Raw genomic sequence first — 70110 nt, forward strand, 5'->3', positions numbered from 1 at the left:
ATCTTGGCTGAATAACTCCTGAGGAATTGTGACTGGTTTTGTGGTCTTTAAGTTTTCTCCATTTTAACCCATTTCTCCCATGTATTTTTGGCTTTCCTACTGGAAGTTCTCTGCAGTTCTCACTCTATTCCTTCTTCTGAGTTATCTGATGGTTTACTCTAACTTTCAAATTTTGATGACTTCAGTTTATAGCCCTAGTCCCAATAATTACATGGATAGAGTGGAGACACCTCAAAAGAAGTAACTCAGCATTTCTCCCCACCTGCTTGCTGCATTCTCTGTTATTATCCAAACCAGGAACATGGAACCACCCTCTACTCCTCCCTTTGCCTCACCCACCTCCCCAACCCATATCCAATCCATCACCAAGCCCTGATGATTCAATTCCTGATTACCTCTGGAATGCAGCTCCTCATCCTCCTTTCTGGCCACTCTGCCACCTCTAAGGACTTGAGCTGAGATGCAAGCCTTGATTGTCTTTTGCCTGCACCTTTGGAATAATCCTCTAACAAGTCTTCCTACCTTCAATATGGGCCCCTGCAATTGGGTCTGTGGAGAAGGAAATGGCAACCCACTCCAGTATTCTTGCCTGGAGAATTCCATGGATAGAGGAGTCTGAAGGCTATAATCGATGGGTTTGCAAAGAATTGGGCACAACTGAGCAACTATCACTCACACTCATTCAATCTGGTCTGAGTGATCCCTCTAAAACACCAATCTAACCATGTCACTCAATCATTAAATCCCTTTATTGTCTCTTCCTTATTTGTCACAGCTTCTCCCCCAAAAAATATGTTTAAAAAATGACACTTCCACAAGTAGATCATCCATTGGCAGATCAAATTTCTTAGGGTAAACTCATGAAATCCACCCTGAATATTCATTGGAAGGACTGATGCTGAACCTGAAGCTCCAATACTTTGGCCACCTGATGTGAAGAGACCAATTAGAAAAGACCCTGATGCTCAGAAAGATTGAGGACAGAAGGAGAAGGGGACGACAGAGGATGAGTCGGGTGGCTGGCATCACTGACTCAATGGACGTGTTTGAGCAAACTCCAGGAGATAGTGACGGTCTCAGGAAGCCTGGCGTGCTGCAGCTCATGGGGTCACAAAGAGTCTGAAACAATTTAGCAACTGAACAACAAAAATACTCAAGTACATGATAAACTGTGGTTCATGCTCAATTCTTACAAGTAGCATAATGTAACCCCTTTTCTTCCCTTAGTAGGTTGTAATAAGCCAGTAGATCCCAAAACCCCATCTGGGAACTTCTGACCCCACCATCTAGATCCTAGACTCTATTGAATGAGTACAAGGCCTTTCTTGATTAAATCTAACTCTTCACCTTCCTTTATTGTCAGTAATCTTATGATCCTTCAGATGTTCAATTATTTCATGCAATTTCACTCTTTCTTGTCTTTGTCTTTGCTTGTACTCCTTCTACCCGGAGTGTCCTCTACCTTAAATGTCATTGTCTTGACCTTCCTTGTCTGCCTGAAAAATTCCTATTTATCCTCTAAAACCCTGCCAGGCATCACTTGTTATCACTCTCACTTCTGTACGTACCATTTCCATACCTTGTGTGTGTTTCCATCATTGCGTGGGTTGTATGCATCATAATGACACGTTGGCATACTTCTTGTCACCCAAGCCTTTGAGGGCAAGAACCACATCTCACTCATCAGAGTATTTCCAATGTTTGACTTGTCCCTGACATACAGTATGTGTGCAGGAACTATTTGTTGAACTGATCAGAATCTAGATTTTTTCCTTTGCTGTCCTTCTAGTATTAATGCATTTGAGTGTTTGATCATACTCATTTTAGTTCTTTCAGTTCAGTTCAGTTCAGTTCATTTGTTCAGTCATGTTCAACTCTTTGCAATCCCATGGACTGCAGCATGCCTTTCTTCCCTGTCCGTCACCAACTCCTGGAGCTTGCTCAAACTCAGGTCCATCAAGTCGGTGATGCCATCAAACCATCTCATCTAGTTCTTTATTATATACTAACAGAGAGATTTCATATAGTCCTGTGACCTTACAAGTTTTGATAAGTTTCACTATAAATTGTAGTGGTTTCTGTTTCATGTCTGACCTTACCAAGAAAACCTAGGTACAAAAGAAACAAACAAGGGTATTTCCAATATTGACATATGACTAAAGAAACTTGTAACTTAGAAAGAGATTAGGCAGTGTGTGCCAGAGTGCCAGAATACATCACTATTCATTCAACAGTGTTCCCAGAACTGTATCTGGTAATTTCAGAGGTCTGTTCTCCCATGGAGGAGAGGAAGCCAGCTCCCTCAAGGCCTTCCAACTCCCATTGTTCTAAATCCACAAGTACCAAGCCACCCCTTGTGATTAATTTAGTTTCCCAGGCATCTTGATAACAGGGTGGGGTGGCTCTGGTATTTCAGCCACTGAAAATACAGGTTTCCCACAAGCTAATACACAGATATCCTGGTTCATGTTTTCCATCTCTTATATGTTTGGCCTATAAATACTAGGCCTCAGAACTAGATTCAACTTGGGTTCACTAACAAAACCAATGTTTTGTCCCTACAAGCTATCACTGTGTCACAGTGACCTTGTCAAGATACTTCTCCCCTTGGTGGCCCTGACAACCAACCATGTTCTTCTACTCATTCGTCACTCCCTTTTAATTTCATTTAAATACTGTTTGACAAGCTCACAGTTCACAAAGCATTTCTACATTGTATATCTTATCCTCTTGATGTCTAGAGGCAAATGTTCTCACCCCCACTTCATCTACAAGACTCCTGAGGCTTGTAGAATGATCAAGTGACTTGTCCAAGGATCCACCTGTCCAGTAAGCTGTGGATTATCTTCCTTTGTCTGCCCCATAAATACCACAGTGGATTAAACCCAGGTTCTCTGAATCAAAGTTCTTTGTTCTTTCTATCCATCATAAAGCCTTCCTGACTCTCACATCAGTCAGACAGGAAGCAGCTCTGATGGAGAGGTGACCAGGAAGAAGGGATAGAGTTCACTGATAGACACTTAAATGATACTCATGTTGATCTATGCCCTCTTTATTCCCTTCAGCCCTCGCTAACACTGGAGCCAGAAACATTTTTCCTAATAGGAACCTAAGAAAGTTGATCCTCAGAAAACTGACAGACTTTTTCATGGTTTCTTTTTTTTTCAGCTTTTGCTAGGAAGCTGATATTCCTTAGAACAAACATCTACTGAGTTATGTGGAGGCCAATAAGCAAGGTTACAACAACCAGATAATCACCATCATCACCATCACCACCATTATCGTTAAAACTCACTGAGGGCTTATTATATGCTAAGCCACGTTCATTCATCATCTCATTCGGTTCTCACAGTAATTTTCATGAGGAAGGCATTATTATCTCCATTTTAGAGATAATAAAACTGAGGTGTAGCGAGGTCTATAAGTTACACATTATCACAGATTTCATTAATGGTGGTGGTTCAAACCCAAGAATATCTGATTCCAAACATTCATGCTTCTGGCCACTATGCTATCCCATTGTATTACTTTATAGCAGTGTGGGCTATATATCCACAAATGAACTTCTTACATTAAGCAGAACTTTGAATGGTGGCCTGAAAGAGAGGTGAAATGAATGTCTAGTTCTCCATTACCACTCTTGGTTCTTGAACTCCCTATACCTAAGCCTGTATTCTGACTATAGTGGCTGTGGACCCCATGTTACTCACACTTCTCTCATTGTAGCCAAGTGGGACCCTAGCGGGGGGGCCTTCCCATGACAGAACCCTCCCTTAGGTCCTCAGCCTGCCTCTTGTTTGCAGAAAAACTTTAGCCTCCTCCTAGGCTAGCCTCGTAGCCCTTCCCCAGGTTCTAAAGATCAGTTTAGTTAGAGAAGTGAGAAAATGCAGAAACAAAGAAAACAGTCCAGCAAGAGAAAATAAGGCTAGCTCTTGTTTGCAGAAAAACTTTAGCCTCCTCCTAGGCTAGCCTCATAGCCCTTCCCCAGGTTCTAAAGATCAGTTTAGTTAGAGACGTGAGAAAATGCAGAAACAAAGAAAACAGTCCAGCAAGAGAAAATAAGGCTAGTTCATCCATTAAACAAAGTCAAGGACCTTTAGTTCCTCCTCAAGGATTGTAGATAATACTCTCTGAGTCATATGCTTTGAACTGTTCTACAAATACTGAAATCCCCAAGTGGAAGTTTGACTGTGTGCTGACCACAAGCATGGAGATCACACATCAGTTGGAACCAAAAGGTTAATGATGTTGTCTCCCAATTACGTCACCACCAACCAATCAGAAGAATGTCCACAAGCTGATCACATGCCCTGCAACCCTCTCCCTCAACCTGTCTTTAAGAACCTTTCCCTGAGAACTCAAACCAGGGCTCTGTGACAACCTAGAGGGGTGGGAAAAGGTAGGAGGGAGGTTTAAGAGGGAGGGGACATATGTATACCTATGGTTGATACATGTTGATGTATGGCAGAAACCAAAACAACATTGTAAAGCAATTATCCTTCAATTAAAAATAAATTAATTTAAGAAACTCCAAAACATTCCCAATTTTGCTGTTGGGGGAGATACTGCTTTGGGAAAGATCTCTGATATTCTCCTTACTTGCTGCAAGTAATAAATCCTTCCTTTTCCTGAAAAAAAAAAAAAAAAAAAAAAAAAGACCTTTCCCAGAAAGCCATCAGAGAGTCTGGACCTTTTGAGCATTAGTTCCCCAGACTCCTTGTTTGGTACCTTCCATAAACACGGTACTTTCCTTCATCATAACCTGGTGTCAGTACATGGGCTTTACTGCACAAGGGCAAGTGGACCCAAGTTTTCTTTGATAACATCATCACTGGCTATTCCACATAAACAATTGCTTTTCCAATAATACTTTCCCCCCTTTCCAATGCCAGACTTCTCTTTCCCAACCTTCTTGGTTCACTGCCCTTTTCAAAAAAGCCCTCTCAGATGAATAAAATCTGCTACCCTAGTCTCTCTATTTCTCATGACACCTTCACCCTCTGGGCAAGAATTTATTCTAGTTAAATGTTGAATGTTTAAAGTTCAATGTTGTCTGACCAGCGTCCCCACCTTGCTCATGCTCATGTGCCCCAAGCCCCTGACACACACAGGCCATAGGGCTCCAGGGTCTTCTTCTCCCCACAGAACACCCATCCAGGATGGACAGTGCTGTGAACAAAGGAGATGGAGACACAGAGAGAATTTCAAATGCAGTTTATTGCAGCAACACAGGAAACAGGGAGTTTAAGACCTCTCCACAAAAGACAACTGGCTTACACCTTATGTACAAAACCAAAGCAGCACAGAGCTTGCTGTGCGAGTTAGGATACTAAAGCTGTCCCAAGCTTGTGCTCTGTCCATGGCAAAGAAGCCGTGGGTCTGACCAGCTCTCCTCTGGCTGACTTAAGGAGGTGCTTGAAATGTAATGTGTGTAGCAGTGATTGTTGAAGTGTTTCTTGGGCAGAGTACAGAGCAGGGTCCTAGCTGAGGGACTGAGATTGCCACTGATTTTAAAATTTTCTCTGGAAATCAGAGCAGAAAGGACAGAGCTAGGGAAAAGGACGAGCCAGTGTAACAATAGCTTTTTTTCCTCCAGTAAGGCACTCGGAAGCATATTTGGTAGTGATGGAGAGAGAAAGCTAATGGAGGAGAGAGGACCTCTTTATCTGGACCCTCTGGAATAGCTGGTGGAAACAAACTTCACACTGGAACTGCCACTGGAGGTCTTGGTGCTGGATGCCCGACCTCCAGAGGAGACGAAGCTGCCTCCAGAGCTGCCACCGCCTCCTCCAGAGCCACCTCTACGGCTCCCACTGCTGCCTCCTCCAGAACCGTAGCCGCCGCCTCCTCCGGAGCCGTAGCCGCCGCCTCCTCCAGAGCCGTAGCCGCCGCCACCTCCGGAACCGTAGCCGCCGCCACCGGAGCTAAAACCAACGCCTCCTCGGCCACCGCCGCCGCTGATGCTGGTGTGACTGGTGCTCACAGCTGCAAGAGAACACTTCGTTATCATCAACCCCAACTCCCTTTCCAACCCAGCGAGACCAGCAAGCCCTGCACCCGAGAAGAAGCCCTGAGAAATCAGCTTGTACTTACACACACTCACGTTCGGGACACACTCTCCAGACATCCTGAAGGAGAAAGAAAAGCACAATACTCATGATGCCAGCTTCACAGACTGCCTCCCCAGGCCCTCTCAGCCATCTTTAAAGAGCCTTCCTACCTGGGAGTCCCCCAGTCTGCTTCATCTGAAACCTAATCCCGTTCCCTCTGGCCTCCCGAACTCAGTCATTTTTCTCAGCATCAGTACTAACAGGGCAAAACCTCCATGTAAATTAGACAAGGTAAATATGCCCACCACATCCAAAGACATTGGCTTTAGGTCAGATGACATTTGAGCCAGCCCAGGTATGGCTCAGACAGTAAAGAGTCTGCCTGAAAAGTGGGAGATGCAGGTTCGATACCTGGGTCAGGAATATCCCCTGGAGAAGGAAATGGCAACCCACTTCAATACTCTTGCCTAGAAAATCCCATGGACCAAGGAGCCTGGTGGGCCCCAATCCATGGGGTTGCAAAGAGTTGGACATGACTGAGTGACCAACACAAACACACTCAGGTGAAGAGTAAATTGCTCTCTCTCAAAGAGTTCAGAGAGATGCAACAGCCTTCAAAAAAAAGAGCTTGGGACTCTGGCTCCCAAAGTGAAACCAAGCTCTTCCTCCTGTGCTGTCTGCTTTTCCTTTCCCCATACCCAGGACAAGTTGCAGTCACATGATTGCATCTTCAACAGCAACCAGTGTCCAAGGGAGGAAGCATATAGGAAGTGGCCAACTGCCCAGGGTCCCTTCCTCACCTGCTTTCCTCTCCTTCCAGGAGGGTCCTATAGGTGGCAATCTCCACATCCAGGGCCAGCTTGGTGTTCATCAGTTCCTGGTAGTCGCGCAGCAGGCGGGCCATGTCCTCCTTGGCCTTCTGCAGGGCATCCTCCAGCTCATTCAGCTTGTTCTGGGCATCCTTAATAGCGTTCTCACCACGTTGCTCAGCATCACTAATGGCCTGTTGCAGTGAAGAGATCTGGAAAAGGAGAATCCAGCATATTATACACTCTCTGAATACCTAATTCCATCCTGGCCTTTCTGTCTCAGATTGATCTCTCCACCCTTATAAGGCCAGTACTCTGGCTCCCAGAGAGTTACAGGACCTGCATTCACCTGTCTTGAGATAATACATCACTGTGTCAACTTCCTTAAATAAAGGTGATACAGCAGCCTCTCTGGGCCCTAAGTTGAGACTCTTTCACTGCTACAGACCTGATGTTCTTCCAGATGCCTACTCTCCTGGTTGCCTTTCCTCTCAGTCACCATTGTTTAAGTCTCACTTTGGGCCATTGGCTAGACCTCTCATGACCACTATATCTATTTCTTTACTAGGTCATTTTCATCAATTACCCCAAGGAGAACCTAGCATCATGGCCAAATTCTATAAACCATAGTCACCAAAGAACTAGGGATAACAATACAACCTTCATATGAATTGTAAGCCTCAAAATTAGGAACACATCCTCCAATAACCTGGACACCCCAACCCTTTCCATATAACTGAGTAGTTTAAGGAGGAAGAAAAGTACCTGCTTCTTGACACTGTCGATCTCAGATCTAAGTCTTTGGATAACCCGATTCAACTCAGAAATCTCCATCTTTGTATTTCTCAAGCTGTCTCCATGTTGCCCAGCAGTGATCTGGAGCTCTTCATACTAAATGTGATAGATCAAGTCATTCAGAGGTGGCAGAATGCACCACGACTCATGCACACAAATGTAAGAGAAAAATCATGATAGCAAGAAAAGACATTTTAGGAAAACTGGACAGGCATCAGCCCATTCACCTTGGTCTGGTACAGGGCCTCAGCCTCAGCTTTGCTCCTCTGGGCAATCTCTTCATATTGGGCTTTGACTTCATCAATGATGCTGTTCAGGTCCAGATTGCGGTTGTTGTCCATGGAAAGGATAACATTGGTATCGCTGATATGAGTCTGCATCTGAGAGAGCTCCTGCGAGGTATAACAGTTCAGTGACTTACCATGTTAAAACTAAAGGACAACTTGGGACAGGGAGAGGGTTTCAGGAGAAGAAAGCTATCTCTCTGTTCTTCTGAATAGAAGTGGGTTTAGGCTTAAAGGCTCTCCATTTCGGTAAACCTGGTTGAAACTAGAGAACTTACTGCTTGGTAGAGTGTTTTGTAGAAATCAATTTCCTGAAGCAAGCTGTCAAATTTGGCTTGAAGGTCCACCTTGGTGATGTAAGCAGCGTCCACATCCTGGAAGAACCACGAACATCATGAAGTCAGAGTCTTTTCAGGGTGAGTCCCTCTCACCTGCTAGGAGGGGATTTTCCAAGAGGTCTTCTTCACTTCTTTATCCCTAGACTGTCCCACCCCTTGGTATCACAAGTGATCTTGTCTGAGAACTGCCTCCTCACTCCAGGAAGTCCTGAGGGATCTGGAGAAGCAGAGTGTCTGGACAAGTCCAGATCTGTGATAATTTCAGGCAGGGGGAATCTCTACCTCGGCTGTTCCTCAGGCCCACTAACTGATTCTCCACATTATGACCTCTTTCTGCTTAGGTATTGGACATCCTCCACTCTTACTTATTTCAAATGTGATAGGCATCCTACAGAATTGTCTCACCTTCTTGATGCCCACAAACTCATTCTCTGCACTTGTCCGCTTGTTGATCTCATCCTCGTACCTGCAAGGAAATCAGAAGTGAGGAGGAGATTTGGGGAGGTGAGGCCCAACATTTAGCTTTCTAGACTAAAAATGGCATTGCCTGTCATTGTCCTTGCCTGTCATAACCAGCCTAAGACATCTTATCTTCTAAGCAATAAAACCACTGAACTATTACCAGCATCTGAGAAAACTAAGATTTCTGAAAATGCCAAATTGACTTCCCTCTAACCTATGAAAAAGTATTGTTACATGCTGTGCGTAGTCTTAGCTTGCTACCTTTTAGAAATATTTTAGAACAAAAGCCAAGAGTAGCCCAGCCAGTAATCCTTACTTTCTCCTATAATCTTCCACCAGATCTTGCATGCTCTTCAATTCTGAATCCAGCCGAGACTGGTCGCTCTTCAGTTGGTCCACAGTCCTTCTAAGACGGCCGATGTATGCCTCAAAGAGGGGCTCTAAGCTGTAGGTCCTGGTGGAGGTGTTTATCTGCTGCAGCAGTTCCCATTTTGTTTGAAGCACCTGGTTCTGCTGCTCCAGGAATCTCACCTAAGAACACAGGACCCCATTACCCACTGGTACAGAAATAAGTCCTATGGCCACTGAGTACCAAGGCCTACCACAGAGCCAGACCCAGCCACTTGGGAAAGAACTTCAATGCCTATTTTCCTGGCCATGGAAGAGGAAAAAAGTAGGAAGAAGATGATCAAGTTAGCATCATCTTCATAACAAAACCCAACTCACTGTGAACTCAGTTTCTATGAGATTGAAAATGGCAATTAAAAGTTTCCATTGGAACTTTGGAAGGGAGTAGTTATCCAAATAGCAAAGCACATATAAAATTACTGCAATTATATTTTGAAACAGATACTTGATACTTAAGAGATTTACCTTCCTTTTTTCTTTTTTTTTTTTTAGGTAGAGTACCATAAAAATTGTTTTGCTTTCCTTGAGCAAACATAGTTCAAAAGTATGTTGGGAAAATCCAAAAAGTGAATTCCAAATCTATTGTGTTGACATTATTGATGATCAAGTAAAAAATAATTTACATTCTTTTCTAGAGCAGATACTTGGAAATACAAGCACAAAAAGTTCTCCACCCTGGTCCAGTATCAATGGAAAATCCTCAGGGTGCAGTTCTCCTCTTCTGACAGCAAGAGATGCTTGACCTTGACTTACTGTACACTTTTGGCTACAATATCACCATGTGCTCTGTTTATACTCAAGTAAGTTCCTTTTTATGGTTAGGAAGGCCTTTCCAGAGTTCTGTTTGCATCCTAGAAGGTTGAATTAACCTCATTTCTATTATCTTTATTAAACATCTATGAGGCCAAATTCAGCTCAGGAGTTGAATTTTAAAAGAAAAAAAAAAAAAAGCACTTCATGGTGAGGTCAAATTGACCTTCCTTTATGTGGACCACAGACCTTTTTGCCCAGGAGAGAAGTTAGTCACCAGAATCATTGCAAACATACTTCTAATGTATCTCCTGAAGACAACTCCACAAACTATCCTTTTAACCATCCAACCACAGAAACCTGAGGCTCAAACTCAAACACGCCTGGGCAGGGCCAATCCCACATGGAACAGGAGCAGCTCTCCCGGTGGACTGAGTGGATAGACTCACCTTGTCGATGAAGGAGGCAAACTGGTTGTTGAGGGACTTGATCTGCTCCCTTTCTCGACTCTTTATTTTTTGGATCTCAGGATCAATTTCCACATTGAGGGGTTGCAGAAGGCTCTGGTTGATGGTGACTTCCTGTATGCCACCAGGGCAGACAGGAAAACCGCCCCCACCAAAACCACCTCCGCCAAAACCACCACCCCCAAAGCCACCCCCAATGCCACCAACTCCAAAACCGCCGCCCCCAAAGCCACCACCACCGAAACCGCCACCCCCAAAGCCACCACCGCCATAACCGCCACCATAACCACCACCGAAACTGCCACGTCCACCTCCTCTGGCCACACTAATGGAGATGCTTTTGCTGCCACCAAGGTTAACGAGACTCCGACTTCCAAAACCACCACCAGCACCACCGCCACACACTCCACCAGAAAATCTCCCACCACCTCCCCCACTGCGGCGCACAGAGCTGCTGGTGGACCTGCGCTGGTAGCTGACCACCCCTGCAGAGCCAGAGCTAAAGCCCCCTCCTCCACCGCCACAACGGTACCCGGACCTGGAGCTAAAGTGTCGACTCATGTTGACGTGGAGAGAGAAGGAGCCACGTCGAGAGAAAGGAAAGAAGCTAACACTCCTCTACCTGGAGCACAGAGACTTCCCCTTATATACAGGCAGCCAGCTGGGCTTGGCCCTAGAGTCAGCGAGATGCAGCGCCTTTCCAAGGTTTGGCTCGCCTGCAGCCATACAAGATATTTACGAGCCTCAACAGTATGATAAACGCTACACACCTAGCTCTCAGGATGGCTCTCAAAGTTGCTGCACATGCAAGATCACTCGTGTGGTAATCTTGTTATCAGGCAGAATCTCTCTTTTGAGAGTTTGCGACTTAGGAAAATGGGACCCCACGTCTGCCACCTGCTGCTTCCTGGTAGGATTTCATCACCTCCTGTCACAGAGATAGGGAAGTTCCTATTGCTGCCTTGCCCGTGGAAGCTGCTCAGCCCATTCTCCTGGAGCCTGGCAGGTGCAGCTCCCCACACTTGAGTCTCAGAAGGAGCTCTTCAGCCCATTTCTGAGATCTCCCCTCCAAACCTCAGAGCTCAGCAAGTGCTGTCTTTAATAAGTGAGAAATTAAAAGAAGCTCTTTTATTAAATGTAAACTTTATATGTGGGCTGCATTAATGTCAGAGAAGTAGGAACTATCGTGGAACAGAATGGGCGGGTGGGTTTGTGCTCTGAAAGGACCAGAAAGGAGATGCTTGTTCTTTTCTAGCTTTCTGGCTTTTCCTTCTCCTCAGAGGTTGACCAGAGCAGGAACAGATCAAGGGCAGAATCAGCAAGAGAAAACAGGTGCAAATGGATGGCATGCAAAGACCAGTCAAAAAACTATATGGCGGGAATTCCCTGGTGGTCCAGTGCTGAAAGCGCAGTTTTAATCCCTGATTGGAAACTAATATCCTACAAGCCACAAGGTATGGCCAAACACACACACACACACACACACAAAAGCATATGGAGAATGAGATAAACACACAGATGCTATTTCATACATTCTGTAAAACAAAGGAGTGGCAGTGAGACTTGACGAGTGGTTCAGGACTCACACTAGACTGTAAGAAAAGATGGATGTAGATTTGGAAGAGAGAACAATGATGGAAGTCAGGAAAGCTGGCCTGAGAGGATTAAATTGCTTCTGGACAACAGTAATGTCAATAGTAATAACATCAATAATAATAATGAGAGTAATTATAATGGCAAGCTAGAGTAAGAATAGCTAATTAATAATAATGTATCAATAACTGACCATGTACCAGGACTGGTCTACATGTTGTTGTTGTTTAGTTACGAAGTTGTGTCCAACTCTTTTGCACCCCCCGTGTAACCCACCAGGCTCCTCTGTCCATGAGATTTCCCAGGCAAGAAGACTAGAGTAGGTTGCCATTTCCTCTCCAGGGGCTTTTCCCGACCCAGGGATCAAACCCACATCTCCTGCATTGGCAGGTGGATTCTTTACCACTGAGTCACTAGGGAAGAGCTTTATATATATCAACTTTCAAGAAATGCTTTGAGATAGATGCTACTATGCTACTCATTTTTAAAATGAGTAAACTGAGACACAGAGGTTGGACAGCCTTCCAGGTTTACATAGATGGCAGACAGCATGGCTGGGATTGAACAGGGGATGCCAAGCTGCAGTGCACAAGATCCTAACCCACATGTTATATGACAGCACAGAAGCTGAATTCGGGGTGTGCTGCCCACTGTGTGTAAAATCAGATAGTCTGGGAAGCCATTCCCTTGCAGAGAGCTCCAAGGGCAGAAGGCCTATTTTAACCCTTTGAGTCCATGGCTCCGGACACGTGCACGTGCTTAGAAAATGTTTCTCCAGTTTACTCTGAAAAGGGGAGACTCAGAATTCAGTAGGGATTTTGCTGCCAGTTCACTTCTGTTGCTCAATCGTGTCTGACTCTTTGCGACCCCATGGACTGCAGCATGCCAGACTTCCCTGTCCATCACCAACTCTCGGAGCTTGCTCAAACTCATGTCCATCGAGTCAGTGATCTGGATTTTGCTGCCATTCAGATGCAAAAGGACCCAGCATGCATTGCAGTGGGTCAGGAAACAATCCCCAGGGGCCTTCCTGGAAAGCAGCCCTTGGTTAGTCTTAACGGGCAGTAGTGGCACTGGAATCTGGGAAGACCTGGACCCTACACAGACTTTCATTCTGACACTTCTTAGAAGCCAGGCATGCTGCTCACCCTGGCATGTAAATACAGAATTGAAGACTCTGTGAGCAGTGGATTCTGACTTCAGCTGGCTTTAAGCTACCCTGAGTGGTATTGATCAGTCATAGACTTAAGTGTGAGGGCTCCACTGGGGAATACAAACTATGCAGGAGGGAGGTTCTCAGTGAAGACCATCTGGTCCCATCACCCTATGGTTATGAACCAGGACTCCCTCTCCAGCCTGCTCCTCACCACTGTGCCTTTTCCATCCTCTTTTTCCACAGTTTCTGCCCTACACTCTCCTCCAGAAAGTGCCCCTCACCTCCCCAGTGCTCCCCTTCCCCTAATCTCCATGGCACTGTTGTCTCAGACTCTGTCCCTAAGCTACCATTCTTGAGCTGCTACACCAACCATCTCTTAAGGGAATGAGTTATCCAGATCTTGTCCCTCACTGGGAACGATGGGACTTGGGATGGTCTTGGCAGGGTGATACCTGTTGCCTAATCATCTTTTAACAGGCAATCAAAATCCTTTTAGTTCAGCACACTCCCTCATGAGACATATCACTGCATAATTGGTTCCTTCTAGCAGTTTGGAGGGGTGTGCATATGTGTATGTGTGTGTGAGTGTGTGTGTGTTCATTCTTACCTCTGCCAGCCCACAGCTGATGTTTGCAGTGATCCATGCTTCCAACCTCAAACTAAGAAACTGACATAGAGAAGAATCAAAGAGGTGGATAGGCAAAGAGTCCATAGACAATTCACAGAAGCGCAAAACTTACACTAGCTGCTGCTAGAAGCAACAAGAAGGCATAAAACAACCATCAGCTTATATCTGCACCCTACACCTCACCAAGAACAGACTCAGAAGACACGATTCCCACAAGAGTCCTGAGAACTAGGCAGTCATGCTGTGTTCAAGCCATTTTATGAAACACAAAACTGAGACTCAAGAGAGATTCAGCACCTTAAATACTCCAGCTCGGAAAAGACACATCTGGGACTAGAAGCTGAGTTTTCTGGTTCTGATTCAAGTGTTCTTCCTCTGAAACTGGAGAAGAGCTCAAGGATGGGCTGGGGGAATTGGTTCCTGTAAATGAGTGGGAAGAGAATCACTCCAAGATGCCACCATCTAACCTGCCTATCAAAAAAGTGAGAAGGCAGACCCAGAGATGTCAAAACATTTTCCCAAGTCATACAGTCATTCCTGGGAATCCTCCAATTTCTGAATCAAACTTCCATTCTCTTTTCACTGCTTACTTTTGAGGTCTCCTCAAACGACTGGAAACTGAAATGCTGCCTGCTAATCAAGTTCGTGTCCTGCCGAGTCCCCAGGATGGTGATCAGCGTGTGGTGATATTAAAAAGCAAAGATGGGAGAAAGATGATAACCACAAGCGCTTATTTCTGGCTTATTTGCATTCCCTGCATTTATAAAAGTAAAGGAAAGATGCAACCAGAAAGAAACACTAACCCTGACAGGTACCAGTCATGTGGTAGGAGCTACAATTCATTTAAAAATCACAACAAGTCCATGTGGCAGGAGTTATTAGCCCCATTTTAAAGAAGGGAAATTATAGAAATCTGTTGTATAGCACAGGGAGCTCAGCTTGGTGCTCTGTGATGACCTAGACGGGTGGGATCGGGTAGGAAGACAACAGCAGACTCACTTTGCTGTACAATAGAAATTAACATAATGTAAAATTATTATCTTCCAATTTTTAAAAAAAAGACATTTTATGTTCATAAATATGTGCCCAGGTGGTAACTGACAAGGCCAGCTCATTAGACTCAAGTACATGCCTGCCTTCATCCTCCCCATGGGTCTCACCTTGCCATTGGCCTGCCTCCGCCACCTGCATCACTTTCAGCTTTATCACCCTCTTACTAGGGCTCACACGTTGACCTTGCCATTCACTTGTTTTGCCCAGGCCAAATTTTCTTCTTCCCTTTTTCTCTGTAACACTCCATCTTCCAAGCCTACTTCTACTCTTCTCTGAAAGACCTTCAAGTTGCCTTGGCAACTGTCTTCAAACTCCTGCCCATAGTCAAGATCTCAATTCTTCAGCATCTGGGCCTGAATATCTGTTTTTGGCCTAGCAGGCCTTGAAGACAGATGCCTATATTTCATCTGTTCCACTGAGCAGTGGACAGGCCCACTCCTCCAGGGAGTGTTCCTTGATTAACATCACTCAGCTGCTCCACTGGTTTCTTTTCCTAAGCTCAGTTGCTGCCAGATTCAAATGCATATTGATGTATCAGTTGGCTCATTTTCACTTGTGTGCATATGTGTTTGCTGTCTCCCAGTTGCTTTGTAAGCCTTCTGAAAGCAAGACTAAGTCCTCTGTGTCTTTGGGTACCTTCTCAGCCCCATTCTTTCCCCAGCTTCCCGCAGGATTTCCTGTCCCTGAGGGGTACTCCCAACAGTGCCAGACAGAGTGCCAGAGCGCCTCCAATCCCCAGGATCTTCACACACTCCCCAGAACTGATCAACGAGGTGAGGCTGTCACAGGCAGGCTGAGGGGAGAGGGAGGGGCAGTGTGGTGTTATTTTGAGAGCTTTTCGAGGGATGGGACAGAGAAAAGCATCAAAGAGAGACATGTAATGACAAGCCACCCAGCCCTGTGGGACTCCACCAGGGACGTGGGAGAAGAAAATTTCAGGGCAGTGGGGAAAGCTAAAGCCTGGAAGGCCTAAAGGAAAATCACAGACAATGGGGAGGCGGGGTGAGATGTTGAAAGCTGGCAGTCAGCAGAGCAAGGGCCAAGGCTCCTTACAGGCGAGACAGGTGAAGAGCTAGGGGCAGCCTGTTCCAAGACCGACAGCAAAGGAGGCCCCCAGAAGTCACCCACTGGCAATGCTGGAGCAGAGCAGAGGTCAGAAAAGAGGAAGTTCAAGATGAACATATGGAAGAAGAGAGGTAGAGATTGTCTTACTTTGAGGCACAGTCTACCTCCTGACTGCACATTTCTAGCTATGTGACCCTAGGCAGTTCACTTACCCTCTCTGATCTTGCTTTCCTCATCTATAAAATAGAGACTATATCTAACTTACAGGGAAACTGAAGTGTAGTAGATGATAGAGAGAGGGAGCAGGAATTATCTCTCTCGCCTTCGCATTTGGAAGGACCTAGAAGACATAATAATCAGGAAAAGCTTTGGAACAAGCCCCATGTTTCACTGAAAACAGTGAAAAGACCTGGAAAGGAAGTTCAAGTTTTTGAAATGAGGGCATCTTGTGGGAGGAAACCTAAGGGAATTATGGGGTCCATAAATCTGTAATAGGAAGCTAGGGGCCCATCACTACAGAAAGGAACACTGAGCTCACCTGAGCTGAAGGGAGTGAGACCAGGCTGGTAATAACCTTCCCTGTGGGATGCTTGCTTTGTTGGGCAGGAACGATCCCTGGGGCCGGGCACACTGAGACAGGTGTGGAAGCTGGGCCACATCACCAGAACACCCCTAAAAGCCCTTCAGGCATAGCACTGGGATGTTCAGAACAGATCCTCCAAGCTGAAGAAGCTCCCAGCATCCCAAGTTCCCAACTCAGCCTTGCAACGTAGCATTGATCAATCTGAAGACATACAATTTCTAGGACTGATCAGAGAGCAGATAAAAACCAGGGCGGTGGTTCTAACAAAAGAATGGGAGTTACACTGAGCTTGAAGAGGAACCACAGAACCCTTGGCTTATAATTAGAAGACACCTCCTGGGCCAAAGGGCCGGTCACTGAGGATGAGGCGACATTCTTGAGAGACTTCCTTAGACCAAAGACTTTCCCAGCCCAGAAACGTACACCTTGTCAGACGGAGTGAGAATTTTATTGAGCCGTGGTTGCTCCTCCTCTTCACCTTGTCTCAAGATCGAAATCTATGTAGATGAGAAGCTGGTGGAATTACATTTAGATTTCCAGAACTCCCCACCCTGCCCCAGCCTCTCAGAGGGAGGGTCAGCTGGCACACTTTCCCTGGGAGTCTTGCTGCCCTGGGTGCCGTGCTCCCACCTGTCCGCCCCTCTGCTGGTAGATGGATGGGTCTGCTCGGCGCTCCCTAAGAAACTGCCTTGCAGGAATGGCATGGACCAGAAGCAGGGATGGCGCACGTTATGGCCCGTGGAAGGAACCGCATGTGATCTCCACAGCACTTTCCCAATGCCAGTGAGGGTCATCTGAGAGAATGCATGTGAAAGCATTTTGTACATAGTAAAGGGCTGTGGACCCATTCATGTTTTTCACCAGGATGAGCTAAAGATGAGAGGCATTTGCTCCTGATGGGATCTCTCCTTATCTCTAACAGAAATACTGTTTGTACCAGGAAACCTCCTCTGGTCTCTTTTAGTGCCCAGCCCCATTGCCCAGCCCCAGAATATCACGTGAAACTTCTCCTTAGAGTTCAAGATCCTTCCTTCTCCTTGGCCTTCACATCTCACTGCTTTGTGGAATCTCTGTTCCAAGAATACTTGGATTCAAGCACATAGTTCCCTCCATCTGCCCCCCAGTCTTCCATGATGGGGATGGTCAGGGCTTCTGAAAAGAAAAGGCAGGGCCGTGCTTTCTGTGTCAATCCCAACTCCTGCCCAGAAGGAGAAGTATGGGAAAGATGGCCTCTGGTTGGCCTTGCCCTTGTATTTTTTTCAGCCCCAATTTGGATTCCCTAAGAATATCATACACATCCTACACACATGCATGATCCCAGGGATAATCAAATCCACACCCTGAAATAGGTCTGGTGATGCCAGAAAAGAGACCTTGTTAGAGAGCTCTTGGCCTCTCCATGACTTGATCCTTCCTTGGCATCTGACCTCAAGTTTCCCAACTATAAAATAGAGAGTAGAATTCCTTTTTTCTCAGGCTTCATTGCACAAACTCTTAGGGCAACAAAGACATGAAATGCTGCCATGCACACAACCCCACCCATCCTTCACTCCCTCCCTCAACCTCCTGCCAAATGGTTAGCCAACCTCTGCTTACAATGTGCTAAGTCCACGTGGCCTCTCTCACATCAGGATTAATTAAAAGATGCTTCTAATATTGAGCCAAATCGCTGCATTCCCACCTGTCCATCTTGGTCATCTCTTCTAGGCTCTTTCTACAGATGAAAAAGGAGGCTCTACACATCACACTCTTGCTGGTCCCCATGCCTGGCCTCGAAGCCTGTGCACCCTACTCTCTCGTGTGCTGTCTCAGCTGAATACTTTCAATCATGTTTCAACTCACTGCTGTTTGTCCATGTCTTCCCATCCTGGTCTTTGTGCTCTTTTGACTTTTAAGTGTAGAAATTGTATTTGTCTGCTACTCCGTTTATCCCTCCCCTTGGGCAGCCCCTCTGCCCTCATTTCCCTTTCCCAGTTCTTGTCCCACAGGCCTGCTTCCAAGACAGGTGAGATGGGGAGAAACTTCTCCAAGAGAATGTAGGGGTACACATGGGAACACGATGTCTCATCAAAAGGAGTTGCAGTTCTATTTGAATGAATCCCATATCCAAATTCCATCTGTATTCCTTCAGAGAATGAGAAAGCAGGTCACATCTTTTACGTGACTCCTTTACACGGACTCAGAAATATCACAGAGGTTAAGGTGATGGCTTAACCTGCTCCACCCTTGAATTTCTGCATCTCTGCCTCCCTCGGGGACATCAGTTAAAGACACCCCTGACCATAAACTCTGCTGAGCTAATGGCCTCAGCTTCTTCTCTCTCCAGTTCAGTTTCTCCTACCTGGCTGTCCCCTGTCACTCACACACACTTTCACACTTTCTGATCTTCAAGACTCTAAGCAGACCATCCCCCTGTCTGGAAGGCCCCTCCCTGACTCCATGTCCACAGCTGCTCTGACTCTGTTCCCCCATTTGTTCTACTTTCCAGCCCTTCAAGAGCCTGTTGGGACCCAACTTCCCTTCCCCAGCATGTGCACCTCTTGCGGCCCCCACTGCTCCTGCGCAGTGGGTCTGCCTCTGTCCTCAATATGGCCTTGCTTCCACCCTCAAGCCAGGGGTCCGTAGGGGCCTACACTCCGATTTCCTCTCCCACTGTACCCTCCCCGTTTGTGTTGTGAGTGCCTTCAGATTCCGAAATGTGTTCATTCAACATCACATTCCCAGTGCATAGGCCACTGCCTGCCACACAGTGGGAGCAAACAAATTCCTCCTGAACAAACGTATAACTGACTTTTCAAAGATCATCCACTTTAAGGTTTATTTTAGTATGATTATGTGTGCAAGGTTTTTGAGGATCAACTATTACTCATGCAATAAAAAAACTAATAAAAGCTGTAAACTTTACTTTTCAATTATGAATAATTTCAGAAGCCTGCAGAAAGTAAAAAAAGAGTAAACTCGTGTGATCAAACAGCAGTTTGGAGAGCACAGAAAATTTATTATAGAAACACCAGAAATGTCAACCCCTTCAAGGTACAATCTTCAACCAGGAGATGATGAGGTCACAGTACTTCCTAGGGAACCTAAACTGAATCCAGCAGATGCCTCAGGAGTGTCACTGACATGGACATCATATTAGGACTCAGCGAACAAGCAGAGGTAAATCCAGATCTAAGCAGCAAAGCCGGCCCTCTCTCAAGGCCCACAAGGCCCCATTAGTTGGTCATACTTGCCCCATCCTGTCCCCTCCAGCATTTCTCAAGTATCTTATGTGAGACCCAAAATAAACAGTCAGAGTCTCACAAAGAGAGAATCACAGAGAACAAGAGTCAGGAGGGACTTTGCAGTCTGGGAGGAGCATGAAGCTGTACCTTGCAAACAATGGGCAGCTTGCAGACTAGTTCAGGGTTGAACCTTCCCAAGACCCAAGTGTGATTCTCAAACTCCTCAGGGCTTGGGCACCTGGACAGATCAGTGCTGGGCTGCACGTGCCCAGCCTGCTGGGCAATTCTCCAGAGAGTCATTATGAAGCAGAGTTCAGGAAGGGCCACACTTCCAAAGAATGGAGCTTCCAAAGGAAGTCAGGACAGAATAGAACCAGACTGCTGTCCATCGACTCCTTCACTCACTGCTGGTTACAGTCCTCCCTGTGGACAAACATTTCTGCTCTCTGGACACCCCGTCTTGGGCTGTTAACCCAAGGGATAATGTTTCCTGACACAGAGATTCAGAATCAGGACCAGAGAGGACTTACAGGTGTCTGATGTGTAAATCCACACTCTCTAGCAATAGCAATGGATGGGGCTACAGACCAAGAGGCAGGAATCGACCCCTGGCACAGAAGTTCTCCTTACCAAGTTGGCCTGCCTTGTCCTCAGCTACTCACCCAAAGACCTCATTTTCAAGTCCCCTAAGGCAGCGTTCCCCAACCTTTTTGACACCAGGAATTGGTTTTGTGGAAGACAATTTGTCCCTGGACCAGAGGGTGGGGGGAGATGGTTTCTGGATGATTCAATTGCATTACATTTATTGTGTATCTTATTTCTATTATTATATCAGCTCTACTTCAGGTCATCAGGCTAATATTAGATCCTGGAGGTTGGGAACCCCAGCCCTAAGGAATGGATTCTTATTCACAGAGAAGCTCATGTGCAAGAAGGGGAGCCTGGAGTGAGAAACCTGGTATGCTTGACATCAACTCTCCATTATTCACAAGGGTCCCCAAGCTGGGCCAGCTAAGGCATCTCACTTGAGAATGTGCCTGGCTGTGTTTGGACTACAGGTCAATGCCCTCCAAATAGAGATCTGCCGTTTGGGATTATCCACCTGATTCCCTGTCTAGAGTGGAATTTATCGGCAAAACTGCTGAGACCCATCGGGAAAAGGTAAGGGGATGGGGGTTAGGATTGGCGTGGCGGGTGGGGGCAGGAGGTGGTGCTTGTGAGCCGCGAGGCGTTGCAAAAGCCTGACGTCCCAGAAGCCTGGCACTCTACTCCAGGATTAGCCTGTGGGAGGTGCTGGTAGACGTTTGAACTATCTGCATTCGGGAGGCGCCGACGCTTCCGCCCCCGTACTTGCTGCTACTTTTGCTACTCCCTCCGTAGCTCCCACCGCCGCTCCCATAACCGCCTCCACTGGCCCCTCGAGAGCCCCTTGCGTAGCCGCCCGAGCCCACGCGCGAGCCGCCGCCGCCGTAGCCTCCACTGCTGCTGCCGCCTGCGTAACTTCCGCCGCCTCCGTAACCTCCGCCACCGCTGTAACCTCCAGAGCCCCGGGCACCTCCGCCGATGGTCAGCTGGCTGCTCTGCACAGCTGTGGGGGCAAGGACAGCCCACAAGGGGGTCAGAGGACTGGGCAGGGCGGACCCTCCTGCACCTACCCTCGGAGCAGCCCCCTACATCCTTCATCACTGGCCGCATCTGACTTGCCAAAAGCATGGATCAAAGCCTCCCCATTTCAGAAGTATTCTTCCTAATACAAAGGAATGTCAGGGCGCATTTTCATTTTTGCTACACCCGGAAGAATTCTAAGCCACTACTAATTATTAGGCATCATAAAAATCAAAATAAAGGAAAACTAAGGTCGTGTATTATTTCAACCTATTTCTCTGGGCTGTGCAGTTGTCCTTGCTTACTTTGCTTTTCGTTGTGTAGGACTGGACACAAAAATGCCCGCTGCCAGATTTCTGCTGGCCTGTCTTCTCATGGGCCCTCCCTCCCCCAGCCCCAACCAGCCCCACTCCTGGGCTCTGCTACTTACAGATGCTCACTTGGCTCTGCAGCTCCCCTGACATCCTGTAAAAACCAAGGTGCACACAGTCAGCATTACCTGCAAAGCCTGAAGGAAAGCAATCATCAGCCAGGAGACATCAGGAGCAGGGGAGGTGTGTTGGGAGCAGAGAGGTCAGAGAGCCAGTCCAGGCAGAGGGAATTTGAAGCATTTTCATGAAGCCTTTTAGCATTGGGGGTCACCACCTGGCTGCAGTGGCTTAAGCTGTGGTATTAGGGACGTTGCACCGGGGAATAAGACAACGATGACAATGATGCTGCCTGCTCACATGTCCTCTGCTTCTGACTTGAACGTTTCTGCTCACCCTGAGCTACCAGTCTTCCCAGGAAAGCTGGAATTGTATAAATTGGGACTCTCTAAATAATCCCACTGCTCCAGGGCTGCAGCCTGCCTGCGCTCTGGTCCAGAGACACGGCCCACCTGCTCTCCTCGCCCTCCAGCAGCTTGCGGTAGGTGGCAATCTCCACGTCCAGGGACAGCTTAGCTCCCACCAGCGCCTGGTAGTCACGCAGCAGGCGGGCCAGCTCCTCCTTGGACTGCTGCAGGGCGGCCTCCAGGTCCTGCAGCTTCTGCTTTGCATCCTGGAGGGCCTGTTGTCCCCTCTCCTCTGCATCAGAAATGATGGTGTGCATGTGCTCGATCTACTCGGGAGAGTCAAGGAGAAGAACCATGTGGGGCATGAGTTTCCAGAGCTTCATGAGGCAGGGTGTCATAGGAGGTAGAAGCTCTGATCAGCTGCCCTGAGCATATATCTCACCTGCTTCTTTACGTTGCCAATCTCTGCCTGCAGCCTCTGGATGGTGAGGTTGAGTTCGGAGATCTCCATCCTGCTGGTCTTCAGCTCGTCTCCATGTCTTCCCGCTGTGATCTGGAGCTCCTGGTACTGAGGGTCAAGGGCAGCATCATGGTCAGCCTGCTGCTCATCACACACTCCTCCAGGAAGGAGTGAGTCTGCCTTCCCAGACCCAGCCCAAGGCTGCTCTCCCCTAGGGAAGGTCCCAGAGTAAGCCTCCCTAGAGTTGTGATCCCCCATACACACACTCACACTTGTACCAAACCTCCCTCATCTGACACCACATACACAGATATGCACACACACACACACAGACGCCTATATCTCGAGACAGATTCAGAATCAGGACCAAACAAGACAAACCTGCTTCTTGATGCCCCCCTTTACCTCCTTTTCCCCACATCTAAACTTTGCCCATACTGGGCCCCTCTCACTTTTCCCATCCCATCATATTCCTTCCTCCCCTTTTCCAGAATGATTTCTCTAACACTCAGGACCTTACTTCTTCAGAGGCCCTCAGCATTTTCCTCTCTATCTCCATTCCTGTATCTATGGTCCCATCAAGAGGACCTCCACCTGCAGGCCATGACAAAACCAGGCTCTTGATGCCTATTACAGAAGAAGCAGAGAGGGGTGCCTCTGAAGAAAACAAGGGGGAGCATGGGCTCCAGTGCATCTCTGCATTCTGAAGTCTTCACTGTTGACTATCTCCCCAGTCTATTGCCAGACTCCATGACACTCAGAACACCTGCCTGCAGGACAGTGGGATAGAGGCCAGCCACGATTGGAGATGGTCACAGGTAATCCACAAAACAGATCTCAGGCGCCAGGTGTTCAGAACTGAGTGACTGGCCTTTGACTCTTAACTGCTATGTTCACCCTCCAGAAAGTTCTGAGTCCATTTATGTTAAACAAGTCACCAAGGATGTCCCCCAAAACTTAGCTACAAAGATGTTTATCTGAAAACTGGAGACATATTCTTACCATGAAATACCACCCTGCTCTTAAAAATGATGTCAAATATTTAGTATCAGAGAAAGGTGTTCACAAGAAATAAATGAAAGAGAAAAATATAAAAAGATATTTTTAAAGATATCATTATGAAAAAATAAAACATCATGGTGGCTGAGAGCATGGATGTGTAGATGGTGCACCTGAATTTAATTAAATTCTGCCTCTGCTACTTCCCAACCATAAGAGCCAAGGGAAACTGGTAACCTCATACTCTGTTATTGGTAAAACAATAAATGAATCTTTACCTCATAGCATTGTTGTAAGGAGTAAATGAAATTCTATGTATAAAAGCACTTAGTGCAGTGCCTGATATGTGTGAGTTTTCAATAAAGGTTAGCTACAAAGAACAAGCAGAAAATATGCTGACATATTCATAGTGGTAGTGGGATATGAGTAATCTTTAGCTGTAATCTTGGAATTTTCTATAGCAAACATGTTTTACTTTAGAAATAAGAAAAAGACAATACAAGTTCTTGGAGGTATGCTCGGTTCAGGGTACCAGGCCTGGGCTGGGGATGGTGATGCTCACCTTGGTCTGGTACAAGGCCTCAGCCTCGTCCTTGCTCCTTTGTGCAATCTCCTCATACTGAATCCTCATGGCATCGATGATGCTGTCCAGATCCAGGGAGCGGTTATTGTCCATGGACAGGATGACGTTGGTGTCGGTAATGTTGGTCTGCATCTGAGACAGCTCCTGCAAGGCATGGAACACAGGCTGACTTCTTCCACTCCCCTCCCAGGACCTCAGTTTCCCTCTATGCCCCCCAACCAAGGCTCTCTGGGAAAAGCTCTTAGAATCACTGTTGTGTGCCCAGAGGGACCTTCACTAAAGTTACAGGCATCCAGATCTAGGCTCAGAGGAGAAGAAGGGAGCCTGAACTCAGAGCTGCCCATCATGCCTTTCCTGGACCCTCCATCCCTCCTTACTCTGGCTTGGCTGCCATCTTGAGCTGGACCCCCAGCCAGGCAGGCTTGTTCCTTGAGATCACATGAGCTCCCAGAGGCAGCAGAAAGGACTCCATGTGTGTAGACGTTCAGACCAACTTTAGCATCTGGGCTCCACTGTTAACCAGCTGGGTGACTGAGCAAGGAACTCAGTCTCTCAGTGCCCCTGTTCTCTCATCTACAGATTGAAGATACCCAAGCATCCAGTCCAGAGAAGATGCCTCCAAGTTAAACCAGGGTTGGGAGAAGTGTGTTATCCCCACCTCTCCAGTTCATCTGTGTTCCCTTTATGACCCACACTGCCCTCTCCCACAGAGTTCCCTGATGGCCCCATCTACTCCCCAGTGCTGATGAAGCTGTCTGGTTGGTTTTACCCCATATGTCCTGGGCATTAACCTTCCTTTCCAGACAGAAGCAGAGACTGTCTCACTATCTCCCACCTCCCATCTCCAGGGCCCCACCCAGAATCCTGAGCTTTGGGGGTTGAAACGATTCTGACTCCAGGTCCACAGACTTGAGGTGACTGGGGAGAGGCACCCCCGGGGGTAAGGTTGGATGTCAGACCTCCTCCTCTTATATCCCACACCCCCTGACAGATGTAGAAAAGAGAAGGGTTTCTTATGAGGACTGAGCTCATCATCTCATAGAAATATTTGAGATATTCACTCACCGATTGAAATAAATATTTCATGAAATCAACCTCCTCAAGCAAAGTGTCTACCTTGGACTGCAGGTCCGCTTTGCTCAGATAAGCAGAATCCACATCCTGAACAGCAAGCGAAGACAGTCTGACTCAGTTGCCCTGCCAACCAGCTTTCTGGGCAGCCTTGGGCAAATGGCACAGCCTCTCTGGGTTTATTTCCTTGCCTGCAAATTTCCTCTCCTCACTCAAATAAGGAGCCAGCAAACCTGGGTTTTCCAGGCCAGAAGGAAGTGTTCATCAGCTCCTCATCCTGGCCAGTCATGCAAAACACCCCAGGTCCTAAGGCCCCCACACAACACACTCACATGCTGCCCATTAATTTAATTCCACTTTCAGGACTCTGGAGAGATTAAAAACTCAAAAACTTTTCAAGATTCACATTGGCAACACACTTTTCAGACTTACTGTTTCAGGGTCAGGGCCCCAGCATTTGGGAAACACCCTCGACAAGCTGGCCCCAAGCTCACCTGTCCACCCCTCAGTTCTACTGCATCCCAAAGGAGTCCCTGCCTCTTCTCAGCCTCCTGAACCCACAGTCCCCCTCTGGACACCCCCATCCCTCACCTTCTTCAGGACAACAAAGTCATTCTCGCTGCTAGTCCTCCGGTTGATTTCTTCCTCATACCTGTTGAGGGGAGGTCAGAAACACAGACAGGCTCCAAGGGCTGACCTTGGCTCCTTGAGATTTTTCTGTGCAGTGGGAGGCTCGGAATTGCCCAAACTTTTATGGTCCTGGACTCCGGCTGTCCCCTGCCAGGGCCTGCCACTCTTGCTGACAAGCAGCTGGAGCCACCTCCTGGCTCTCCAGGTCAACAGAGGGCACAAACCCACAATGTGGAAAATCCAGAGCCACATAGAACATCCCCAAAATGTCCTTTTTATTTTAATATCTTACCTTTGTACATTTGTCCAGTTCGATCATTTTTTTAAAATGATAACCTAAATAACAACCATTTTTACTAAATGTTTTAAAAGAGAAAAAAAATTCACCTGCTGTTCTGCCCCCGTCACCTTCAGTGTGCATTTCATTTCCCCCTTGTTGAGTCACACACATGTGACTGCTCAACACAGTAAGCACGTCAAGATGATGTTAAGAGAAGCACCCTACACCCCCAGCAAGGGGGCGTGGGACCCGGGGGAGGCTGCTCAGTTGCCTGTATGGGACAGGAGCAGCTGACCTAGAATTAAGTAAGTCATGTCACTCCTACCATTATTACTAATAATAGCTAGTGCTTACTGAGTGTTTCATATGTGCAAAAACAGTCTAAGAACTATTAAGAATATTTTATCTAAACCAGTGATTCCCCATATGTGGCTCCTAGTCCACCAGGATCAGCATCACTTGGAAGCATATTAGAAATAAAAGCCCTCTGGACCCATCCCAGACCAATCTGATTTCAACAAGCTGATGCACACTCAAATTTGAAGGCCACAGATCTCCCCCTCACAACAGTTCAACAAGGAGGGTACTCACTATCCCTACTTTACTCATGTGAAAACCAAAGGCTTAGAAAGCTGACCTTGCAGGCAGTCAGAAAGTGGCTAAGCCCACCCTGGAACCCAGGCTTATGTGACTCCAGCATCCATGCAGATCCTCTGCTTCCCCTTCCCACCCAATACAATTGAGAGCTGACTGGCAATACCATCACTCCTGGGCTACAGTGTACAAAATGGTGCCCATGAAGTTGTGCAGTGGTGCAGAGCCTGCCTGGCTGCGCCTGATGTCCAGGGCCCCACCAGCCCTCACCCATTCACAGTAAGCCTTGCCCCATAAACCAGTCCCCTGCCTTGTTCCTCCCCACCCCTTTGCTGCTCCTGGAGCCTCACTTGTTCTTGTAGTCATCCACAACATCCTGCATGCTCCTGATCTCCGAGCTCTGGTGCATCTGCTCCACTCTGAGACAATCCACCTGCCTCTGCAGCTTGCTGATGTAGCTTTCAAAGATGGGCTCCAAGTTGTTGGTCTGAGTCGACGTGTTTACCTGCTGCAGTAGCTCCCATTTTGTCTGGAGCACCTGATTCTGCTGCTCCAGAAATCGCACCTAAAAACAGAAAACCTCCAAGTTCACCCCCAAGCCGTGGGTCCAAGAAGCACTCCCACGGGTAGAAGCAGGTGCAGCCCCATAGCATATCCAGACCTCAGAGAATCAGGATGCCCCTCCGGGGGTCAGAGGGCTCTCTTTTTCTAGGACCAGGATGCATGAATACAGTATGGTTTCTGATGGTTGACCAATGACTGTAAGGTCAACCTGCCGAAAAATTACACTAATCAAACTCTGCTGTTGAAGGCAAGTCCCCTCCATCCGAGTGGTACCCTGTTTCCTTTGGTTCTATCAGCTCACATGGTAGAGTTGTCCATCCCTGCCCTCAGCTCCCCATGCCAACCTCAAGAAATGGTGACCCAGAGCATCTGAAACACCGGCACACCCACGGCTCGTGTCTCTCTGTGGCTGAAACACTTCATGTGATTGAGAAGAAGAGAAAATAAGAGGAGGGGAGGAATAATTTTGGCTTCGAATATTAAACTGATTCCTGAACACACTAGCCCAGGTGCCCCCATCCTGCGGCCCACCACCTCTATTGCTGCCCAGTGTGTTTTTCAGGAAGGTCACCTCACTTAAATGTTCTCATAACCCAGACAGAATTTTTAAAAGAACATGAAACTTTAGCCATGTTTTTATATTGAAGTGTAGTTGATTGACAATGTTGTGTTAGTTTCAGGCGTGCAGCAAAGTGATTCAGTTACACATATACATGTATCTATTCCTTTTCGAATTCTTGAATTAGGAGTTTGGGATTGACATCTACACACGACTATATTTAAAATAGGTACCAACAAGGACTTACTGTATAGTACAGGGCACTCTGCTCAATACTCTGTAATAACTGAAGAGGGAAAAGAATTTTGGACAGAATTTTTAAAGTAGGTATATTTTTTAAGTTATGTGATTTGTTCTAGTGCCCCAAAGTAAGGACTTTGACGTTGCCTGTGTGCAAGTTGTGTGTGCACACTCAGCTGTGTCCAACTCTTTGTGACCCCATGGACTATAGCTCGCCAGGCTCTTCTGTCATGGAATTTTCCAGGCAAGAATCCTGGAGCAGGTTGCCATTTTCTCCTCCAAGGGATCTTCCCAACCCAGGGATTGAACCCAGGTCTCCTGCATTGCAGGCAGATTCTTTACCATCTGAGCCATAACTAATCTCATTGCTGCTGCTGCTAAGTCGCTTCAGTCGTGTCCGACTGTGTGACCCCATAGACTGCAGCCTACCAGGCTCCCCCGTCCCTGGAATTCTCCAGGCAAGAGTACTGGAGTGGGGTGCCATTGCCTTCTCCAACTAATCTCATTATTGTCCAATAAATGCTTTTATAAGTATTTCCAAACCCAGGGATCGAACTAGCATTTGGGAAATTCCCATGTTGCAGTTTCTTCATGAGCACAGAAGATGGAGAGCAGACCTCACCCTGTGTTCTCACTGCTTCTTCCCCCAAAGCTGCGCACATGAAGGTCAAGTACAGGCTCCAGAAAGCTGGCTGGCTGTGCAGATCCAGTCCTGGACTGTCCTACCTCCACCGGCCGCCTGCAGGGGGAGCCTCCCCTCCCGTGCCTTAAGTGAGGACAGTGGATTTCTCCATGCTTTGCTCAGGTGTGTGTACACACACACACAAACACATACCCACCCACATACACACAAACACACACACACACACACACACACACACACACACATGCCCTCCAGGAGCCGCCCAGGAGATGTGGGGAGTGGTGGGGGAGGAGGCTAACACACTCATTTGTGTTGTCAGAAGAGAACCATGAAGATAGTTCTCCACAATGCTTAAGGAGTTGAGGGCGGACAGAATTCCCAGCCCTGAGACTGTCCATCTGAGCAGCCAGCCCTTGTTAACTTCCTTTGGCTCTGACTCTAGGCTGGAATGTGCCCAGAGAATACTCTCCCATGGCTTGTTTTGTTAGCTTTATCAAAGCAAGAGATAAAGCAGCCGCCCTCACAGCTTGTCCACCCGGTTGGTGACATCCCCATGAGAAATCCCTGCCACCTGCCCGGTCGTCACTCTGGTGGCGATCCCAGGGAGGGGAGAGACTGGGTGCTCGTTCGCAGCCCTGTGCTCTGCGTTGTGGGGACCAGAGGAGAGGATCTTATGGTCCCACAGGGAAGCTCTATGTCAAACAATGAGGGGGCGGTGGGACAATTCTGAGTGCTAAGGGGTTAGCCAAGCCCCCACCCCAGGCGAAGAAACTATGGCTTTCATTGGTCACCCAAACTGCAGAGTCAGAGGCTGATTCAGGGAGTGCCAGGCAATTTTCATGAGGTTTAACCACTATAAAAATCACTGATAGCCACCACGATCTTTCCCCAGGGGCCCCTAAACACTGCTGGGCTGTGTCCCAGCAGCAGGACTCAGGAGAAGCCCAGGTAACCCAGATCAAACTTAGCATCATGCAGAGTTAAGCTTCTTCCTGGATAAAGCACACCCCACTCGACCTCTTGTGGCCCTCTCCCCCTGCAAATGACACTCCAATCACCTCCCAGTGCCTCCAGCAGCCTCGGTCTCCCCAACCCTTTGCCTGGAGAAGTCCTAGTCTCCCTTTAGATCTCAACTAGGGTGGCACCCCCTGGGGTCTCCCCTTCATAACCCCCTGTTCTTTTCCCCTGTGGCATCTATTGTGACTTCAGTCTTTTGTTTTTTAGCACATTCTTCCCCACAATGGGATGTGAGCCCCAAGAAGGCAGTGTTCTCCAGCGGACACCAGGTGCTGAGACCTGGAAATACATAGCATCCAGCACAGAGAAGACTCTTCTTAAACACTGTGGACTAATGAGATGCTAAGACTTCGGCATTGCTGCTAGTGTCGACCGTCCACCCTGCTCATTGCCCTGAACAGAGGATTCAAGCTCAGCTGAACAAAGCCAGGGCACTGTCTCTGTGGGAGGAACTGGGTCCCTCATCCTTTTTTCCTGGGATCCCTTTCCTTTGTCATTGATTCTAAAAAAAAAAAAAATAGCCTTTGTCTCCATTCCCACTCTCTGAGAGCCCAAGTTTGACACCTGAAGGGTTGACTCAATTTTTCATTCAACACATATTTATTGAGCAGCTGTCAGATGCCAGACAGTATTCTGGGTGCTGGAGATACAGCTATAAATAAAACAGAGAAAACCCCTGCATTCCAGGAGTTCATAATCTGTTTGAAGAGATGACTATAGGAAACAAATGTGAACTACACAGTGTTTTGAATGGCTGTAGGGGCCATGGAGAAAAGTGACACACCGATGGGGGTAGGGATACTGATATGAGGTACTCCTTCAAATGGGGAGATCAGGGAGGCCTCACTGAGCAGCGGTGTGTGAGCAAAGACCTGAAGGAGATGAGGGGTTCGGCTTGACCACTCCTTGGAGGGAGGAGTTCCAAGAAGAGGGAATGGCAAGTGCAAAGGCCCTGAGACAGGTCCATGGTGGGGTACAGGAGGATGAGGGATGTAATAGCGTGCCAGTGAGCAAAAGGAAAACAGGAGTAGAGTCAGAGAAGGTGTACAGGGTCACTGTGTTGAGTTGTACCTTGGTGAGCTAAGTTCCTGCCTTCACTCTGCTCACTAAACCTTGCAGCTTGAGAGTGGCTCTACCCAGTAGCAGCAATGTGGCCTCAGTCTCACAAATGCAAGCCAGGAACTAGCAGCAGCTATGGGTTAGAGGGCCAGATCATATAGGGCCTTATAAGATCGTGGCTATTATTTCTGATGAGACAGGAAGCCAACAGAGGGTTCAAATGGAGTGATGTGGTATGTTTTTAAAGGATGGCACTGGTGTGGTGCTGAGAATAGGCTGTACAAGATTAAAGGTAAAAGCAGGAAGATCAGGTCAGAAGGTAGGGTCAGAAGCCACTGTGATAGAAGCCTTCTCTCTTCCAGCCAGGCCAGAGCCCTCCTGGATAAGTACTCTCCTCATGGTCATCACAGTTCAGGCCCTTAGGGAAGGGCAGGAAACCATAGTCACTTGAACTTTGGCCTGTGCCCTCAGCCCCACGCCATAAACCTGAACAGATGTCCTGTTAATGGCAGGAACTACAATCAAATCAGAGTCTCAGGAGATCAGCTGCCCATGGCCATTTCAATAATCCCCAACCCTGTCTTCTTCCTGCCTTTGATATAGCTTGATCTCTCAGTGGTGTCTCCTTCATCTGTCATCTTGTTCCCATCAAGCCCTCTTAGTCCCTGCCTATACCTGAGGTGTGATGATATTCAGCCAAATGTCTCATCCAAGGTGATCAGAAGCAGTCAGAAGCACTTTGCTCTGTTGAATTCCTCTTTGGCTACCTCTGGACCTCAACATTCTTATCCCTCCACCCCCAGCTAAACCACTGTGTCCTGGCCCCAGCTTTCACCCAGATATCAGAGGCCAGGTACACAGACCAGTGGTGGACTTTGGCGATGGCTACCCTGCAGTCAGAGACAGGTCAAGCTTTGGCCTCAACACTGAACTCCTCTGAGGCCTGAGGGAATGTCACTGAGCCTGCAGGGGTCTCTGGATCCCAGGGTGCTTCCCATTACATCCCCAAAGGTAAAGAAATTTCTGGGGAGCCTCCAGTGGCTTCCATGCCTCCACCACCTCTGGACAAAAGGAAATGCTGGTGGAAGGTCTCTTCCATATCTCTTCTACTAGCCCCTGCTTGGTGGTTTGGTCCTGACCCAATCTAGCCTGAGGTTTAAACTAGGGAGAAGGGTTTTTTTGGCTCCATCTGGCCTATTCTTGGCCCTGGATGAGCTAAAATGAGGAACTCAGAGAGAATCCTATATAGCAGGATATTGGCTTTCACCCCCAGCAATCCCCACCAGAGTCATCAGCTTGGTTCTGCTGCAGTGTGCCCACTTTTCTTCTCTCTCCCTGCTCTGTGTCTCCATCTCCACTTTCCTCCTCCTTCCTCTCTTGTGCCATGTTCTCCAGAAATTGTAACCATTTGAAATTTCCTAAAAGCATCAAACTCTCAGGCCTCCTGGTTCTTCTGCCTGGAAACTCCCTCTGCCCTGAGAACCTGCTTGGCTCTTTCTCCACCTTCAAGACCTTTATCAGCCCAGAACTCATCACACCCTCCTTTGTGCTATGGCCCAGAGAGCGATGTCCCTATCAACACACCTCCCACACACTGTAACAATCCTCCTCCCTGTAGATCTGGGGCTCCTTGAGGGCAGGATCTGTGTCCTTATCACCCTGAAACACCTGGAGTGTCTGGCATACAGTAGATGCTTAGTAAATGTTTGTGGGCTGGATGATTATGTAGGTGGGCAGGTGGGTGGATGGATGGATGGATGAATGGGTGGGTGAATGGGTAGATGGGTGAACAGATATATGGATGAATGAGTAAATGGATAGATGGGTGGATGGATGAATGGATGGATGGATGGATGCATGGAAAGTGAAAATGATGAGCGAGATCACATCGTGTATTTTGTCTGATTGTTATTTTCATTCCTTGAATCTGCTTTCCTGCCAAAATAAAAAGATAAAGATGAACCCCTCAAGAAGTCAAATTGAGGCCTAAATGAAGTCAATGCTTTCTTAAGGTCCCAGGACACACACACTGGAAGTGACTGTCACCACCAGAAACAATGTGGTGAGAGGCGGCAGGGTACAAGGTCATTAGGTCAGAGCCCAGAGACTGCCTGCCCCTGGGGCACTCACCTTGTCAATGAAGGAGGCAAACTTGTTGTTCAGAACCATGATCTGCTCCCGCTCCTGCATCTTAACCCTCTGAATTTCAGGGTCCACCTCCAGGTGAAGTGGTTGTAAGAGGCTCTGGTTAATGGTCACTTCTTGGATACCCCCTGGGGGACAAGAAGGACCAAAGCCCCCAAGCCCCAAATTGCCACCCCTAAACCCAGCACCTCCAAGACCACCTCCTCCATAGCCACCGCCTCCAAAGCCATGACCCCCAAAACCACCACCTCCAAAGCTCCTGCCTCCTCCAAACCCCCCTCCTGCTCCCCCACCCTGGCAGAAACCACTGGCACTTCTCCCTACTAGGCTGATGGAGATGCTTTTACTGCCACCCAGATTGTACAGGCTCCTGGAGGTAAACCCCCTTGCATGGCTCCCATACCCACCACCACCACTGCCACACCTCCCTCGGGCCTGACACACGGACCTCACAGCCCAGCTCCCACCACCAAAGCCCGCAGAGGAACCAGCGCTGTAAACCCTCCTGCTCCTGGAGCTGAACGCTGACTGGGAGCTAAACTGGTGGCTCATGGCTCCTGGAGCATCCAGAGACACAGACAAGAGAAAGGGAATAAAAGGAGGCAGAGAACAGGGAGGGAAGGAGCTATGACTCCTTTGGCGGGAGATCTGGCTCAGTCCCTATATATACATGCATTTGCTGGGCTGGGCACCTTCTGAAGCCTGGGAAGGGAGTATTTATGTTTAGTTTGCTTTGCCAGCAACATCTGTTCAAAATCTCACACCTATGAATTGCAGAAATCGCACTCCAGACAAACTTCCCCAACTCGATTATTTATCATTCATCTCTTGCCATTTAGAGATCAGAACGCAATAGTCTCCACAGGTCAAGTAGCTGGAAACTCCTATACAGTTTTCCCCCCAAATCTTGATATCTTCTTAAGAAACTCCACCACTGAGCTCTTGGTTTGTAGGTGTGTCCAGGAGATCTGGGGCAAATCTAGGAGGTGTCCAGTTGCCTTGCAACCACAGCTGGGACCAGGGTGCAGACTTCACCAGCATTATCCTGGTGGGGCAACAGTAATGATCTTCCTACACCCTGGTTCTGCTCCCCACTGTTATCATCACCCAAATCTTGGTCACAGAAAAACACAGTATTGTGGTCATTGAGTGCGAGTGAAAGCAGAGGACTCTGCCCAAGGCTGCCCACACTTTCTGGGTGCATCATGTGTCACTCCATACACTTGGGCTCCTCAAGTGCGAGACAGATGAGGTCCTGTGGCACCAAAGGTCTGTGGTTGTAGATTCATTGAGCATCTCACAAGACTTAACATGGTATTCTAGACCAAGAGACAAACTACCCTCAAATCTCTCTTTATTTTTCTTTCCCCATCCCAATCTCTTATAGACCAATGCTTTTGTAAAATAGGATAAAAATGAATTACCCTTAAAGGGAGATTTCTTTTGCATGCATGCGTGCTCAGTCCTGTCTGACTGTTTGTGACCCCATGGACAGTAGCTTACTAGGGTCCTCTGTCCATGGAGCTTTCCAGACAAGAATACTGAGATGGGTTGTCATTTCCTTAGCCAGGGGATCTTCCAGACCCATGGATCAAACCCACATTGACCTGAATCTTCTGCATTGACAGGTGGGTTCTTTACCACTGAACCACCTTGGAAAACCAAAAGGAGATTTTCTTTAAGGTATATGAAATACAAGCCTCATTTTTTTAAAATTTTTAGATTAAGCACACCCAAAACTGTTCTGTTGCTAAAAGGAAAAATATTTGCAATTTGTTTCTAAATGATCATTCTCATATTTTGTATGTATCTACTCTCAAACCAGTAACAAAGCACCTGTGGACCATATTTTGGAAAGCACTACCCCAGACAGCAAGTGTGGGCAAAGCTCATTCAACATACATCAGTGTCAGCCTATAAAAAAATGTGTGTTTGCCCTCTGGAACTAAACGGATGGTGACTTTCATCCAAAACTTATAACAATGACAAATATTATTGAAGAGGAAAAGCCCTAAACGTCCAGACTCAGAAAAATGACTAAATGATGGCTTGCCACTTTGATACAATTATCTAAAATTATCATCACAGAATGATACAATGTTAAATGAGGAAATACACAATGGTATCTGTGCTATGAACCCATAAAAATTAAGAATGCTGAGAAGGCAGGTTTAAAAAGTAACATAGGAAGTGAATTGGTTTATTAAAGATTGTAGGTGGATTTTTTTCCCCTATGTCCTTCTTTGTTTTTGTGCAATAAGTAAACAGTTTTGCGAAAGCTGAGACTGAAGTCCCAGCTGCCAACAGCTAGAGCAAGACAAGTGCTGGGGAGCACCAGCGAGCGGCATCCCAGGGCTGGGTGGGGCTCTGTGGGCAGCCTCCATGCCTTCCTAACGGCTCGGCAATTGTTTAGTGGACAGTCTCCAGTAGACTCTATGTAAAAGAGAAAGTGAGCTTAAAATTTACAGTCACAGAGCTGGGTGGTTGCAGCACCCAGCTCTGCTCTCACTGACCTGTGATCTTAGGCAAGTCACCTCCTGTAGAACCTCAGAAACTTAAAGAAATCAGAGTATCTATTCTTCACAGAGTCAATCCCATAAGGCAAGTGAAAAAGCACAAAGCACTATAATATACTAAACAAACAGATAGAGCTATTCTTGGATCCTGGCAGGTTGACCAATGGCCCCTCTTTGCCTGGACTTTCAGTGCTTAAACCAGGACAGTCCCGGTCAAGTCAGGATGGGCACCTTAGTCTGGGCACCTCAGGTCTGCCTAGCCCTAGTCCTGATCCTAACCCCCTCAGGGAGCTCTTGGTAAGAAAGATAAGCTAAGCCTCAGCCCCTGGGCTCAAGAGACACAGGAGAAAACCAGTAGACTCAGAGGAATAAAAGTGGAGTCTGATCGGGATGGGTCAGAGTGAGAGAGTGGCCTGAAGGCAAGGATTCTGAGTCAGGTCGAGGCAGAGAAAGCAAGATAAGTGAAGAAAAGATGATGGGACCCAGGTAGGAAGCAGCAGTGGTGTGGGGAAGATCCTTGGGTTGGGCATCTCAAAATCCAGCCTGCCTCTGCCCACTCCTGGTCCCATGACTTGGACACATAGCTCCTTGAGCCTCAGTTTCCTAGTCTGCAAAATAAGGATAATCACCCTAGCTTCACAGGGTGACTGTAAGGAATAACTGAGATCAAATATAAAAACTCCACAGAGTCATACAAGTGGGTTCGGGTACCCCTGCCTGCTCACCTCCACATAGCCTTTCCTGAAGGCTCTAGACCACATGAGCCAACTTGTCACCTGCTGTGATGCTTTTTGCATCCCTCACTTTCAACTCTTAATATGAAGAATGCCCATAATTAAAGCTTTCGTGGGTGTCTCTACCGCCAACTAAACAGGAAGCTCAGGGTTATGTTTACTCCCATACTGAACATGGGTACTTGGTCAATTGTGATGAAATAGAAGAGGAACCCCCAAGAAAGCAAACTTTAGAAAACCCCTTGGGTCTCTAGCTGTGACTAGCTGCCAGCATCCAGTGCCAACACCCCCGTCTAACTCCTGAGAGCTGGCTGAGCCCTGCTGAGCTACTGTCACTCCCTTGAAGGGCTGCGGCAAGGGGAGCTCAGCGAGTATTACTGAGTCTTTGGTGTAGGCTGAAAACCATTCTACTCCCTCAGCACAAAAGAAAACTGGCTTAAAGTTAAACAAGAGAGATTTTGCTTGTCCAGAAGACTGACCTAGGGAAACTGTTAGATGCTGGATGAGGTTTCTAGGACAAATTGCTGTCCCCAAAGAAAAACCCTTCAATTGGTTGGACAGCACAGAGCAACGGTTTCTAAACTTGCTACACATTGGAATCACCTGAGGAACTTCAAAAACCACTGATGCCTGTGTCCACCCATAATAACCGGTTCACTCATTTGGGGGGTAGTGTAGGCTTTGGAATTTTTAAATTCCAGGTGGTTTAAATGGGCAGACAAATTTGGGAACCATTGACCTGGAGGAAGCAGAAGGATGATTGAGAATATTGAGATTCCATTCAGTCCGAGGACAAAAAAATAATGATCAGAGCACTAATAGTCAACCTCTTACCAAGGGCTTTCAATAGACCAAGCACTGCACTGGTTCTGTAATGCGGATAATCTCAGGAAATCTGTACGTCAACGTTATAAGGGAGGTATTCTTATTCTTACCCTCACTTTACAGATGGGAAAGAGGAGACTTGGAGAGATCAAGTAGCTTATCTGAGAACTTACAGATGAAAGTGGTGGAATGGAGATTTGAACCCAAGCACCCCTACTCCAGAACCCACAGGTACTGCAGAAGAGGTGGGGTCTTTGGAGAGACAGGTTCCCCGCCTCCTCTCCACATCTCTTCTCACCTGCCATCAGTGCTGTCCTTAAAAGGAAAGTAGGAAGTCAGTTGAGGGCTCCAGCTGGCCCTGCCTGTCTCCCAGATACTAAAACCCAGGGCTGCCAAGAGGGTGAGGCCCAGGGCAGTTATCAGCTAGCAGATCACAGCTTCTGGCAGCAGTGGGAGGCAGGGTTTAAGAGAAGTTGCTGGTGTGACTGGCTGAGGCAGCCCCTGCAAAACCATCCCATCTCACCCTGCATTTCCTAGGTCCAGAGGGGGATATTACAGGACAGCAAGGAAGTGGGGCAGGACGTGAGGACAGAGGCAGGGCCCCTTAGGCAGAGAAAGAAGCAGAGGGAGAATTTCAATACCAGCACCCGCTTGGGGAAGAGGGGAGAGATATAGTCCTAGTGTAGGTATGTGGGCCTTTAATCTAGAAATCAGAGGCTTAGGGACCCTGAGCACCAGAGGGAGGCAATAATGTGACAGGGATCAGGAAGAGCAGCCCCTAGGATGGATTTGAAATTCCTAGCCTGGGCTTCCCACACCCTCAGGCCAATATTCTGCCTGTGGAGTATCAGACCTAGACAGTTGACAAGACCATCAGCCCAGCACCTTAATTTTATGAGAAGGAAATACAAGAAAGAAAAGGACTTGGTCAAGGCTACAGGGGAAAGTTGGTGGGATAGCCGGAACTAGAACTTGAATAGCCTCCCTCCCAATCCAAAAAACAACCAGAGGCCTAGGAGAAATTCCTGGCAGCCTCTTGGCTCCTGAAGCCTGGGAGAGATGGGATCCATGGGGAAATTGACCTTCAGTCTCCAATAGGCCCTCCTGCAGGGATGGGAAGATGGACCTAGGCATGCGAAAACACTCATGTGTTCTCCTGATTCTGGGTTGGAGTGAGTGGGGCAGCAACTAAGGCCTCAATCTCCTCCTGAAGCCCCAAATCAGCCAGGACCCCACTTCTGACATCCTTTTGACTAGAATGCCACCCTGCCCTGGAAACTAAGGACCAGTCTTTCTTTCTTATAAAATCTAAGAAGTGTTCTTGGGCCAGAAGCACCCACAAGGTCTCAGAGCAGCCCTGTACATTCTCTTGGCCAAGGTCCAGAGATAATATTTTTCCAGGCAAATTAACTCCTCCATCCAACATGCTGGAAGTCTCGACTATGTATACACCCATTTGTAAAGCTGGCAACTTTCTCTTGTCTCTGAGGGAGAAGAAGCATCTGTGCAGACGTGGGCCTGAAGGGAAATAAGGCTGCTGGTTACACATGGATTAAATTCCAAGAGAAACAGAAAGGCTCCTGCCATAAACAGGGGTTGTCTAGGCAGAGAATGCCATTCTATGTTGGATCAGATTGAGAGACAAGAAAGACCCAAGGTCTCAGTGCCAGGTAGTGGTGGGGTGAGGACCAGAATCCCAAGTTCTTGAGGAAAATATGGTACTTATGGGAAACTGCAAGTAGTTAGGATGGATCACACCCAGGCAGCCTGATTCCAAAGCCTGGGTCTTACCACTGTACTTACAGCTTCATGAGGCAGTTTAGGGCAGCTTCGGCATTTGGCTGCTGGAGTTTGAATTATCTCCCTCAAGAAAGTGAAGAAGAACTAAAGAGCCTCTTGATGAAAGTGAAAGAGGAGAGTGAAAAAGTTAACTTAAAGCTCAACATTCAGAAAACTAAGATCATGGCATCTGGTCCCATCACTTCATGGCAAATACATGGGGAAACAGTGGAAACAGTGTCAGACTTTATTTTTCAGGGCTCCAAAATCACTGCAAATGGTGATCGCAGACATGAAATTAAAAGACGCTTATACCTTGGAAGGAAAGTTATGACCAACATAGACAGCGTATTAAAAAGCAGAGACATTACTTTGCCAACACAGGTCCGTCTAGTCAAGGCTATGATTTTTCCAGTGGTCATGTATGGATGTGAGAATTAGACTATAAAGAAAGCTGAGCACCAAAGAATTGATGCTTTTGAACTGTAGTGTTGGAGAAGACTCTTAAGAGTCCCTTGGACTGCAAGGAGATCCAACCGGTCCATCCTAAAGGAGATCAGTCCTGGGTGTTCATTGGTAGGACTGATGTTGAAGCTGAAACTCCAATACTTTTGGCCACCTCATGCGAAGAGCTGACTCATTTGAAAAGACACTGATGCTAGGAAAGATTGAGAGCAGGAGGAAAAGGGGACGACAGAGGATGAGATGGTTAGATGGCATCACCGACTCGATGGACGTGGGTTTGGGTGGACTCTGGGAGTTGGTGATGGACAGGGAGGCCTGGCGTGCTGTGGTTCATGGGGTCACAAAGAGTTGGACATGACTGAGTGACTGAACTGAGATAAGTTCATTTCTCTTTCTTGCCTCCATATCCTCATTTGTAAAGTGGAAGGAAGAACACTGCCTGCCTCTGTGAAAATTAAATGAGTTAATTTTTTAAGATCTGTTACCAGAGTGCTGGCAAATAAGAAAGCATCCATTTTCACAACTATTATGATGCTGCACAACATATACACATACCCATTAACCAAATTGTATTTTCCATCCATCTTCCCTTAACAAATGGGAAAGTCATTGTGAGCAGGAAAACATGTATCTGTGATATATTGTGGTTTTTTGTTTGGTCTTGTTTTTAAAAGAAATTCAGCTTTTTTTTTTTTTTTTTTTTTTTTAGGCTACAGTGCATGGCATGTGGGATCTTAGTTCCCCAACCAGAAATTGAACCTGCATTGGAAGCTCTGAGCCTTAACCCCTGGATCATAGGGGAAGTCCCTGTGATATATTGTTAAGCCTACAAAAGATACAGGAAAGTTTTTCTTTAATCATGTACTTAAAGGAACATGGCAAGTTTTTAATCTGTTTGAAACAAGTCAAAAGTATCTCTTCTGTCCTTGGGCTAAAGGTGTGTTACACTGCATCACTGCCTTGGGGGGTGTGTACCCAACAGTGGGTTTGCTTTTGAAAGGTGAGGCTACATCCCCTTGGAGCACAGAATGCCATGGGCAGTTGCCAGGCTTCTCTCTGTCGGCCTCAGACTATTGCAGGTAAGCTTTTCACTTCAGAGCTAGAACATCCACTGTCAAAGCTGCGGTTGTACGTTGTGTTTTTTTAGGCAGTGAGCATTTGGCAGCTGTGTGTTTACTTAGCAAAGAGTTTCTGGAATCACCAGGAGGTGTGCCCTCTCTTTCTGTTTATCCAACATTGTCAGTCTTCTATGCTGATGAGGACCACACTTTAAAGAGAAGGTACTCAGGCATACACTCACTTTGTCTACCTGTATGTCCCTGGTTTGAGTTGAACCTCCCAGACTCTGCAATGAACCTGTGTTCTACACAAGTCCTCCTGGGTCTGCCTTGATTCTGTGCTGTACCTGGGGTAGGCGTCAGGGGTGACCTGTCACAGGGCCATTCAAGGTCTTTGACAGTTCTCCTAACTTTATATTTGAAGGCTCCATGCTCAGATGGTAAAGAATTCGCCTTCAATGCAAGAGACCTGGGTTCGACCCCTGGTTCAGGAAGATCACCTGGAGAAGGGAATGGAAAACCATTCCAGTATTCTTTCCTGGAGAATTCCATGGACAGAGGAGCCTGGCGGGCTACAGTCCATGGGGTTGCAAAGAGTTGAACACGACTGAGAGACTGACGCTTTCACTTTCACCACATCATAGCAAACGTGTTAAAATACATATGCAATTTTGTGTTACAAAACACTCAAATTTTTACAATTGCTTTTGAAAATAAATGACTATCAGCAACTAATTGAATTATGATGAGCTGTAATGACTGGACAGTTTCAGACATTTCTGGAATGACTCAAAAGCAAGGAAATCAAATCTACAACTTTTTTTCAAGGGTAATGAAATTTTCATGAATTGAAAATCTGATCAGTGAAGAAAGTTGATATATGTCATGCATAGTCTTCAGTGAATAAAAGACACAGCCCCTCCTGCCTGGGAACTCTTCAAGCTCAGGCCAAGCTCTGCGTGGGAAAGAGACTGCGGTGAGCCACTGGCGGTGATATCAAACCCAATGACCTTAGAATCCAGAAGGAAAAGTCTATTACTGTGTCTGAATAAATGCGGTTTATTGAAGATACAGAAAATTCATACATATATTGGTGCCAAGAAAGGAAAAGTACTGCTGGAGGGAAACCAAAACATCAGCAGGAGATTGGGGGGAGAGGGGCCGCCGAGAGAGGGTGGGTAGCCGGGTGTGCACAGGGCTGGCTGGGGCTTTCCCATAGGACAGTGGAACATGGGCTGGGGTGGGGAGCCCTGCGGTGCGGGGGCGGTGACACAGCCCAGCCCCTGGGCACTGCCCCGCGGCTCGGCCTTATGGGAGTAGATGGTTTTGCCGCCAGATAACCCCTCCCAGGAAATTTTGGGCCGCGATGCCAGCCGCAGAAGCTACGTAGGGAAAGGGTCCCACGGGTACATCAAAGGGCGTACAGAGCTAGAGTGTGCCGGCAGGTGAAGGGGGCTGGTGGGTCCGAGACAACGTTCAGAGTTTGTGGTGGGACCGCTGGCTCTGGGAGGAGCTTTGTGTGACCCGGACCGAGCTGCGACCGCCAACCCGGCTGACGGCGCACGAGCCCCCGGAATTGGAGACGCCCCCGTGCACAGCAGAGCCCCCGCCGGAACTGCCGTCCAAGCCCAGGCCCTCGCGGCTGGCCCTGCTGCCCCGGCCTCCGCTGCCCAGACTCCCGCTGCCTAGACCGCCGCTGCCCAGATCCCCGCTCCCCAGGCCTCCTCGACCCCCAGCTCCTCCTCCCAGGGCGCCGCTGCCGCCACTGCTGCTGCTGCTGGTGTTGTGAACCATCTCTGCAAAGAGCTTTGGGGTCAGCCAGCTTCTGGGAGGCCGGTCCAGCCCGCCCACCAGTCCCGCCCACAGTCCGGGAGCCAATCCCCTCCGCCCACCGGCTCTTCCCCTGGGTACCGCTCACTAAGGTTTGGCGGAGTCGGGTGAGGTCAGGCTTCAAGACGGCCGGGCAGGGGAGGTTGGCCTCCCCCGCCGCCACCCTACAGGCTCTTCCCAGCCTGCAAATGGTGCAGCCCACCAGCGCTGGCCCCCAGGACCCGCGCCCCCCGCCCCTCCCCCATCTCGGTTTGAGAAACATTATCCCAAAGCATCCAGCCCCTTTCCTGAGAAGGAACCCGGTACTCACCGATGCTCACAGAACTCTGGCACTCCCCAGACATCCTGTTGGGGAAGATCAGACCTCCGTATTAGTATCTGTGCCGGAGCCTCCTTTCGTTAAATACACCTTGCTTATGTCAATAACAGTGAAAGCCTTGGTCCCCCTACCTCCTTCCTGACTGATGCTGACTGTAAGAAATAGGTGCTCAAAATGCCATGACATGCATTCCTCCTCCTGTTGGGTAAAGTTGGGCTTAAATTGTTACCTTTTCCCACTAACATCACCTTTAAGAGGATCAGAGCAGAGGGTCATTCCTGTGTCTACCCTCACTCTTCCTGCTCCTCAGGGGCCTATATAGTTAATAATGTTTGTATCTGTCCCTTTAAAGGCCAGAGCCCTATAACCAAGTGCCAGTCTACAGGAACCCATTCTTCAGAAACCTACTATTAAGGCCTTAAATAATAAAGAAATAACCTAGAAATAGTATTTATGCCTGTGAAAGAGAAAGTCGCTCAGTCGTGTCTGACTCTTTGTGATCCCATGGACTATATAGTCCGTGGAATTCTCCAGGCCAGAATACTGGAGTGGGTAATCTATCCATTCTCCAGGGCATCTTCCCAACCCAGGAACCGAACTGGGGCCTCCTGCATTGCAGGCAGATTCTTTACCAGCTGAGCTACCAGGGAAGCCCTTATGCCTATGAGTCCTCCTCTTTTTCAGACATGTATTTTACAGCTAAAATATGAGACATGAAAGATGGGAAAATCTGCCCAACATAAGTTTCTGGTGGTGTCACTATTGCATAGAAAGCACAGTTCTCCTGGAGGATTGGCAGCATCTCAAAATCCTTAAAGGGGCAGGGGCAGGAGTGGGGTGGGGGTGGAATGGGCCCGCTGAGGGCTACCACCATCTCCAGCAGTCCACATGAGCATGCTCAGGCAGCAAAGCCACCAGACGTCTCAGGCTCCTGGAAACCAGAGGGATTCCAACTAACCTGCACTCCTCGCCCTCCAGGAGGGTCCGGTAGGTGGCGATCTCAATGTCAAGGGCCAGCTTGACATTCATCAGCTCTTGGTACTCCTTCAGCAGCCGGGCCAGGTCCTCCTTGGCCTGCTGCAGGGCAGCCTTGAGGTCCTGAAGCTTGGCATTGGCATCCTTGAGGGCCACTTCCCCGCGCTGCTCTGCATCAGCAATGGCTGTCTGCAGGTTGGCATTCTGGGTTGGGGGCGACCGGAAGTCCAATTTAGGTTCAAGTGGATTCACTGAGCGCCTGCCTGTATGCTTCGCGCTTACACATGGATCACCTCATGTTGGACAAATGAGGAAACTAAAACCCAAGAAGATGAAGCCTGGGCTGCAGTCGAAATCCTAGTGCCTCAAGGAATGGGATTAACAGCTCAGGAGTCAGACTCCTCCTATACCTCTCTTCTCTCTCATGGTAAGAGTCTAAGCATCTCCTGAAAGCCCTCCTCCTCCAGGAAGTCTTCTTGAATTATCCAAAGAATTGTCTTTCTGTCCTAATCCATGTTGATGTGAGCTACCTTGACTGTTCTCCTAATTTGGTCTTCATACAGCTTCTTTCCCCAGCCTCCCTAATTATGTCTGAACTCAACATTTCTGGTCTACATCAGCCTCCAGTCTCCAGACAGGCAGGATCTGGGTCCATTAGACACAGCCCAGAAGCACGCCCCATCAATTTTAGCATGCAAGGGGCTGGGACGTGAGTGCTGAGCCCTGAGCTTATGGTGCAGGCGTCAGCCCACAGTCTCAGGTGAGTGCTCCTTCCTCCTTCCCACCTGCTTCTTGATGCTCTCAATCTCAGCCCGCAGCCTCTGGATCATCCGGTTGAGCTCCATGATCTCACTCTTGATACTCTTCAGGTCGTCCCCATGCATGCCGGCTGTGGTCTGCAACTCACCCAACTGTATCCGAAAAGAGTCACACATTCAAAAGGCCAGCAGGGCCTACTATGGTCCCCTACTCCAACCCTTCTGTATCACAAACAGGAAAACAAAAACAGAGTTAGGGCCTGTGCAAGGTCACCCACTGGAGGAATCAGGTGCTCTGTCCTCTGTGTCAGGGACACGTCTTCCAGCACAGTCGCTGCTGGGATTTTTTTGAGCTTTTCCTTTGCCCCAAGCCCTGTGCTTTACCTCACAGAACCTCACAGCTCCCTGGTGAGGAAGGCATTATTATCCCTATCTTATGAATGGGAAAACTGAGACACAGATTGCTTGAGTACCATGACTAAACTCTCCGAGGTGTCAAGTAAGAGGGCTGGAGCATGAATGCAAACATCTCATGCTGGAGCCATCTCTTACCCAGCAGGCTATCCTTCTGGGGCAGAAAACTCAGAAGAGTCTGATGCTTAAGGGCTAGGGTAGGCCCCATGCAGATTTGGGGATGGGATAAATGTGTACAGAATTCCCCTGTCCTCTAACTTTGCTCCGTCTCCCTTGCTCTCCCCCCAATTCCTTGCAGACACTGGCTTCAACCCCTCAGTGTGATCAGATCAGAAGCAAGCACAACAGGGCCCAAATGGGTGCGAGCAAAATGGAAGTGTCTCCAACAATAAAAGATATGCAGCCAGAGAGCTTTAGGTTAAGGATTTCTCAAGCTTGGCACTAGTGACATTTCAGACAGAGTAATTTTTTGTTTGGTGGGAGAATGGTATCTCACGCATTGTAGAATGTTTAGCAGCATCTCTGGCCTCTACCTTCCAGACTCCAGTAGCACCCCACCCCCACCCCTAGGTGTGACGTTCAAACCTGTCTTCACACATTGCCACGTGCCTATGCTTTCCCCCACCCCAGTTGAGAAGCCCCAGGTTAGAGCAATGTCAGAGCTCTCTGATTAGGAAGGGAGATGTCTGGTAGCAAACCAGCCTAGTAGGAGGGAGAGGAGCCACCATGCTGGAAATGCAGAGAAGAATGACTCTGGAGCAGACTCGGCCCTCCTGGGGAGACGTGATGGTGTTACCCACCTTGGACTGGTACAGAGCCTCAGCCTCAGCCTTGCTCCTCTGGGCGATGGCCTCGTACTGGGCGCGGACCTCAGCGATGATGCTGTCCAGGTCCAGGCAGCGGTTGTTGTCCATGGACAGGACCACAGACGTGTCACCCATGTCTGACTGCATCTGGGACAGCTCCTGCAGGGCCAGGCAGACATGACCCCTCCTGAGCTCACCAGGGGACGCAAGCCACCAGCTCAGGAGGGAGGGCTCTGAACCAACTGAGAGACAGGTGAGAAGGTGTCACTTTTGTCAGAAGGACAGAGAGATGAAACTTTTTCTCTAGGAGACAGGAGGCAGGTGGGTGAGGGGCAGACTTACGGCATCATGGAGGGCCTTCAAGAAGTTGATCTCATCTCTCACACTGTCCACCTTGGCCTCCAGTTCCACTTTGGTCATGTAGGCAGCATCAATGTCCTGGGAAAGAATTCAGTCATGGTCCCCTCTGACCTGTGGGCTTAGCCCAGTCCTGGGCACTGAGGGAGGGAGCGGGGCAAAGGGGTCACAGGGGCCTGCCCCGCCACCCACCCCTCCTGGAGCTTCAACTCAGGGGAAATGAGACGCCCATCTGGACACAGGCAGACCTGGCCTAACATGACCAAATAGGCTGCCTTACAGGCTGGGCAGAGGACCCTTCTCAGAAAACAGCCAAAGAGGCTGTGAGGGTAAAAAGAAGAGCAAGGGCTGGGCTGGGGCCATTACACTGAGACTGGGTGAGGAGAATTTGTGAAGAGGGTCTGGGGGAGAATCTAAATCAGCAACACTCAAAGGTTCTCTCTTTTTTTTTCCAAAGGCTCTCTTTAAATTGCTCCTGGGAATACACTCCTGTGGTAGGGGGGAGGAATATATATACTAATATATATTCCTTCTCTTCATCCACTTTCTGATCACAACTCAAGATCTAATGGGATTCATAGACCCACAGGCCCATCAGGAGGGAGCCACATGGCAAAGTCTGGTGAACCCTTTGGACCCTCCTCCCAGGAGGGGAGCAGCCAGGCCCTCAGATGCCCCTCCCAGCTTGCTAGGGTGGAGGGGCTCCCTGACTCCCTCCATGGCCCTCCCTCCCTACATGGCCTGAAGGAGACCCTCAAAATAAGAGGACTGGACTTTTTCTCCCCTCAACCTCATAGCACCCTATTCAGTGGGGCTCTGGGGTGGGAGGTGGGGGAAAGACCCTTCACCTTCTTCAAGACAACGAAGTCATTCTCTGCCGCAGTGCGCTTGTTGATCTCCTCTTCATATCTATGAGAAAAGAGGTACTTTCTGGCCCATCTTCCCCAGGAGGTCACCATGGCCTCAGAGCACTTCCCGTAAGTACCGCAGACTCGGGGCTTCTTGTCCTGCCCTTTAGCTTAAGGCCTGTGCCCTTGCAGTCTACCGCCTCCCAGGTTCAGGTGAGACCTGGTTTTTCTACAGGCTTCACTGAGCACTATGTGCTCTCAGAGGGTAGGGCCTGGAACCTGCTCTATGTTCAGCAAGTATAGTAGCCCTATGGGCTCTTGGTAAGCACTTCTTGAATTCACGAAAATCCAGAATGGCACTACAAATGTGCCGGGTCTTATTCCGTGAATGACACGTATTAACTCATTCAGGCCTCGCTACAGTGAATAAAGACTACCACTGTCTCCATTTTACAGATGAGAAGGCTGAGGCACAGAGAAGCTAAGGAGTCAGTCCAAGTTCACAGAGCTGAAAGTGGTGGAATAGACCTTGCCCAAGGCACTCGGATCCCAGAGACCGTACTCTTAACTTTGAAGTAAGCTGCCTCTCATTCAGAAGCCTATTGACAAGGGAAATACACCTCATATTTGGAGGGGAATTTGGAGATGATCTAGTCCAGGGAGGATGGAGGGTGTTGTCTGAGTCTACGTGGTTTGTGAATGAACTTCAGAGTGTCTTGGAACACCCCCACCAAACTTACATGGATACACCCTTTCATTAAATTCTTAAGAGTTTCTGCCCCAAATAAACCATGAGCCATTATTTTAAAGACTGGGATCTTGAAAGTCAGAGAAGGTGGGGGTAAATCCCGCCCAGCGTGTAGCCAGCTGGAACAGAGCTGGCCCCTCCCACCCTCCAACCCACCCTGCCCTACCCCCTGCCCCAGGAACTGAGCAGCACACACCTCTTCTTGAAGTCCTCCACCATCCCCTCCATGCTCCTCAGCTCCTCATGCAGCTTGTCCTTCTCAACATGCAGACCATCCAGAAAGGCCCTGAGGCTGCTGATGTAGTTCTTGAAAAAAGGCTCCAGGTTCCGGTTGTTAGTGTTAGTGCCCGATCCCTGCTCCTGTAGGAGGCTCCACTTGGTCTCCAGGACCTTGTTCTGCTGCTCCAGGAACCGCACCTGCCATCCAATAGGAAAAGGACATCAGGGAGCAGTCTGCAGCCAACTCCAGTCTTGGTTGACTTTCCTAGAAACAAAGTTGCCAGGGATCTCCCTGGGTTGCATTTTGCCTGCTACAATAGTTCGGTACTAACCCCATGTGGATAGCAGCATCAGTGACCTACAACGGAGGCAGAGGCCTGCTGTGCAGATAAGGAAACTGAGTCCCAGAGTAACCAAGGTGACACTACAAGCTAGTAACAAGCCAAAACTGAGGTTTCTTGATACCCAGACTGGATGATCTTCCCACTGTATCATTCATTCATCCATTCATTCCTCAATCAGTTAGTACTCAATAAATAGCAGGAGATTTGAGAGCTTACAGCAGATGTAGTTTCCAGGAAGAGGTTTACAGTATGTCTGGGTGCCCTGTACTAAGGTGAGAAATAGAGAAAACCATAGAGAAATGGCTCTTGGGCTGCCCTAGTCCTAGGAACAATGGCCCAGGTGCACCGAGGATGGGCCTTTGCTGCCGAGCCTGGTTAAATGTAGGGCTCAGTTGCATTTAAATTGAACCACTAGCTGAAGATGTCTCAAACTTTCATTTACTGCAAAACGTTTCTGTACACAAGGTCAAAGCCAACTGTATAAACAATGGACTAAATATCAATCAATTGACCATTCAACAAACATTTGCAAAGCACCAGGCATGTGCCATGCCTTATGCTGGCCACTCAGGACCCCAGGACCTGAGAATCCCCCTTCAAAGGTGATAAGAGATCTTGCTGAGAAGGTCTTGGACAGTTCTCCACCTTCTGTGGAGAACAGTATTTTCACATCACTTTCTACCTCTCTGTGAAAAATTTATCTGGACACCCAGGTGTCTACCAGGAACTAGTGGGTTACTAAGCTTTGAAGAGCTTCCCCTCTGCAAAGTCTGATATTCCAGTGTTAAGATCAACTTCATCTTCAGCTTTGCCCAAGCCTCTTACGTATGGTGAGAGGACCCCCAAAGAGTCCCTACAAACCCTTTCTTTAAGACCTGATACTATCCCATGGTCACAAAGAGATCGCAATACCTCATACTCAGCAGTACTGCTGAAACCCTCAGTTAGCAGCTCATCAAGCCTGGATACTCACTAGTATCCACAACTATCGTCATAGTGTCCCCACTAAGACATGGGGTAGTCAGAGCACAGAAAGCCCGGTAAAACCTCGCTTCAACCTCGCCTACACACAGACATGCATATACCAAGGTCAGTGGCCTAACGTTCACAGCTCTTCACGCCGAAACCTTCCTATGAGAATCCAGGAGGAGGTACCCCTTACCCTTTCCCCCTCCCACCCCCAAAAAACACTCTGCATCCCTCTCCTTAGGCTGACAGTAGATTAATTCATCACTCAGGTAAATATCCAGCCTTGGCAGAGTTGGTCTCTCTTTCAAAGAGGAGCAATTCACAGTCTTCCTGAGATGGAGGAGGAGTGCAGAAGGCGACAGTGAGGGACACCCCTGGTGGCAACAGCCTCGGCAGCGCCAGGCGCCGCACAGAGCTGCGGTGACACGACTTGAAGAAACAGCGGTGGCTCCATCCAGTGAGGGGCCCGAGATCTTTTCATCATCTACCACTCCCTTAGCAGGCCCGCCCCTGGGGGATGGAGGTAGAGGATGAACCTGCAAGTCCTTCCTTGGTTGCAAAAGGAAAAGAGAAGAGGGGGCCAAGCTCATTAGGACAAACTTTCTCACTGTCCAGCTGTCCCAAGCTGGGCTCACCTTGTCAATGAAGGAGGCGAACTTGTTGTTGAGGGTCTTGATCTGCTCCCGCTCCTGAGCCTTTACTTGCCCAATCTGGGGGTCAATCTCCACATTGAGGGGCTGCAGGAGGCTCTGGTTGACAGTCACTTCCTGGATTCCCCCAGGGAAGCCACCTGGGCCAAAACCACCAGGGCCACCAAAGCCATGGGGTCCTCCAAAACCACCAGGACCACCAAAGCCACCAGGGCCACCAAAGCCACCAGCCCCTCCTCCAAAGCCACCAACTCCCCCTCCAAAGCCCCCAGCTCTTCCACCAAAGCCCCCGCCCATCCCTCTTCCACCACCTCCAAAACCACAGCCCCCTGAATATCCCCCACTGGTGCTCCCAAACCCTCCAGCCCGGATGCTGCCTCCAGCCACGCTGATGGAGATCTTCTTGTTCCCCCCCAGGCTGTAGAGACTCCGGCTGCTGAAGCCTCCTCCCATCAGGGCACAGGCGGCAGATCCAGCGCCACCCCCGCCTGAGCGGGAGGCCAAGGAGGACTTGGAGGAGGTGACCCGGCTCTGGCCCGACACCACGGCTGAGCGCCCACTGAAGCCCTGCCGGCGACTCCCGCTGGAAGCCCTGCAGGACTGCTGGCTGTAGCCGGCCTGACGACTCATGGTGGACGGCAAGGTATTCCAAAAGGAGAGTGGACCAGGAGGTTGGCGGAAACTCAGAGACCTTCTGAACCTCTGGGCCAGAGGTGGCACTTATATAGGACTGGGAGCTTGGCTGGCTGGTGGTGCCAACCAATTAATTGAGGTATTATCAGCTTTGGTTTGCCTGGCAGAAAGAGGTCAAGTCCGAAACTCAAAACACACCTTGGTAATCACCCCAAATTTCCAAATTGCTTTGTCTCCCCAGGGTTACTCATCTGAAGGAAGCTTAAGTTGGGAGAGGGGCCATTCTGCAGGGCTGGACACAGCCCTAATCCCCGAGAGACTTACCCTCCCATCCTGGGAGTGACAAGTCAGCGTTTCCGTACCTCCCCTGTGTCCCCATGGCCACTCTGCCAGCCCATCAAGCCTCAGAAGTTTACAGGATGGGTTCAGAGCCTCAGTGAGGACCTAGGGGAAGAAGGGAGAAGAAGAGGGAGGGCTGGGAAGGAGAAGGAGGATGAGGAAATGGAAAATGGAAGAGTGAGAGAAGGTATAGCATCCCTCTGGGGCTTTTGCCATCCAGGCAGGAAAAGGTACACATCCGAATCACACAGCAGGATGTGTTCTTGACCGTGTGGGCCTTGGATGGAGAGCTGGTTGGGGAGCTGGGAAAATAGGGTGCAGGGGGCTCAGGCCAAGAAACAGAGGGATATATAGTGGACTGAAAAGAAGCACAGACCACAGCCAGGGCTTCCCCGGTGGCTCAGCGGTAAAGAATCTGCCTGCAGTGCAGGAAACATAGGAGACAGGGGGTTGATCCCTGGGTCTGGAAGCTCCCCTAGAGGAGGCATGGCAATGCACTCTGGTATTGATACCTGGAGAATCCCATGGACAAAGGAGTCTGGTAGGCTATGGTCCATAGGGTCACAAAGAGTTGGACATGACTGAAGCGCCTAAGAACACACGCACACACAGACCATAGCCGAGGACTTTGAGGAAGGCAACAGACAGGGAGGGGGGCCTGTGGGGAAAGGAAAGCTGGAGGAAGACTAATCCAGGAAGGAAGAGTGTGCAGACTACCTGGTCCAGGTCAGAGAGACTGCCAACCTTTCCTATTCCAAGCTCACATTAGAGAAATGAATCCAGGATTTCTCATTTCTCCTCTCGGCTCCCCTAAGATACACCATCTACACCACCTAGGAAGCTTGAGTGGCTCCCTGGATGGCTATAAACTACATCCACCTGCAGCTGGGCAGGGTCCATTTAACTTGACTCAGACCATAGGAAAGTGAAGGCTCTTTCCATCATCAGTTTTCTAAAATATATTTTTATTTATCATCACGATGTATACAATAGAGCTGATTACTTCCAATCACATCATGATCTTGTAGATTTTTTTCCCCAATATTCTTTGCATTACTCTTTACTCCATATTAGAAACAAAAGTTTCAGATATCTTTTGACTCAGTATTCCAAGTTCTTGCGACATAGCATCAGTACTTCCCACTATCCTGTTGGGTTCTTGCCTCTTATCTCTGACTCTTTTTCCAGGGCACATTGTTGACTAAAATCCATGAATTCTACAGAAAAATCATTTAATCTGCTAATTTCCCTCTTCTTGTCACCACCAAGGTTCTAAAAAAGAAGAATGATTGCTATTTTTAAGGTTGTTGAGAGGATGGTTATGAGAAAAGCAAACTGTCGTATCACTTATCATGTGTGGTATGAATGTTTAATCAGTTACAACATTTACCTCCCGTTGCCCTTCAGCAGCAAAGACCAGTCTTAATTACTCCAAGGCTGAAAGCCGACCTCCAGGTACTCCGGAAAATGTCTTTACTTAAAGAGAAAGAGAAAGGAGACTTCTCTTTCCTCTTCTAATTTGGCCTCCTTTGTCCCCAGATACCTGCTCCTCCAGGAATCCCCCCTCATTTATCTCACCCAGCCCCTTCGTTTACCCCTCACCTTCTGGCTGCTCAGCATATGTGCTCTCAACCAAGAGTGCGGGGTAATCGCTCCCCTACAAGCTCACTGGGAATCGAGCCAGTTTAAACCAGTGACCCATGAAACCTTAGTTCCAGGAACTCTGCTCCTGTTTCTTCAAGCACACAAAGACCCTCAAGTCAAGTGGCCTCGGACAGGGTGGCAAGTGGAGATTCTGTATGATCGAGGTCTGCTTGGATCACAGAATTCAGTGTCCTCAGACTACCGGACTTTCTACATACATGCATGCACACACACATACACACACAGGACCAAAACACAACATGTACTGTGCATTCACAGTAACCACACATACATGTGTACACACTCACAGAATCTCTCACATACACGCAGACACACACTCTCAACACGGTTCCCTGCCCAGCAGTCTCTTCCCTATGAAGCCCTTGATGTCACAAATGGGCATTCCCTGCTTTGTCTTCTAAACCTCGTTGCCTGCCTCATTCCCTCATGGCCCTGATTCTTGCCCAAAGCATCTCACTAATCTGAGAAACCAAGATACAGCAACTGGGTCCAAACAAAGGCACAGGCTGGGAGTTAGGCAGCCTGGGTCCTACCCTGACTCAGCTGCCACCCGCGTCTTCTCTCTGCTGCTCAGCCTCCTCTTTCAAACAAGGACGGTGGCACACATGAGCAAGGGATCCATGAGACCCACTGAAGCCCAGGGTTCAGAGGAGGACGGGGGCAGGAGGAAGGGGCAGCAGTGGGCAGTGCCCCAGTGTCGTGGCCACCGCCATCTCAGCCCGCTGACATCCATGAAGGATAGTCCACCTGGTGAGAGTGGGGAGGGTGGCCTGGTGACTGGGTTGGGAGACGGGGCATTTACAACACGGCACATAAAGCCACTCTCATTGCCGACCCATGAGGTCGATCCTGACTCCAAAATCCAAATAATGTTTTGGATTCAAGTGTGGCTGATGCCCGCATCCAAAGAGACCCTGAGAATGAATGAGGAAATGTCCCGCACCATCTTCCTGTCTCACCTGCGTGGTTTTCAGTGCTATCACAGAGAAATTCTTCCGAACAATTAGCTGATTTCCACCCCTTGGCAGCTGCCAATGCCAGGGCCCAGTTTGAATATGCTGAGAAGTCAGTTTGCATTTCAAACGTCGAGAACAAAGTCCAAAGAGCTTGAAGTGGAAGCCTGGGACTCTAATGAGGGCCCAGCCCAAATCTCTTATTCCTGACAAATCCCACTCTAATCCCCCACGCCCACAGACTATAAAAGCCCAGCCGCTCTCCTCTGACACCTCTTAGGGAGAGAAATGGTGTGCTACTGGCAGGGAGGTGCCACCGCTGAAAGCAGTAGGTGGGGCTTTCTAGGAGGTGAGGGCACAGGGGTCCCAGGGGAGGCACGGGGCCCTGCACCACCTCCTCTCCGTGGTCATGGCTGTGCCTCCCAGGACGGCGCCCTGACCAAGGCTGCCTCTGCTCCGGGGAAGCTGGGCCCTCTCTGGGAGAACTAGGGAGGAGGAGGAGGTATTGCTCCTGCTCACAGGCAGCCCCGGCTTCTCCGGGGACCAGTGCACTCAGATGTGGGTGCTCAGGGCTAAGGACAGGCTTGGCAACACAGAGCACAGCAGCTGGGCCAAGGACAGCAGGTGGGAAAAAGCCAAAGAGGGAGAAGGAGATAGGGCTGCACCAAGATGGGGGACCCTGGGCCGGGAGGCCTGGAAGGAAGGGCGGGGTGGATGATTCCTGGATAGAATTGGCCCTAAAGTCTGCAGTCGGAGGGCATGCTGCTCCACAAGGAACTGTTCCTCGACACTGAGCTTTGAGCCAAGTCTCCCCAGGGAGGGGCCAGCCCTGTGGCATCTGGAGCTCAGGAAAAAAAGTCTAAGGCCCAGCAGATGTAGTCTTGAACTTAGCTCTGTCCTGAAGGAGAGGGCCAGGAGGGACAGGATGGCTTCCTCACGGTGCCCAGACTCTCCCACCCAGGAGTCTGTCAGAGCGATGCCATGGGAGGCCCCTCCGGCCAGAAGCAGGAGGCCCAAGCCCCAGGCTCCAGATCCCTCTGGGCCTTCAGGTAGCCAGTCATGAAATAGAGCTGATACACGTCTGCTCTCCTGATTGAGCAGAGAGGATGGGAGGTGAGTTAAATACAGTAAAGGGCTTTATAAACTGAAGAGCAGGAGTCCTGTGTTGACTCGGGGGGTTCTAATAGTAGAAAAGCAAATCATGAGGGTGCTGGCCGGGTGGCAGGCTCCATAATTAGCACTCTACAGACTTCTCCCCACTTGACCCTCATTGCAATCCTATAGGGAAGATTTGTAGCTCCATTTTACAGATGAGGAAAACTGGGGCCTGGAAATTAAGTAACTTGTCCAAGACCACAAGTGCAAAGCCAAGCCTCCAGCTCAGTTCTGTCCCAATCTGGAGGTCATGCCTGTGGCCCCACAGGGTGTTCTGTGTCTGTTCCTGCCCAGAGCTCAGTGCATGGAGCAAGCCCTGACTCTGAACAGCTGATGGGATTTGATCACATTCTGGAAATGGCAGGTAAAACCAGAGCATGGAATGGGGAGAAGAGTCACAAAGACCACCACACACTTGTCCAGGGATGGTCCCCAGGAGGGCGCTTTGCGTTATTTCCCCCGCAGAGGTGACAATTTGTGCTGAGCTAGCCCCCTCCTTCTTGGTCAGGCCCATGGGCCAGATTTTGCAAACTGGTGGACCCCACCCTGGAGCCATGGACCACTGAGACACTAAGCAGCTCAGAGCTGCTACCGTTGCCTCCCTCATCCTCTGCCTGAGGCCCTAGTGTGAGCCCGCCCCCCTCACCCACACCCAGCCACCACTTCCTGAGCACCTCTCTGGCCGGGCACTATCCTGACCTCCTCTCACCCACTCTCCCTCGGTCCTAGGGATAGTGAAGAGTCCTCAGACTTAAAGCCCCCTCCCCTTCCCTTTACACCCTGATGTATCATTTAGGAGCAGCCCAGCCCCACCACAAAGCCTCATATGACCAGTCTGGCCCCTCGGCTTCTTCTGTCCTAAACCACCTGGGACGCCTGTTGGCCCTACCACATCCATAAGTCACATGAGAGCATCTTCCCTCCCTTAAACCAGTGTGAAAGCCCTTGGAGGGCAGGCCTCATACCTGGGGCAGTCCTCTGTCCCCCAGCACCCAGCCAGCTTTGTACAACTCAGGAAGTTCTTGGTTCCCTGTAAAAGCCAAGCCACAGCCTTATAGGCATACATGCCAACACTTAACAGTATCTGACATTTGTGGAGTGTCTTCAACTTTTTAAAACCCTTTCACTTATCTGACTCGACAGACAAATGGGCAAAAGCACCACCTAGAGATACACACCCTCCTGTGACTCATAGACAAAGCACTTTCATACAACTTGTGACCCCAAATGGAAATGACAAAAGCATTAAGCATGAACTGAGTTTGAAGACCGATGCAGTCAGGAGGTAGATTCTGTCCCAACCTACCCACTGATTCTGCCTTCTGCTAAAAGGCAAGAAGATTAGAACAGGAAGTGAAGGTGGGGCACAGTGTTCAGAGGACCCAGAAAGAGTGTCCAGACTCTGTCTCCTTAAGACTTCATTCTCTCCAAGGAATCCAACATGGGCCACTATCCATTCAGTCATCCCTCCAAACATCCATTCATTCTCTCAGCAATCACTGTTAAATGCCTACATATGGCTGGTCCCAGACTGCCCAATAAGGAACACAATGATATGCAAGACAGGGTCCAAGATCTGGAAAAGCTTCCAGTTGTACTGAAGGAAGGGATCAGTCACGTAAACAACTCCTTATTAGTACTTTGGGGATCAGCATTTTTGACAGCAGATCAAAAAAGTGTTATGAATAGACAATGAATAAAGGCTATGGAAGATGTCAGAGAGAAGGTCATTTTGAGTAGGGTGTTGAGGGATGAGGAGGAGTGGTCCCAGTGGGTGGACAATAAGAGAAATATACCCCCACGTAGAGAGGAAAATATTTCAAATGCTGGTGACGGGAGAGAGTCGGTGAGAGATCCCACATGCTTGCAGAACAGGAGACATGGAGGAGGGGGACAGGTGATAACAAAGAGCCGGATGTGTAGGTTGAAACTGATGGTAATGATCTCTGTTCTGTGCTGCAAATTTGGGACTTCAATCCGTGGACAGTGGCCCTCAGTGCTGAGTGCAAATCAGACCATTAGATAGCTTTTTTTTCTTTTTTTTTTTAATTTATTTTTAATTGAAGGGTAATCGCTTTACAGTATTATGTTGGTTTCTGCCAAACATCACCATGAATCAGCCATAGGTATACCTATGTACCCTCCTTCTTGACCTCCCTCCCCACCCCACCCCTCTAGGTTGTTACAGAGCCCCAGTTTGAGTTCCCTGAGTCATACAGTAAATTCCTGTTGGCTATCTATTTTGGGTATAGTAATGTATGTTTCCATGTTACTCTGTCCAAACATCCCACCCTCTCCTTCCTCCCCCCACCACCGTGTCCGTAAATCTGCTCTCGATGTCTGTGTCTCCATTGTTGCCATGCAACTGGGCAACCTGAAAGAAATGGACAGCCTTTGTAAAATCCAGATCCTCAAACTCTAGTCCTGACTTCCGGAGTCAGAATCTTAGGGAATGTGGCCCAGAAACTTGTATTTTTGTAAAGCTCCAGTTTGCTTTGATTTTGATGGACTAATTTTTATAACAAAAGGAACTGTATCAAAGGAGGAAACTTCCATGTTTTTATGAAGGGCTGGTTAACAACAAGAGAATCACCTGTTCTGTCCTCAAACCAGACACAGAGTTTCATCTAGTCCAAGAGGCTGGACCAGTCACTCAGCCTTTAGATACAGCTACAAATGCTGATGACTACAAGGCACCCAGAGCCATTAAAAGGAGGCAGGGAGCTTGAAAACACATTGCTGAGAATAAGAAAATGCAAACCAGAGCCCCAGGCAAAATATGCACGTTATATACATCTGATGGATCTCAAAAACATCCTGATGCAATGAAGAAGTCAGACACGAAAAGAATATCTGCTATATGATTCCGTTTGTATGAAATTTTAAAAGAGACAAAACCAGCCTATTGTGACAGAAAGCAAGCCCAGCCTGGGCCTGAGGGCTGGCGGGTGAAGGACTGCAAAGGGGCAGGAGAACATTTTGGAAGATAAGCTAGATTTTGACTGTGGCGGTAGTTACCCTGGTATATACATTTATCAGAATTGATTGAAATGAGTTGCTCAGATCAGATCAGATCAGATCAGTCGCTCAGTCGTGTCCGACTCTTTGCGACCCCATGAATCACAGCACGACAGGCCTCCCTGTCCATCACCAACTCCCGGAGTTCACTGAGACCCACATCCATCAAGTCAGTGATGCCATCCAGCCATCTCATCCTCTGGCGTCCCCTTCTCCTCCTACCCCCTATCCCTCCCAGCATCAGAGTCTTTTCCAATGAGTCAACTCTTCGCATGAGGTGGCCAAAGTACTGGAGTTTCAGCTTTAACATCATTCCTTCCAAAGAAATCCCAGAGCTGATCTCCTTCAGAATGGACTCGTTGGATCTCCTTGCAGTCCAAGGGACTCTCAAGAGTCTTCTCCAACACCACAGTTCAAAAGCATCAATTCTTCGGTGCTCAGCCTTCTTCACAGTCCAACTCTCACATCCATACATGACCACAGGAAAAACCATAGCCTTGACTAGACGAACCTTTGTTGGCAAAGTAATGTCTCTGCTCTTGAATATGCTATCTAGGCTGGTCATAACTTTCCTTCCAAGGAGTAAGCATCTTTTAATTTCATGGCTGCAGTCACCATCTGCAGTGATTTTGGAGCCCAGAAAAATAAAGTCTGACACTGTTTCCACTATTTCCCCATCTATTTCCCATGAAGTGATGGGACCAGTTGCCATGATCTTCGTTTTCTGATGTTGAGCTTTAAGCCAACTTTTTCACTCTCCACTTTCACTTTCATCAAGAGGCTTTTTAGTTCCTCTTCACTTTCTGCCATCAGGGTGGTGTCATCTGCATATCTGAGGTTATTGATATTTCTCCCGGCAATCTTGATTCCAGCTTGTGTTTCTTCCAGTCCAGTGTTTCTCATGATGTACTCTGCATATAAGTTAAATAAATAGGGTGACAATATACAGCCTTGACAAACTCCTTTTCCTATTTGGAACCAGTCTGTTGTTCCATGTCCAGTTCTAACTGTTGCTTCCTGACCTGCATACAGATTTCTCAAGAGGCAGATCAGGTGGTCTGGTATTCCCATCTCTTTCAGAATTTTCCACAGTTTATTGTGATCCACACAGTCAAAGGCTTTGGCATAGTCAATAAAGCAGAAATAGATGTTTTTCTGGAACTCTCTTGCTTTTTCCATGATCCAACGGATGTTGGCAATTTGATCTGTGGTTCCTCTGCCCTTTCTAAAACCAGCTTGAACATCAGGAAGTTCATGGTTCACATATTGCTGACTTGAAGAATTTTGAGCATTACTTTACTAGCGTGTGAGATGAGTGCAATTGTGTGGTAGTTTGAGCATTCTTTGGCATTGCCTTTCTTTGGGATTGGAATGAAAACTGACCTTTTCCAGTCCTGTGGCCACTGCTGAGTTTTCCAAGTTTGCTGGCATATTGAGTGCAGCACTTTCACAGCATCGTCTCTACTGTATGTAAATTGTACCTCAAAGAAGTTGATTTTAAAAGGGAAATAGGAAGAGACAACAGGAAGGACAGAATACTCATGTTAAAGATAACATGAGCTCTGGGCTATTCTTTGAAATAGGTATTCCAAGGAACTTCACTATATTGATTTGTCCCTATCTATACCAGGCCATGGTTCCTTAAGGCAACAGCCATGTTATGCTTCTCCATAGCAGGGCAACCTCATGGTACACTGGTACTCAATGAAATTTAACTAAATGGATAAATAACTCACCCAGGAAGAATATGTAACATGAACAGTAGATCAAAGAAGGCACCCAAGAAAACATCAGTACTTAAATACTTTTCATTTTATTTTTAACTATAAAATATTTCAATCATACAGAAAACAATATAGCAAACACCTATGTGTTCACCATCAAGGTTAACCAGATGGACATCTCTCTTTTAAAGTGTTGTATAATCCTCAGTTTGATGACCATGTGGAGGAAAAAAGCGTACACAAAAGTCAACTGCAGATCTGAATGTGAATGAGATTTACAACAGTAAACCTTTTAGAAAAACACCAGAGAATATCATCATGACCTTAGAGTAAAGAGCAGAGTATAGGACATGAAAAGCACCCCACAAAAGAAAAATATGATGAACTTATGAAATAAAGTAACTATTTTATCAAAAAGCTCCACTAAAGAGTGAAAAGGTACCTACCAAGTAGGAAACAATATTCATACATGAACAAAGGGCTAATATCCAGAACATATAAAGAACCCCTATAAATCAACAAGAGAGACAGAGAGCCTACTCAATAGAAAAATGGGCAGAAGACAGTTACGGGAAGATGGTATCCAAATGGCAATAAATATATAAAAGAAGCCTGGCATCATTAACCACTATGGGACATACAAATTAAAATCACCAAGACATACAATAATGCCTCCTTCCAAAGAGCTAAAATACAAAAGAAAAGTGAAAGTGAAAGTCGCTCAGCCGTGTCTGACTCTTTGCCACCCCGTGGACTATACAGTCCATGGAATTCTCCAGGCCAGAATACTGGAGTGGGTAGCCTTTCCCTTCTCCAGGGGATCTTCCCAACCCAGGGATAGACCCAGGTCTCCCACATTGCAGGCAGATTCTTTACCAGCTGAGCCACAAGGGAAGCCCAAAATACAAAAGAAACTATCAAATGTTCCCAAAAATATGGAGCAACTGGAACTCTCCTATACTACTAGAATGGCTACCTAAGGAAATTATTTGGAGTATCTATCATAACTTAGCACATCAGTGCCCTATGAACTTGGCAATCTCACCAGTAGGTATTCACAAAGCCATCGAGAGCACACATGTATTCACCAAAAGACATGGACTGGAGTATTCATTGACGTGTTGTTCATAACAGCTGAAAATATGAATCCAATGCCCCATCACAACAGAGAACACAAATAAACTGGGGATAGCATACTGATGAGAATGAATGACTTTCAACTGCACAACTGGTTTGGGATGATTCTTCATATATTGTGTTAAGTAGAAGAGTCCAGCCACAAACCATATGCTTCTGCTTATATAAAGTACAAACACATTAAAACCTAACCTATGGGAATTCCCTGGTGATCTAGTGGTTAAGAATCTGCCTGCCAATGCAGCAGAGATGGCTTCAATCCTTGGTCTGGGAAGATTCCACATTACACAGGGCAACTAAGCCCATGAGCCACAACTGCTGAAGCCCATGACCTTAGAACGTGTGCTCTGCAACAAGAGAAGCCGCTGCAGTGAGAAGCCTGTGCACCAGAACTCGAGAGTAGTCCCTGCTCACCGCAACCAGAGAAAGCCCACACCCAGCAACAAAGATCCAGCACAGCCAAAAATAAATAATACATTTTTAAAAAACTAACCTTTGCTGTTAGAAATCAGTTTTTTCCTGAGGTGGGGTGGGATGGGAAGTGGTTGGAAGGGAGCTGGGCATGCGGGCTTCTAGGGTCATGGAAATGGATGTTCTGTGCTGGTTACATGAGTGGGTTCAATGTGTGAAAAGTCATTAGGCTGAACACTTGAGGTCTGTCCTCTTTTCTGTATGTATGTTACAGTCCAATAAGAAGTTTTTTTAAATGTTGCAGAACTCCGGCATTTAATGAGTAGACTGAGGAAGAGAAAGCCACAGAAGAGATCGAGAAGGCAGGGCAAAAGAGGTCACAAGAAAATAAGGGTAAAAAGGGTGAACAGAGTCAGAGCTTCAGAGGGTTTAGGGAAATGACTAAAAATAGGCCACCATGTGGACTATGAGCTTGTCCCTGGAGACTTTAGTGGGGGCACAGTCAGTTTGATGGGCAAAGGGAGATCCTGATGGTAGAGGGCAAAGTGAATGGGATGTGCTTGGAAGATTCTTATCTTGCACACGTCCCCAGGGTCTCCCTCCAACTCTGAAAGAAGGTCCTCCAATGCCACCTCTTGTGTCCCCCACTCCAGCTCCCTCCAAAGGCACCCAAACACCTCTGTGCCAAGCCCCCAGCCTGGACAGCACATCCAGCCACACTGAGTAAGACCTTCTAGCACCCTCTCCCACCAAGGCTATACTGGCTTCTGCTGCCAGAGGCACCCTTCTCGTGACACAGGCTGTAAAGACTGACTGGGATGGTAGAGCTGCCAGCTCTGGCCGGACACTGCGATGGCAGAGAGACAACTGGAGCCCTTGGTGGCCTGGGATGGCCTGCTGGACTGCTGGCTTGTTGTTTTCAGAAAGTCTTGGAGGAAAGGGCCTTCTGACACAGGGAGGGGGTGGACATTTTTACAAGTTCCAGTAAATTGGTTCATTAATTGGATAATTTCCTGTGCTTGATTTTTCTAGCCAAAATGGGTCAGTGCCTCAGATCTCGAACATATCTTAGCTGAAATCCTGGAGTCACAAGATGCCTTGATTTTTCTGACATTAATGTTTCCCTGGTGGCTCAGACATTAAAGAATCTGCCTGCAGTGAAGGAGACCCAGATTTGATCCCTGGGTCAGGAAGATCCGCTGGACAAAGGAATGGCTACCCATTTTAGTATTCTTGCCTGGAGAATTCCCTAGAAGAGACTGGAGAGCTACTATTACGGGGTCACAAAGAGTTGGACATGACTGAGCAATAAACACTTTCACACTTTCACTCGGACATTAGTCTTATTTTGCCTTTACCAGATCCAAAGCAGAAAAGCACTTAGGCTGTCCTATGGATGGGCTGCTCCCTAAGGGGGTCCAACCCTAAACTTCAAGGCATCTGCTTAATGATTTTCCATGCTCCTCTCATCTTCAGTGACCTGGGTCATTGGCTCTTGTCACTCAGATCCCAGCTTTTAAGGAAGAGGTTTGTAGGAGAACTTTGTCTCTAGAAATTGTGTTCAAAGTATGGTCCTCCTTAGAGAAAGTTTATAACTACTGGGTCCATGCACTCTGGAGCCCACTCCTCACAATTAGAAAGAAGCCCACGTGCCCCCAACAAAGAGCCCACATGCTGCAATGAACCCTATATACATGCTACAACTAAGACTCAACACAGCCAAAAATATAAATAGATAAATATTTTTAGATAAATTACAAGGAATGAAAAGGAGGGATGGAAATCTGTACCTGTGAGCCAGTGATAATGCATAAACATTATTTAGGGCTGATTCAAACAAGCACTTTGAATGAAAACATTGATGAAGCATTATCGGAAATGTGAACTGAGACTGAATAGTTGATCATATTACTAAAGAGTTAATGTTCATCCCACAAAGGGTCATAGTGTTATTCAGTCAGTTCAGTCACCCAGCCATGTCCGACTCTTTGCAACCCCATGGACTGCAGCATGCCAGGCTTCCCTGTCCATCACCAACTCCCAGAGCTTGCTCAAACTCAATGTCCATTGAGTCAGTGATGCCATCCAACCATCTCATAATGTTACTATGGTTACATTATGTAAAGGGTCTTTATCTTTGAGAGAAACTTACAAAAAACTTTATGAATAAAATGATATGACATCAGGATTTGCTTCACCATAATCAGGAGGGGTAAGAGCAGTGGGTAGAACAAAGATAAAACAAGATAATGAGTTGACTGTTGACCTGGGTGAAGGGTCCAGAAGCACTGATTATACTACTCTCATTTTCATAAGAGGACTTTTGAAATTTGTTTGAAATTTCCCATAAGAAAAAGATTTTTAAATAGCTACTTCACATAAGACTAAATATAACACTTTTCTTCTCTATAATACATGAGCAATTTTTGCTTTAAATAGCAGTTTCCCTTCCAAGTACACCCAAATGAGGACATTATTGCGTACAACTCAAATTTGTAATTTGCCCGAACCTGGCCATTATAATAAGAAGTTGGGTGGTAAGATCAAAACCCAAAAATAATTTGACAGTTTGGGGCTCGAGCCAAATCTAACAAGAAAGATTTAACAGAGATTAATGTAAATCAAAACTTTAGATGTATTAAAACAAAACAAGCTGTATGGTTCAGCCTTGGGAGATTCACAAAAGCTTTTATAAAGTGGTGCCAGCTCAGGATGACTCAGCAGCAGGAAAGGGCTGCCAGACTCACCTGCAAGGTTGGAGGATGCACAAACACTAGTCCCCATGTTCACGCTTTTCATGAGCTAGTTAATCCTCATCTAGCAGGTTGGGCTGTATTCCCTATATCCAGAGTGTGACATGCAGCCTGGGAGGGAGCATGCCAAAGCATAGGAGGAAATGGAAGTGTTCAGCTTGGAGAAGGAATATGATAAAGAGACAACCATCCTCAAACATGTGGAGATTCTCATGCACAGGGAGACTTGCTCCCTATGGTCACAGAGGGGAAACCTTGGACCAATGGGTAGAATTTACAAGGTAGGACAAAGCTTAGCATCTTCTGTGAGAGAGAGAAGGACCCCACCCAGGAGGGTGGATAGCCAGTTAGAGAACTGGTTTTGGAGAGGACTTCAGTATCTAAATGGGGCTCCTCTTTATGGCCTCTGAAGTCATTTCTAGCCTTAAGAGTCTGATGCTTCAGAAATCAATGAACAGCAGTAACTCTAAAAATAATGATGGTAATATCATAGATTTATTGAGTACTTACCTTGTTCTGGGAACTGTGCCAACTCTAGCATGCATTCAATTACTTAGTCAGCTCATCAATCAACAAGTGCTATGAAGTGCACATTTTCTATCCAGTATTAAGCAACACACGAACAGTATATGACATAGTCCCTCTCTTTAAAGAGTTTGTAATCTAGTTGCTAATCAAAATTTTCATATCTGTAGTACAATAGCTGTACGAATATCGCTCATTCTATAAAGTGCTTTTCATGTATTCCTTGAAACATCCCTGAGAGACAGATTTTATTTTTATTACCACATTGTTGCTATTGTTGTTCAGTCGCTCAGTCATATCCAATTCTTCACAACCCCATGGACTGCAGCACACCAGGCTTCCCTGTCCACCACCATCTCTCAGAGCCTGTTCATGTCCATGGAGTTAGTGATGCCATCCAACCGTCTCATCCTCTGTCATCCCCTTCTCCTCCTGCCTTCTGTCTTTCCCAGCATCAGAATCTTTTCTAATGAGTTATCATTTCACATCAGGTAGCCAAAGTACTGGAGCTTCAGCTTCAGCACCAGTCCTTCCAATGAATATTCAGGATTGATTTCCTTTAGGATTGACTGGTTTGATCTCCTTGCAGTCCAAGGGACTCTCAAGAGTCTTCTCCAGCACCACAGTTCAAAAGCATCGATTCTTCAGCACTCAGCCTTCTTTATGGTCCAACTCTCATATCCATACGTGACTGCTGGAAAAACCATAGCTTTGACTATATGGACCTTTGTCAGCAACTTGGTGTCTCTGCTTTTTAATATGCACTTGACATAAAAACTAATAGCTAATATTTTTAATTGCTCTCTTCTTCTGTGAGTGCCTGTTTCTGGTGTTGCTCAGTGTGATCCTAGCCTCAAACAAGAGAAGATTAGCTTTTTATTTTTAAAACCCTCTTATCTCAATAATAAAGGAATTAAATTAAAAATTATAATCTAAGTTTTAAAAAAGGGTTCTAATCACCCAGTGATAAATATTCCCTAGCAAATCAAACAAAAAATAAAGTGTGCTAAATTATCTAAGTTTTATTATCCATAAGAACTGTGAGAGAGTCTTTTGGGTGTTTTTGTTTTTGTCTTAGTTTTAAAGTAAACATAACAAAATGGACAAAGTCTGGGACTATTTTAAAGTTGAGCTTTGGAACAGACTTTATTTGATTTTAAGCAGAAAATCTGTGAGCAGATCCGAGCTAAAGGAGGGGCTGGGAGAAGTCAAGTTTATAAGGGAGCAATGGTGAGCATCAGCCTCCCAAAACAGAAGAGTCCCCTAGGCAGCTGAACCAGATTTCAGTACCAAGGACAGAGCAGGGCTCTGAATAAAAGTAGGCCTCTGCAGAGCCTGGCAGGCTACAGTCCATGGGGTCACAAAAGAGTCAGACATGACTTAGAGACTAAATAACAACTGTCATCAAAAGGATTCCCAAGTGGTGCAGTAGTAAAGAATCCACCTGCCAGTGCAGGAGACGCTAGAGATGTGTATTTGCCTGGCAGGTATAGTCCATGGTATCGCAAAGAGTTGGACACGACTCAACATGCATGCATGCACGCTGCCATCAAAAATCAGAGACACCCCACTGCCCAAACTTTTTGTGAAGAAATAAAACTCCATATGTGTTATTAATAAAGCATGGAGGTTATAAGTAGGGATTCTGGGGTCCAACAACACTTGTTCAAACCCTGGCTCTACCACTTGCTAACTGTGACCTTTATCACAGTGTGAACTTTACCTCTCTGTGTCTCCTTTTCCTCTGTGTAAAATGTGGATAAACACACCTACTTCATGGGATCATTATGAAGACTAAATGAGTTAGCCCCCAAATTCCCCTCCTATCCAGGCTGCCACATAACATTGAGCAGAGTTCCGTGTGCTATACAGTAGGTCCTTGTTGGCTATCAATTTGAGATATAGCAGTGTGTATGTGTCCATTCCAAACTCCTGAATGGATACATGTATATATATGCACCCATATATACATATGCATATATATGCATATCTGAGTCCCTTCACTGTTCACCTGGAACTATCACAGCATTGTTTGTTAATTGGCTGTATCCTGATACAAAATTTAAAAATTAAAAAAAAAGACAATGAGTTACACATGGAATTCTCAAAACAATGTCTGGGCAGGTAAAAATTACTAAATAAAATTTTACTTCATTTACTGTTTTTCCAGAAACTTGAAATCTCAGGATATGAGGGGAAAAGGAGGTCCAAGTGTTGTAGCCAAAGTCTTGCCAGGAGGAGGGATGGCTGCCATTGAACCACAGGGAATGAGGATATAGCAGCTGCTTTTGACCACATTCTCCCACCACTCTGGCCCAAAGACTCAAGAGGGAGGTAAGGAAAGGCTGCCCCGGAGGTGGCCAGGCTGGGCACTGAAGTTAACCAGTTGGCTATTACTGAGCCATTTGGAAGTCTTGGCCATGACTGAACACTGAAGCCAGTATGTAAGATATGCTAGTCTGGGGGTGTGGCCTGCCATGAGATGGATCCAGAAAGAGTGACGCACATCATGGCAGTTGGACATATTACAAAGTCTGACACAGTTGACTTAACCCCAAAGACTCCCTCAGCACCCCATTCTCTATCTCACTCACTCCACACACAACTGCTAATATAACTTCCTGCAGGCCACATTTCCTGTGTGCTGCCCTCTAATTTAGCAAACATCATGGGTCCCTTTTATTGTATCAAGCTCATAGGGCTAAATGCATCATTATGTATTACATTTTAATGGAGATGAGAAACCAGAGAGGTGAGGGGAGGCAGGGCAGAGTTCATGGGCAAGGGAACTAAAGGAACTAATAGGATGGGGGTGGGCTCAGGGACAAACTCCTAGCTTGACAATGTCTATCTGGGCTTTAGCTTCCAGGCAGATGAGATCATAGTGTCATCAATCCTGGGAGGAAAAAAAAAAAACTATTGCAGAGAGGTGTGGCTAAGGGTAGGGAGAGTTTCTGCATCATCTATCAGGTCCCAGTCTCAATATTTGATGCATGAGTGCTGGTCACTGCTGGTGATGGTCTCCATAGTCCTGGATTCTGGTCATCAGCTACAGGGCAACACTTGGAAATCCTCCTGAGAAAGTGTCATCCAGTCTCAGTCTCCTGATAAAGGACCACCATTTTCCGTTTGCTTGTCCCATCTCCTCCTTATATAACCCCACCATCCTGCTCACTTTCTTCACAACCATGAAGTCATTCTTAGCCTCAGCACTTGTTAAACTCATCTGCATATCTACAAGGAAGGAGAAAGGTCATGCCCAAAGGACAGCTGAGTCCAAGTATGTGCACATGTGCCCAGGGAAAGGTGTTTATCCCTGGAGATGGGCAATAATTATGGAAAGCTGAAACAAACTATTAGAAATACCTTAAGTCCTAGATTTTCTTTGTACTTCCATCACAAAGGATTATTGTTGGCTGGCTAAGACTCTGCATCTTAATTATCAGTTTCTCAAGCAAAAAGTGAATGAAATAAATTAAAGGACATTTAAATATGAACTGTGTTGGCCTTGACTGTGAGAAACCACATCTTTAATAAGGCAGAATGCTTGACTTGAAACAACCAAATGATTAGTGTTAATGGTGGGAATGGTTATGGAGCTCTAGTGCACACATTTGCTAATTGCTCTCCCTAGCAGCCTGGAAACAGACAAAACAGCTAGGCATTTATCTCTGTCAGCTAGCCAGACATTATTTCAGTGACCTTGGGCATCAGAGTGGGGTTCTCAGAAACTCAGCCAGTGGGAGAAAGAATGTCCAGAATGTACAAGAAAGGCAGGAGGAAGGATAGAGAAACTGATTCAATTAGCACATCAATCTCTGCTGTCAATTGTATAGCAGTAAGCCAAGGAAACCCACTCCCCTCTGAATCCCTACAGAACTTTCTAACGAATTCTTTGGTATATGCCCCTGATCCTTCACCCCTTCAAGGATCTCAGAGTCCTCTCCACCCTTCCTGGAGGGCCAATTCTTACTAGAAGAGAAGCATCCTCCCCATCCATATCCCAGGCAAACCCAATGCCCCATCCCACGTCAGATTCCTGGGAAGCAAACTCTGAGATGGATTTGTGGGCAGAAAACATATGGGGAGTGCCCTTAGGATTAATGTTGTGAGGGAGGGAATGAAGCAGGATTGGCATAGGGAGCTATCTACTACAGACCCCTAATCCCTTCAAAGCTGATTTGTGCTTATCTTTCTCTTAGCCTCACCCCACTCCTCATCTACCACTGCAGGCATGATTTTGGAGGTGGCCCTTCCACCAACTTGGTCCCAGTTTCCTGCAATCCTGTTAGCCTCCTCTGACCTCCCTCTCCCGGAACTACGTTCTATCTTCCTGACCTCACCCCAGCTATTCTCAGCATCCCCACAGATAACTAATTATGCTCAATGATGAATGTTTCTGGGATTCTGGACTCCTGAGTGGCTCAAGTGCTGTTGGAGTCCTTGCCTCAGACAAGCAAATTAATAAGAAAAACAAAATATGCACCCAAAGAGAAAATGGATTAAACAAAAGAAGAAAAAATTCACAGAAAGTGAAAGTTAAAGAATAAGCAGATTTATAATGTTCAACCTCATTACTAATCAAAGAGATGAAAATAAAACCTGAAAAAAACAGTGGAAAATTCAAAAATATCACAAAGTGATCCTAAGACTGGAGAAACAAGAAATCATATATTACTTATAAAAGTATCAATTGGCACAATGTTTCTAGACAGAAGTTTGACAATATAAATCAAAATTTTAAAGTGGCCTAGCAATTCCACATCTAGGAAGGTATCTTAAAGAATGAAAGGATGAGTGCTCAGAGATATGTGTTCATTGCAGCAATGTTTATTGCACTGGAAAATAATAGAAATAACATATGCATCAAAGTGCTATGCTACAAGCATATAACGGAATATTGCTCAGTCATTAAAAACGATGTCAGCCTTGGTTACAGGAAGCAGGGCGTGGCTTCCGGAGGTCAGTAATGGGAGCCAAGTCCAGAGTGGTGGATGGGGCATAGAGTTCCAGGGTGCGCTGCACCAACCCAGACTCGGCTGGGCCCCAGACTGGTGAAAGGGCATGGGATGGATATAGCGGAAGTGACGGAAGTCTTGGAGGAAGAGAGTTTCGCAGTATCCACTTCCGCCGCTGAAGCTGAATTTGATGCTGTGGTTGGCTCTATGGAGGACATTATCATGGATGCTGAATTCCAAGTACTGAAGAGAAATTTCATGGACAAATACTACCAGGAATTTAAAAACACGAAAGAGAATAAACTCACCTACCCGGCAATTTTTAACAAAAACCTTTCTTTCATAGAAAAGTATATTGAAAATCAGCTCCTGGAGCAGATACCCGGATACAACATGGCAATTTTCACCACAACGTTAAAGCACCATAATGATGAAATGGTTCATGACGTATTCAACATGCTCACATTCACAGACTTTCTGGCATTTAAAGAGATGTTTCTAGAGTATAGAACAGAAAAGGAAGGCCGACGACTGGATTTATGCAGTGGTTTGGTGGTGACTTCCTTGTGCAAATCAGCTTCCCAGAACAACACGCAGCACCACCTCCTCCGTCCAGGCAGTGGAAGCCTTCTGATACCATGAGCCAAATCGTCTGGAAGAGGCTTCTGTTCGCGATGACAAGAGAGTACATCTTGGAGAGACTAGCTCTGTTCTGCAGCATTTTGTTAATTTTAGATATTAATGGGTCAAAAAGATAATTACCTGAATCTCCCAGGACTTCTGCTTTTTCTGAAACACTTTCCATTCAATAATCCCTGCTAAAGGGAATAACCTCTCATTGTGCTTTTGAGAGTCTGGCTGCTCCGGAGTAAGGCTGTATCAAGCATTCCACCTGGAAGGCCCCTACCCCAGCATATATGTTCCTGTGTCAACAAAGTGGAATAATACCATGTCCCAAACACCAAACACCACAGGCGGGCTTTGCCTGAACCTTTGAGGTACTCATAGCTCCTTCACTTGGGTAAACCTTTCATGCAGTGGCCCCCTGTGTGGGATCTTTTATGATTTGGGCAGTACTTACGTAGGGTGTTAAAATATCTGCACCTGTCTTCAGAGTTCTGAAACTCTATTTTCTGCCTGCCATCATGGGGAAATTAGAACTAGTTTTGGTTGTGGAAATAGACTGGAAAAGATTTCCTTTATCCAAAAGCTGCATGTGAGAATCAACTTCCTAGTGTTGGGTTTGCAGTTTCTATCACTGTCTTCTAGTTCTGATATAGACTCCGTGTTTTAAGAGAAACCTCTTTTTTTCTAGAATAATTTTGGAGAAAAAATG

General features: G+C 47.4%; 4 protein-coding genes across 5 annotated transcripts; 1 reads left to right on the forward strand and 3 right to left on the reverse strand.

Annotated features, from left to right (window-relative positions):
- Positions 1-5199: 5199 nt before the first annotated feature.
- KRT1 (keratin 1) lies at positions 5200-10996 on the reverse strand. Its single transcript, XM_006046597.4, has 9 exons — positions 10346-10996; positions 9055-9269; positions 8682-8742; positions 8217-8312; positions 7882-8046; positions 7625-7750; positions 6851-7071; positions 6094-6128; positions 5200-5985 (listed from the first exon to the last, which is right to left on the reverse strand). Exons 1-9 carry the CDS (start codon positions 10922-10924, stop codon positions 5663-5665), a joined length of 1821 nt encoding a protein of 606 aa, XP_006046659.3. The 5' UTR covers positions 10925-10996; the 3' UTR covers positions 5200-5662.
- Positions 10997-19418: 8422 nt separating this feature from the next.
- KRT77 (keratin 77) lies at positions 19419-33569 on the reverse strand. Of its 2 annotated transcripts, XM_006046598.4 has the most exons (9): positions 32875-33559; positions 27013-27227; positions 25750-25810; positions 25153-25248; positions 24067-24231; positions 22488-22613; positions 22151-22371; positions 21701-21735; positions 19419-21253 (listed from the first exon to the last, which is right to left on the reverse strand). In XM_006046598.4, exons 1-9 carry the CDS (start codon positions 33439-33441, stop codon positions 20931-20933), a joined length of 1809 nt encoding a protein of 602 aa, XP_006046660.4. In that variant the 5' UTR covers positions 33442-33559; the 3' UTR covers positions 19419-20930. The 2 variants fall into 2 exon arrangements, with proteins under 2 accessions (XP_006046660.4, XP_044797707.2); XM_044941772.2 differs by lacking the exon at positions 21701-21735 and having other exon boundaries at positions 32875-33569.
- Positions 33570-41319: 7750 nt separating this feature from the next.
- Positions 41320-50210, reverse strand: LOC102391485 (keratin, type II cytoskeletal 3-like). The gene is made up of 9 exons (XM_006046599.4): positions 49489-50210; positions 47518-47738; positions 46574-46634; positions 45711-45806; positions 45363-45527; positions 44176-44301; positions 43374-43594; positions 42407-42441; positions 41320-42062 (listed from the first exon to the last, which is right to left on the reverse strand). The coding sequence occupies exons 1-9, from the start codon at positions 50131-50133 to the stop codon at positions 41743-41745; spliced, it is 1890 nt and encodes a 629-aa protein (XP_006046661.4). The 5' UTR covers positions 50134-50210; the 3' UTR covers positions 41320-41742.
- Positions 50211-68885: 18675 nt separating this feature from the next.
- On the forward strand, positions 68886-69416 carry LOC123333310 (ADP-ribosylation factor-like protein 2-binding protein). The gene has a single exon (XM_044941774.2). It carries the CDS (start codon positions 68886-68888, stop codon positions 69414-69416), a length of 531 nt encoding a protein of 176 aa, XP_044797709.2.
- The last annotated feature ends 694 nt before the right edge of the window (positions 69417-70110 follow it).

This window comes from Bubalus bubalis, chromosome 4 (genome assembly GCF_019923935.1).
Source record: "Bubalus bubalis isolate 160015118507 breed Murrah chromosome 4, NDDB_SH_1, whole genome shotgun sequence".
NCBI classification, from domain to species: domain Eukaryota; kingdom Metazoa; phylum Chordata; class Mammalia; order Artiodactyla; family Bovidae; genus Bubalus; species Bubalus bubalis.

Coding starts and splice junctions, on each gene's coding strand:
- KRT77 (XM_006046598.4), bottom strand. CDS start 33,441: ATGAGCCACCAGTTTAGCTCCCAGTCAGCGTTCAGCTCCAGGAGCAGG. Junction 25,811..27,012: donor GTGGATGACTACAAGAACAA/GTGAGGCTCCAG, acceptor TCCCCTCAACAG/GTATGAGGAAGAAATCAACC. Junction 22,372..22,487: donor TTGGCAACGTAAAGAAGCAG/GTGAGATATATG, acceptor TCTCCCGAGTAG/ATCGAGCACATGCACACCAT.
- KRT1 (XM_006046597.4), bottom strand. CDS start 10,924: ATGAGTCGACACTTTAGCTCCAGGTCCGGGTACCGTTGTGGCGGTGGA. Junction 9,270..10,345: donor TTGCCTCCTTCATCGACAAG/GTGAGTCTATCC, acceptor CTGTGTTCTTAG/GTGAGATTCCTGGAGCAGCA. Junction 8,313..8,681: donor AGTTTGTGGGCATCAAGAAG/GTGAGACAATTC, acceptor TGGTTCTTCCAG/GATGTGGACGCTGCTTACAT.
- LOC102391485 (XM_006046599.4), bottom strand. CDS start 50,133: ATGAGTCGTCAGGCCGGCTACAGCCAGCAGTCCTGCAGGGCTTCCAGC. Junction 43,595..44,175: donor TTGAGAGCATCAAGAAGCAG/GTGGGAAGGAGG, acceptor CCCCCAACCCAG/AATGCCAACCTGCAGACAGC. Junction 42,063..42,406: donor CCAGAGTTCTGTGAGCATCG/GTGAGTACCGGG, acceptor AGCTCTTTGCAG/AGATGGTTCACAACACCAGC.
- LOC123333310 (XM_044941774.2), top strand. CDS start 68,886: ATGGATATAGCGGAAGTGACGGAAGTCTTGGAGGAAGAGAGTTTCGCA.